This window comes from Phalacrocorax carbo, chromosome 1 (genome assembly GCF_963921805.1).
Source record: "Phalacrocorax carbo chromosome 1, bPhaCar2.1, whole genome shotgun sequence".
Taxonomy (NCBI): Eukaryota; Metazoa; Chordata; class Aves; order Suliformes; family Phalacrocoracidae; genus Phalacrocorax; species Phalacrocorax carbo.
In genome coordinates, this window is record NC_087513.1 from 109578719 (window position 1) to 109650807 (window position 72089).

The following is a 72089-nucleotide window of genomic DNA, read 5'->3' on the forward strand; positions in this document are numbered from 1 at the left end:
AAGAGTTGACTATGGATTGAAATGAAAATGCCTGTTGAAAAATACACTGTAAAAACATGAAGCCAGGTAATGCTTGGACTTTAATTAATAATTTAGGCCATTTTTCATTAAAACATTTGGTGTTTGCAAACTTTTCTTTTTTACCATCCATGCTTTGTAAAGCCCTCTGCTGTGCATTTAATGCATTGGTCTTCAAAGAAACTGTTTCCCCATGGTCTCATATACAAGAAAAAGTAAAATGGGAAAACTAGTTAACAAAACCACAGCATCTGTTTTGAAATATTGTTCACAATTGGTAATGGAGTTCTCAATTATTAATATTTTATTCCTCAAAATTTAAATATTCAGTTCCTCTGACTGTGAGATTGGAATGCCAGTCTGGTTTATATCATTATACAATGGCTTGCTTTCAACCTTTAATTCCTATTTCCGTCATTTAAAAAAAAAAATCAAGCTAATAGATTATTTTTTTGATCCAGTCCACAAACATGGTGACTCGAACATATACTCCGGGTCGTTTGGGAAGTGCACACTTATAGCCAAATGATGTTACACCAACCAAGAACCACTTGCTACCATCTTCAGATATCAGAGGGCCACCTGAATCTCCCTGTAATATGAAATTCAAAAGTTAAGTGAACAGTGTCAACTCTGAATCAGAGCCTGTTTATGTTGCTTAACACGTGTTGATCCTTAATCGTAGAGATGTTGTAGTCCTGTATGTCTTGGGCACCAGAAGTGAGATCAGTATGATCAAGTCTTCCATGTGGAAAAGAAATCTTAAGACTTTTTTTTTTTCTCCTAAAGGATGTGATCTTAAGCTTTTATCAGTCTTCCAATACAGGACTGGATTTCAAATTTTTTTGTTTTTTTGCTTATTACTTTTACGTTTAGCTCTTCATCTTTCACAAAGCCTGGGTAAATGTGTAGGATTATTTTTTAGTTTAATCTATTCAGGCAAAATGCAGTTCTATTTTCAGTTACCTTAGAGTTTCTGCAATTTCAAATTTATAGAACAAGATGGCAAGTTTGCCAGAAGAGGAGGCATTCTTTTATCACACCTCCTTCTCAATAGTTTAGCAAATGCAGCATTGCAATAGAGTGTGGGAGACCAAATTTGATTCATCCCACAGCCTGACTGGGGGATGAGTCAGCCATGAGTGTCTTGTTTTGATCAGAAAGAAAACAATGACGATTTTTCATTGTCTGTTGAGTTAGATGAACCGGTATTATTTTTTGTCTCCTCGTGGCCCTGTTAATGGAGCTTTATGGGAGAGCTCTGCAAGGACTCAGCCATTAAAATACTTCTGCCTATAACTCTAGGATGTCCGCCAAAGCCCAAAGGCTGTGACAGCAGCCTAAAAGCTGAAGCGCTTTCAGGACTCACTTTTTCATCTTTGCATATGATTGAGTGGTCACTGATCACAGCGCTGGTCACTTGTACTCTATACCAGCCTACACTGGTACGCTGCTTTTTTTCAATATGAAGTTCAGAAAGCAAAAAGGAAAGAAGAAAGCCACAGAGGCCGAAGGAATGGTAAGTGAAATTGGGCTTGCATACGCTACTCCTGGCAGACTAAACTAGTCAAAGTCACTGAACCTGATGAAGGCTTAGGTTGTGAGGGCAAGGCAAGAGCAATTATGCGCGAGTACTTCTCATCAGACTTGAGAAGAACCAGCCCATCTCCATGCCATAGCTCCATATTGCAGAAGAAAAATTACATGACAGCCAACTGACTACATCCTCAAAGAGATGCAGTGTGTTATAAGAAGAGTGGGAATGGATAAAAACTAGATGCCCAGGAAGCAGCATATGAGATCAATACAAAAAGGCAGCCTCTCCAAAATACTGTGGCATCCACTTAGAAAAGGTCTACAGATTCTGGGGAAAAGCATTGCTGCTCTCCCTCTTTCCCTGCATGAAGCATTTCTGAGACTTCAGTCTGGTATTTATTTCTCTGTACTCTGCTTTTCCCTAAGCATGTCCCTCCTTCCTTCATGGAATTACTCAGCAGTAATTCAAAGCTTAGTGCAGAAAATCTCCCATCCTCATATTTATCTCCCTCCATGGTTGTTTATGTCAAGATGTTACAAAGTAGATTTTTATCTTTTCAACTTGTATCCTGATAAAGTATTAAATGGGCAAAATACTGTGAATAGAAATTACATTCATGGACAGTGATTGTCCTGGTTTTAATGATTGGAAGATCAGGGAACATTTTATTCAGTAATTAGATATGGTGTACGCTAGCAGTGGAAATGAGCTTGTTATTTACCTGACAGGAATCTACTCCTCCTATGTCATATCCCGCACAGATCATATTCTCAGTAATACTATATTCTGGCATCTGTTGTTGGCATTTCTCATTTGAAATGAGAGGGACCTCTGCTTCTTGCAGTATATCTGAAGTGGGACCTGATGAAAATACAAAGTACATTTACCTGCTGTAATAAATCTGTACATCCCGCTCGGAACACTGATGGGTTTGTTCCTATTCCAGCATGCTGGGCATGCTGCTGAGCAGCAGGAAGCCCTGCTTCACCACTGTATTATTCAGGCTTATGCCCCTGTAACAGAGTCACTGATTAAATGGTGCTCATTAACTGAATCCTGTCTTTCATTTGTGTAATGGGACTGAATTTGGTTATAATTAAATCAAGATTACTAAAATCAATGACTCCGAACTCACTGTAGGGAGATCTAAGGGATAATTAAGGGTTTAGGAGCTTGGATTGTCCAATGTTTCCTCACTATTCATTGTGTAACTTTGAGTATTTCAGGTTTTTACTAATTCCTACCCAAAGTTTTAAATGCAATTTTTTTTTTTCTTAAAAATGTAGAAGCAAATGTGTGCAAGCAACTGTGGAAGTGAAATGGCATGTTTATTATTTCACTGAGACTCCAAATCTGGATCATGTGATATAGAAACAGAACATACATTTCACACTACAGTCGGTATTCTTGGCTTCTAGGGGAAATAATTTGCACATTGTCAGAAAGAGTAATCTTCGTCCTTCCCCACCCAACATCTGGAGATAAGATGTACATATTTCATATGGAGAAAAGTAGTTACCATAACTTCTAAGGGGAGTCAATAAGGTTTTTCATAATTTAATTATATTAGAAAAAATATACTTACCTAAGAAATATGGTATAAATCTATTACTTTGCTTTAGAGAGGGAACAGTGGAGGGGGATAGTTCCAAAATTTTCATATGGAGGACTAACTCTCTAAACTATTTGACCTAAGCAACCCCTGTGGAATCAGGAGCAAGCTTTTCCTCGCAGCTTCATGCCTGACATAATTTCCCAAGCAGATGACCCACCTGCATTCATAATAGTACCCCAGCCAGCAATGGAGCAGTTAATTCCTGGTAAAAACAGTTGATTTTTTTCTGGTAAGCAGAGAGGTTGTATGTAATCTGTGAATGAGAAACAAGCAATCAGTTTCAACCTCTTACCTGTATTCAAGTTTATATGAAGTCACATAAGAAAATATTAATTAATTCAAGCCCACTTTTTGGGCAAGATATCCAGGAAGTACTGGCCTGACTCCAGAATGGTTAGGTTGTAAAAAACGCACAGCTACCCCATCACCCTCATATGTTTAGCACAGTTAGAGTTTTGCATAATAGAATAAATCTGGTTTATGGGAAAATAACAACTCACCTGTATATTGCACTTTGTACTGAAGGTGCATGAGAGCAATATCACTATCTTTTGTACGCTTCATGTAATGAGGATTTATAACTATTTGATCGATGGTTTGAACTACTGTTGGAGGCCATGTCATATCTGATTGGTCATACAAGCCAAGAACTGCTTTCCATTGAGATGGTTTTAATTGCCTCCTAGAAGTTGCAAGGAATATTCACAATTATGAACGGTTAATGACAATTTTGAAACATATGTTAGGTAAAATGCTAATCTTTAACCTCAGGGTAATTCATAACATTTGCACATTTTGTCAAAATAAACAGAATGTAGCTGGTGTGCTTAGACTGTCTTAAACATCCACACTGTAGAAATAGGTGGTTGATTTTTTATGTTAAGCTTATAATGTATTATTTATAAAGAATTAATTAGACAGTAGTGCAGAGGAGGAAAATACATTAGCTAAATTACTATGGCTTTTTAACCACTGAAGAATACTGCTGACTGCCCACCAGGCAATTAATATTGGCCCCAGTTAGAAAATTATTATGGAATATCTAAAGAATAATAGGTCTAAAATATAATTGGAAATGCTGCAGTTTATAGACTCAGAAAATTAGTCTTTTAATTTTTTTAATCTAAATTGAAAAAGATATGCTAAGACAAAATATGAGATAATCTGCATTTTCTGCTGACCTACGCATGCTGGTTTGAAGCTGTATTTAAGTTAGAGAGCTTAATTATTTGCTATTTTTTAATCAACCTCTTCATAGTTTCAAAACTATGTTTTCAGCCTGATTGCTGTACTGAATTGGTTTCTGCTCATCTTTTGGTCTGTCGTCAAGAGGTTATCATGTTCTAAACTAGGAGCATTTAAGTTGTATGTTCAGAATTAAGGTGTGAAACTGCAAGCTCCCACTTAGGAAAATTCCTGCAAACTCAAGATGATAAAATGAGATTTAAGTGAAAATAGAAAGGTGATTTAAGTGAAAAGGAAGTACCAAGATGGTGTGTGGTTTATTGTGTGAAAACTAAGAGGGCTTGATCCTTCTCATTTCAGTGTCTTTGTGTAGAATATAGCTCCTGTCATGCAATGAGGCAGCGTTATTTTGTTGACATAGTCTCCACTGCCTTAATAATTAGCTATTTATAATGAATATTAATGTGTCTTTTTTTTTTTTTTTTTGCCATTCCAGTTTCTAGGTATCATCTACAGCACTTGCTTTTATTATAGATGTTATGGAAGCAAAGTCTAGAAAATATTTAAATATGCATCACTTTGAATAGTACAACTAACGTGATCTAGAGGATATCCAATATTGCCTAATCAGTGCACATAAATCAAGATTCATTCCAATGATGCAAAGTAAATCTTGATCAATCTATGATAATATACAGGAGGAACAGGCAACACTGAGTTTACCTTTATAAGGTGTGATGTCATCCTTTACAGCACTGGCAGAGATTCAACTAATGAATGGAGGCCCATATTAATTATGGGTGAAGTGGAAGCGCTCAGTATTAATACCATATATTTAAAGTGCAGTTCTTCATTATTGAGAAAATGCTGCTTAGTTTCCATGATTCTCCGGTTTAAAGTAAGGACTGAGGATTTACCAGAAAGTAAAGGAGCCTTTAGCTGAGCCCACAAGTGATTCAAAACAGTAATTAAACAGTGAGCTAGCTGTTAATTTTTTTATATCAGTGCCACAAATTATTCATAATCTGATACCTCCTTAGTGAAGCTGCACATAAAACAAGTGTTTCATCATCATTAAAATAAAAAAAAAAAGATATGGCATGGATGTCATATGGTCATCTCAGCTAGTTGGAAAGATGCCCCGGAGTCAGCAGACAGAAAAAGGCATTTGTGAATCTATATTAATTTCATTCTAGAATAAACATCAAGAAGCCCTCTAGAAAGTGCCCCTCCCCAGCGATTTCAGTATGAACCTTTGAAAGTGTGTTTTGCTTTCTACAGGATTGACTGATGGCTCGGGTCACACTTAACCCAGCTTTACTGATGACTATCCACCATTTGAATACTTGCGTGTTGTGGGAGTATCAGAATGTGTTAGGTGTTAGCTTATGAGTGCAATGAACGTTACCCATATACGCAGTGTGCTGCCGTTATCAGCCATTCATCACCAATAAGGGAAGCTCCACAAACAGGTCTGGAATTAAAATGGAGTGAAACTATCCAAGGCCAAGCCTCTCTTCTGGCATCACTTCCACCTACGATCCTTGTTCCATTGTTCTGAGGTACCAGGTGTTTTCCACAAGCTAAAATTAAAAAAAACCCACTAAAATAATTGTAGATTTTTAGGGGGATATAGCATGTTTTGTTAGACTAGCTAGTGTTCTTGGAAAAATAGGCTTTGCAGTATCCGAACTGCTATTAAAAAATACTATTACTGTGGAAAAAAGTATCATGTTTTATAGCTGAAATCAAGATGCAACTTAATAACTTGGATTTAGATGTGTTCTTTCCTCACGCCTTCTGGATGTTTTATATATGTTTTCAGTATAGTCCCATGTGCAGTGTATACACTTAACTCTGAAAACAAGTGAAGACTGTAAATTTTCCTGTGTTTATATCATTACAAGTATAGCTTTTATGCCCTTATATACCCTTCCCTAACCTTTCAATTCAAACTATAAACATTAGGCCTTTTGGACTGAACAAACTGATTTCTGTGTGAAATATTCCCAGGGTATGTGTACTTACGTTTAATGTTACATTGCAGATGAACCACCAGGTTGTTCAAACAGTGTTCTCTAGAATGAAAATACAATTAAATCACAAGTATCTGCACACCAGGTAACACTAAATGACTGTCAAATACACATATGTACGCACACACACAAATATCTAAAAGTATATAAGCATGTACATACTTAATAAGTACATTAGTTTATCATTATCAAACGTAATATTTTGTCCTACATGTTTTAATTATATTTAATTATAAATATACAACATTATACTATATATAATATTAAATGTACATATTCCTCTTCAACGGATGCTTAATTGATGTATGTTGTGGAAATAAAAGCAGACTCCCCTTGTGTTTTAGGGAAATAAGTCTTCTGTCTGTGACAGATTCTCAAAAAAAAATATAACTGCATATGGTATTTTTTCTACCTTTTGAGATGTTTTCAATACCTTGCCACTAGAGATCAGTGTGACCAAAGAATTTAAGAGGTTCATTTGATATCACTGTATCTTTTTCCTAAGATTATAATGCACTGTAAAATAGATAGCTGCACATACAGGGTTAGAAATTATTTAGCAGAGATATAAAGCCGGAGTCTGAAGAGCACAAGACCACAGATCAAAACTACTCAAGCATTTCTGATACCCAGAGGTTTTAAGATTATCTTCATTGCTTGCAATGAATCTGAACACTTGGGACAGTGTGTGTGCTAGCAATTTAAATCTGATACACACAGAAATATATCAGAGGAGAAAAAAAGTCTGACAAAGGCTAGTTTGCAGTAAGCATTTCCACATCATTTTTTAAATAGAAAAAAGGAAGGATATTTTAAACATGATATGGTATTATGTATTCCTTACTATGTTTGCTCTAAAATTTGATCTCTGTTGTGAGGGGAATAATGAATGATGTGACTCAGAAGTTTTGCAATGGCATAGTGGTGCAGGAAGGGCAAGTGGGAACTGTAACCACCCCTCAATTCCCCAGTTAAATCTTCACTACAGGGGCAGTAAGAATGAGATATACCTCCAGCCCTGAATAGTGTCTCATTGCTATTTTCCACTTCAAGATAGATGCATAATTTTAAAGTTGTAATTTAAAAAGTGGAAAACAAATTCTGTAATTTGTATTCAAATTTGTATTGACTTTATAAGGGTGTCCCTTCATGTTGAGACAACCATCAGGGAGGACAACCAGAAATGCATAAACCCACAGGAAACCAATACCATCTTCTTCATAAACTTCATAGCAACTAAATACTCTTGACCAAGCTCCCTCCATAAGCTTTAAAAGGGTGTTCAGTGATACTGTATATTAGCTCCTTTATCTGCCTCTGCACTTTCTCTTAGGCAGATGTGTAAACTAGCTGCACTAGTATCCATCATGTCAGATTTGTCCCTATTTTTTTACAATGGAGCAGGGAGTTGCATGTAATGAGGGTCTTTGTCCCACCACCAGTACCTACTGATTGCTTTAGTAGAAATTACTTCATGGGCTTCTGCTTTTCCTCCTTTCTAAAGCTATCTCACATGACGAAAACTACTTCCTTGCCTGCACTTCAATTCACCAGTCCTCAGCTGCCTCTGGGTCAGCACAGAGGAGTCCAAAAGGCAACAGAGGCATTGCGTGTGCTGAATGCCCATCCTGTGTGCCTCTCTGAGTGTCATTATGAAGCAGCATGCCAGGCAGAAATCTGGAGTAGTTGGGATGTCTGTGAGTATGATCTTCACTTTGGACTGGCAAAAGTAATTATTCCCATGGAATCTGCTCACATATATCTTCAAGGCAGGATTTTGCTCTTTTACTAATTTATCCTACCAAGAAATACATTACCTAAAGGCATCAGAGAACAGTTTTGCTGTCTCTGCCACCACAGCTTTCGAGTCCTATTATATGTGCCCTCCTTTGCTTCAAATGGTAGTTACGCTTGAATAAAGACCAAAGACAATGTGAGAAATACATTTTATAACTTGATTAACAGTTAGTGAATTTGGGTTTTTTAAATTATCAAATCTTTGTGATCTTTCTATCGTTCATTCTATGTACAAAAAAGCGTGCAAATCTGTAATGGTGTCACCCTGCAAAATGATTCCTATCAGCTGTCCAGATGAAACATGGTAAAAGATTTCTGCAACAGAAATAGAACTAAGATGAATGAACTTATTCCATTTCCTCCTGCATTAATCACTTCTTAGTGTTTAACAGATATTACAGAAGACATCTTTAAATCATTACTGCTCTTTAAGATCTCTTGTGGCAACGATGGTTTAGACATCCACTCCAGAAAAAAAAATAGCTTGCAATGATATTCCATTAGTTTAAGATACTTTCACCACCAGTGAGAATGATAAATGTTTGGGATTAACAGAGTATGATTAGAACGTAAAATATATCTTTTTAAAGATATTTTTTTACTATAGATAAATGACAGCATGGCAAATTAAGAGTTCTCTCCTACTTTGTTTCTATGTGGTATGTTTATGAAGGAAACCTGAAAAAACATGGACTTTTGCCATCCTCAACATGGTTTCAGCATTTTAGGAATTAGACAGTAATTTTCTGCCTCAGTGCTTTTGGTAAGGTTCCAGGAAAATATGTATAATAAGCCCTGTTATAAGCAGAAAGACAGTAATTGAAATCACTATATATATTTATTTTATTTTATTTTATTTAATGATGGCAAGCCTTTCTCCTTTTGGAGATGTACTGTAAATCCCAGAATTTCATGAGAATATAATCCTATGCTAATGTTATGTTTTTATTTAATCTACAAGAAACTCTACCAGGTTTTAGGACCCTTCAGAATCACTTCAGCTGTTATTTGGACTGCAAAAGATTAGAATATAATAAAATGTATTCCAAGGGTCATCTCATCTAATGATTCACTTCTAAATGTGAAGACAAATCCAAAAGTCATTTGTGAGTGGAACTAATTTGTCTAAATATAGATACCTGTCTGTGGATTGCTTACGTCAGCAATCCACGCTAAGTCCTAAGTCTGTATCAGTAAAGTCAATGGATTATAGAGTGTAACTCATCATATTTCAAGAGGTGCCTGCATGGATCTCAATTTGGAGAGCATATTTTGTCTGTTGATTACAGAGAGAACCTAGTGTGATAACTACTATATAACCACGGGTGAATGCCACTCTATTTTAATTCTTCTACTGTATTGTGTATTCATAATTTAGAGATTTCTAGATAAAAAATATTTTGTAAAAATAGCAGTACGTATCATTTCCACAGTAAATGTATAAAGACTTCACTTAAGATTGTGCTGAACACTAGCTAAAAAAGTAGCAAGTACCTCTCTCCTAAATTCACAATAGATGGACAAGAATGGAAGGGGGAAGAGTGAGTTGGCCAATGTTACACCGAATCGACAGAGAACAAAACCTAGATATCTTTATAGTCCAGACCTCATACAGAATCATGTTACCTCTCAGATAAAATTGAGCTAGAAATTAGTGTATAAATGATCACTATTATACTTTAAGCTATCCTTTGTATGAGGAAGAAACCTCACTCTACCTACCTTTTTGTAAATATTAGGCTGTGGTTAGCTGCCTCGGTGATGTTGACAAACGGGCCATCTCCAGTGAATAATACAGTTGATGACATATTTGCATCCCTGGAAGGAAAAGACACACAAGCATATTTTTAGATATTTATCCTGTTCCACCAGTGGAGGAATGCTTGGAAAATGATTATGCTGGTGGAATAAATGGCATCATTTTTTTCCTGAAATAAAGCTTTTTGAGGCTTGAAACTCAACGGATTAAAATGCAGCTCACATACTTTCACTCTTGCATCTTATTCTTAGATTTCTAATGCTACAATAATATTGAGAAATTATTTTAAAGCAATAGATTATCTATTTCTGCTTTTCTGTGCCACAGTGAAGGGTTCGCAGTACCAATTCTTAAATATATGGAGCTAAAACTTAGTATGCAACCCAGAACCATAATAGCTGAACCTTGGAATATCACAATTTTGGTTTTCTGAGAGGGAGTAATTACATTGATACTATACTTCTGTGCCTAGAGAAGAAATAAAACTAGATATTATGAAGAATCTAATGGAATAAATGCTACCTTCCTTAGAAGTTAAGCTTCACCTTGTAGATCTGTTGAAATCAAAATAACTGTGGAATAAGTCAAGGATATCATGTTTGCTATTGAACAGGATAGTTCCTCTGAAGTGGGGTATATGCCTCAACTCACTATTTTTGTAACAATGTCCTTTCGAAGACCAAGTGTTCTGTGTAATATTGGTGAGATAAATTGTTTTGATGTTTACAACCCATATCCAGATGTATTTTATAGCCCATTCTGCATCACATACTTTGTGATACTGCATATGGCCAGCTTGGGACACACACCCAAGAAACATATCTGCATTCTCTTGAGAAAGTGTGGGGAAAAAGATAGCTGTGGTCAGACTACATAATTTTTCTAGGGGGTGACAGCCTACTCCCATCTGACCCTTTAGCTGACCCTTTAGCTACGCGTATCTCAAGAGCAAGAAGGGAACCATTTGTACAGGTTTAATATACAAAGAACACCTGTGTATCAAGGAAGTACCATCTCTTCAAGTGCAGTAAATCTCATCCTCCTGGGAAGTATGAATTCGAGAATCTGCCTGGAAATCTGCTGTGTATGGAGAATAAGACTAGGCATAGGAGAAAGGAGGTGTTCAATAGCCCTGTTATGCCACTGGGAGAGCTGTATGACCCACCCTACTGAAAAAGTTGTTACTGCAACATTTCTCAACCTGGAAATGACAAAACCCACTTAATTTTGTTTCTAGATATATGTGCAGCCTAGTGTACAGACTTTTTTTTTTTCAATATGGAACCCTAGTATACTAATGTGTACTTCAGAGAGCCCCCCAGAACCCTGATGACCTTTTAGATGGTCCAGGGGGAGTAGTAAAGTGCCATCTCAGATAGGCAGAGTCAAATTCTAAAATGAGAAACTTCACTGAGACCAGTATAATCACCGAGCTACGGTAAATGCAAATGTGTGTAAAACTCACTAAGTTGTTTCTTGAGAAAGTCACTGAGCAGGAGCTTTTACCAACATAAAAAATGAACATGCCACCAGTAAAAGCTTACAGTATGTACATTTATGACTATTATACCAGGAAACTTCAGCTGAATGCATATGTATTTTACTAGATTACTGTAATAGACCCTGGAATAGGGCAAACACTATAAACCTTCCAAGTCAAATCTTCCACCCACCTCATAATACTTGTGAAGATCTCTCATCTCAGCATCTTTCTTGGTCTTTTTTCAGCAAAGACTGAGCAAACTATTTCCCACTTTTCTGGGGTTTTTGTGTTTTTGTTGTTGGGGTTTTTTTGTGGTTTTTTTTTTTTTTTTTTTTTAATGCTGAAAATTCTGGATTACAGTCTGGAACTTCTCTGAGCTTCTCTGTAATCACAGGGGCTTTATTAAGCTTCCCCAGCTTTTTGAAATAAAATCTACGCCCTTCTTTGAGAGAAACTTTGATAATTTCATTTAGTTTCTTAGTGCGCTGAAGCACACACAACTGGAAATCTATAAGGTTTATGAGTGACCACAGAAATCAATCTGCTACTCTTTTAATTAAATTATTGGTAAATGATGAAGGTTAAGCATTTCTGTAAGCATAAGAAATTGTACACTTTTCCTGGAGATATTCAGTTTAGTAACAAGAATATAGTTTGTTCTGCAGGTCCAGAAATGCAGTGTCACAGCTTTTTAATTTCTGTATATGAAAATGATCTTTTAGAGATATTGCAGGGTATGACAAGAATGGCTTCTAAAAGGCTGAGGTGGTAAGTAACCCTCATTCCATTTGACATGCTCACTAGGCAAAACTTACAGAAAACTACAGAGAGTAGCCTTAGAAGTTTCTTACACACAGATGTACAGAGGTACCTGTGCAGTAAATTCCTCAGATATTATCAGCCCTCAAGTATCTAAATACTCTATGGATCACTATGATTTCAGTCTCCAACTCTCTTTCAGATGTGCTCAGTAACAATAAGCAGTTTCAAATGTTGGGAAAGATTCAGATGATGTGGTACCATGCTGAAAATGGTAAGGATAACAGAATAAGGATAGAAGTGCATTTGTCTGATAGCAATAATGCTCTTCCCTGTTTAAAAAAAAACAAAACCCAACACCCCAAAACCAAAACCAAAAAACAATAAAGAATAAAATATGTTCACTCATTTTGTAATTAATTGTTTAGTTCTCAGGCTGTGGGATGTTTGCAGTTTGTTTAACGTGTGTTTGAGACACAGGGCAGTGTTTCTGTTACATCGACTGATTTTCTGACAGAAAACAAGCAATAAAGAATAGTAGAAAATTCCAAACAGTGAACACTTTATTTGGCATAAAAAACTGTTCACATGTGGATTCATACGATGAGCTGCTGTTTTCTAAATGCTTGCATGCACACAATTTTTTATAGGAAAATTTGCAAATGATAAATAAAAGTAACCTCTCTACTTTCTGGATTTGAAAGGAATCTTCTTAAGCAATGGGTTTAAGCCAAGCTTACTAGCAGTGTCTGATCCTAAGTGAAGTTGTGGACCTACAAATCAAAAAAAAATCATGGGAGATTCCTCCTGTGGCTTTCAGGTCAAAGTGCACATTATTACTTGGTGACAACTGACATGAAATTAAGTCCATCACCAAATTATTAGGACTGTGCTAATTCTGGTCCTCAGTGCTGCAGACATACACTGAGAATCATCTTCTTTCTTGCATCCAGCACATGACTCTCATTGGCTCTACAGCAGAGTAAGATAATGCTATCTGTTTATCCATCCTAATTTATCCATCAGAATAAAATTTTTTCATGCATAAATTTTGAGGGATCATTTCCACCCCTTTCAGGCCGTATGTTATATTCTCAGCCCACTGGAGAACCTGGGTCTGACAGTCAAAGACAGGATTTTCTGAGGCATCTCAAGGAGCTACGCATGTAGCTACTACTGACCATTCATAAGCGGGGAGGATGAAAACCTAATTGACCTGCAAATCTCAAACAAGACATTGTATTACAATGAATCAATTTCCTTCTCCATATTTTTGCAAGTTCCTGAAGAAAATAGACTGCAGGGTTGAAAGCAAGTCCTAAACTCTCAGTCTTTGTTGGACTTTCAGCTATGGCAGAATTGCAAGGTCTATCCCCATTCTGAGCTACAATTCAGAAAAGACCCAGCTGGCTCTGGTCCCAGAGAAACACGCATGTTTCGAACCAGACCAGTAGAATGGTAAAAAGCTCAATGCATTATTTTGTTGGTTAAAGAAAAAATGATGCTGACAATACTCAGATTTTAACAGTGTTGTCAGATGCACACAGGTACAAGCGCAAGCTCAGCAAAGGATCTTGTTCAGGTTTCTAAAGAGCATCAATTTGTGCACCTTGCACCTCAGACTCATTAAGAATATTTGTGAATGATTTGCCTAAGCTATATTTTGTAGATGAACACACAGGCATGCCTCCAGATTTGCATCCTGTTTGGCACATATCACAAATGCAACAGTCAAATATTTGAGAAATGAAGGCAAAAGGATTCACATGTGTGATTTATTAGAATCTGTGTGGAACATTGTACTTTCTAGCCCAGCTACATAAATAATCAGGATATGCTACAGGACTCCTTTCATTTCAGTTCTTTTAATAAATTAAACTGTAAATGAGACTAGCAAATATATAAGCAATTAACAGCAAAAGTAAATTGTCCTAGATGAACCTTAGCCTCTTTCTGTAATAAAGCATGATTCTAAGTAATTGTTTAATATAGGAGCATGAGCTATAGCCTGCTCAAGACCTGTTATTACAAACATCCATTTAGTAACAAATATGGTGCCACTTATTAATAGATATGCCGCTACAGGGGGATTTATGGAAAGCAGAAATAGCACAATGCTTACAGGAGATATACATACGTATCTATGTGAGAATTTTATCATATTCTGGTAAGTTCAGTAACAGCAGTAGCACCCAGGGTGTGAGAATGTGATACAATTTAGTTTGAAAAATACTTTTTCTTGACAATGGGAATAGGTAATAAATGGAGAAATGGAGTTAAAAAGAAGTAACTAGGAGACTTAATAGGAATTTTGTTTAGCAAGTATATCCGACTAGTTTATAGGGACAAACTGAAACATATTGCCACAAAATGTTACGAGACAAAAGCATAAGTAATTTTTAAAAGGTAATAGAAAGTACCATGGAAGACAAAATTCACTGAAGCCTATAGAATATAAAAATATAAACTAAACCAATAAGCCACAAAATGACTAGTGTCCAGAAGTTATAGAGGGAAAGGAGGCAGTGGAGGGGGAGAAAGAATCAGAGGAAGAAGGCAACTGGCTACTGTAAAGGACAAGGTGTTTGACTAGAAGAGCATTTAGTCATAGTTTGTACATTCTTATATGCATGCATAAATGAGATAGCTGCATACATCAATCACAATCAGGATTTGTGCATGCAGGTATCTGATATTTACATAAATGCAGTACCTACCCAAAGGGAAAAAAAAGGTAAGAAACCAAACCATCACACATTCATCCAATGATTAAATGTATTTCAAATAACACTTGGATATTTTTCTAAGTCCTCCTAACTCCATGATTTCTACAATTAATTTATCAGAAGGGCATTTGCAGGCATCCTACTTTGGTCAGAGACCAACATAATGAATTGCAAGCGTAGAATTTAATTTTATTATTACTTGGATGAGTGACATTCCCTAAAAACCTTAGCACTGCAGGAAAGCTATTTATTATTCAGAGAATGGCAGTGAAGTTGCATACAGTGTAAGTAAGTCCAGCATTTAGGCCATAAATTTTACCATAGATTGAAAAATACAACACTTCTGCACTCAACCCTCACAACCTTTTCCCTGGAAATTCTGCTGAACAGTGACTGAAGCCAATCTATTTTTTTCAGTCATATACTTCCCTTATCTCTCTGCCATCTAAGTATACCTCAAGAGAAATACAGTTCGCGCTCCCAACAGCTCAGGTCTAATGATATGTGTGTTATGTATTGAGAATGCAATAGCAGACTACCAAAGTGATTATCTTGAATTTACTGGAAATGAATATTAGTATGACAGCAGAGAAGCCAAGGCTGCTGCTTGCTCCAGCTTTCTCCTTGAACCAGCCTCATAAAAGTGAACATGTAAATGATGACATAAAGTGATAGAAGGCTAATACCTCCATATCAGTCTCCCAATGTTCTCCAGTATGTATCCTCATGCCTAATCTGCCATCTTCAGAGTCATCAATCCCGTAATGAATGTCGTCAAAACAGGGTTTGCAACACTTACAAATTAGTTGGCACCCAAGCACTTCACTTGCCACAGGAAAATAACTTTGCCGATTTTTGAGTGGTAAAGACACCAGTAAAATGATGAGGAAAACACCAATATACTGACTCAACAAATCTGCAAACAAGTTACAAGGACAATGAATACTTTTCACTCACCCTAATCCCAGCATCTGGCAAACACTGTCTGAAATCTGTTCATTCCAATCATCTGCACATGCCAGGTACCACGTGTTCCCAATCCGAGCCTGTACCAGCCCTTCAGTGCTCAGAGAACCATTAATCAATCTCACTGTAGATCAAAATGGACAGAAGTATTTTAGATAGGTGGTAAATCACACTCCCCCCACCCCAAGCAAATGGAAATATAATATAAACAGATTTATTATTACCAGCAAAGAACAAAAAAATGTTAAAATACATTACAGTGGTAATAAACCCATATCTCCAGTATGTTGTGTTCCCACAGGAAAGAAATGTTATTGCTGTCTCCTTCTGTATTTCTACCACAGGAGAGTTTCATACCCTGTATTTTGCAAATATCTCGCAAATAGACAATAAACAGTACATTTTCCATCAACTCTAACCAATGTTTTTTCTTAGCAAACATTATGTAATTTCCAGATACCGTGTGAAGCTTTAGCTACATGATGCCCAGTAACATTGATTGGAAATAACGTTAATACCAGAGATGACAGAAAAATTTGATTTTCCAGTTCCAATTGCTATGAGAATTTTCACTGCTTTCATTGCAACTTTAGTTAAAACACACAAAAAATAAAAGCTCCATGAAAACCAATCTTTCTGTCAAAACTTTTCCCAAAACAAAATAATCAGAACAAAAATTCAGAAACTCATAAAGTATTTGGTGAAGAAAAAAATCTTATGCTATTGGCATAGGAACCTTGGAAGTTGGACCATAAGGTTTAAGAAGGTCATAAGAATCCCATATATATCTCAGGAGCTACAGCTGCATTTGAGAGAGATCACAGTTATCGCCAGCATAGAGTAGGGGAAAACAAACAATGTATCTGAAATTTACTGGTTGCAAAAATATTCTTTTTTTAAAAATCTTAGTTGTCCAGAAAACCTTTTTCCACCAAAATATTTCCACAAAAAAGTAAAGCGTACCCACTTCAGCAAAAAAAAAAAAGATAATAAAAATTACATTTTTAGAAATGCCTCTTTGACACCCAGAGTGCATGAATGAAAGAAGTGATATACAGCGTTTAACTAACAGTAAACCTCAGGCATAAGGACTTTTTGAGCAGTCTTGAAAAATCTCAGAATTGTCTGCACTGCAAGATTTCTCTGAATTACTTTTAATACCTTTCCTCTCTTCTACTTGAACTATAATTCCTTTTCCTTTTTCCTCATCAGATCCATGTTCTTCTCCAAACACACTGATGATAAGGAATAAAAGAGTCATTGAGCGCTCAACAGCTGCTTAATTCAAATGTCATATATTTTAGAATTCTGCAAATGAAGAGTTATCCTGTATCTTTTCTTTGTAGTCCCTGGGAAGTTTCAGAAGTTGAAGTATTTGAAAAGAACAGTTTGTCTACTTCAAATTGCCACTTCTGATAAGAAATTGAAATTGGTTTCTGGAAAATGAGCAAGACTTTTGGACACTGAAAGATTCAATGTGAGGATGTCTAATCGAATTTTCATTTTATTTTAAGGCTTATATTGATTCAGCCAATGTTTGCATTAAATGAGTTTTTGGAAACAATTCTCCCAGTCCTTTAACGTGAGGCTATTTGTTATGAAGTAATAGACAATCTATGGCAAAATAAATCTTTGGGAAAAAGTACATCACGTTAATGTAGGTGATGGTTACCTTTCTCAGATCTTCTTTAGCAATGGCTACAAAAAACTATTCAAGTCCTTTTTGCTGAAGAAGAAGCTGAAGTGAATTTTATTCTATGCATTTTAAAGGAAGAATATGTTTGCAACAAAATAGCTAATTGCACTAATGCAAAGGGTGAATCCGTGCCTTCGGACATACATATAAGTATTTAAATATGTCACATATACATATATACGTGCATGTAAAAAATGTTGAAATAAGTGAGGATTGTCAGCACACATCCCAGGACATATCTGGTCCCTAGCAGTCCTCTTTAAAACAAAGTAAGAGGCTGTTGTACTAGGCTTAAAAGCCCCCTTTTAACTCTTCCAGTAAGTGCTCCATAATAGATTGCCAGAACAGCACTTTGTCAGAAACAGCAATTTAATTCCTGTGCTAGGCCCAGCATAGTTTTAACATCAATTTTACATTTAAATTATTGTTTAGAGAATGCTATTTCCATGTTATGTGAAATGAAGCCATATACCGTACACCTACATTCTGGAAAACAAAAATTTTAGCAGAGGACTAAGCAGTAGCAGCTGTTGGTTTCCTTGTTGTAGGAACGTGCACGTCCACAGTGACCAATGGATGCTGCTTTTGCAGCTATGCCATCGCTTCTTTCTATGGCAATGCCTCCACAAGATGGAGTCCAGGCAGGCTGGAGGGTGCCACATGCTGCAGTTTGGCTTCATGCCCACAAGACTAACCGGGCATTTCCATCAAGACTCTTATTCTCTATCCTACACTACAGAATTTATACTGCCGTGAAGTTCAAATTAATTACAACAAATGTGATAGAATTTGGGAATATAAAATGGATACAGAAGAAAAGCATGTAATGAGTTTTCATTTAATTTTGAGGCCATTATAAGCAGCCTCAGTTTTAAGCACAGAAGAACTTCCTACCTTTTCCGGAGGTCTTTACCAGCTTACAGGCACTATCTCAGAAAAGTGACTGTTTCTTCGGGCCTGACAAACTCAACCAGATACTGCTGTGTAAATTGGCATGGCCTGCTTGCAGGTGCAGTAGTTTACACTAGCTGATCTTTTGTGACTCTTTTCCTAGGTAATTCCTACCAAATATGCATGCATTCCTTCTCTTTGTATGAGCGAAACCTTACTGCACTTTGCTTCATCAGAGCCATCTTCACACTGAGGTAGGTTGTCACAAAGGTTATGCAGTGGTATACAATCCCCGCCCCCACACCGATGCTCGTCAATTGCACAAGCTCCTGAAGAAAAACAGAAAGGAACATTAATCTGTAATTACAAGGAAGGTTGATGTCCACTGCAGATCACAGAGTCCACCTGAAAGAAAAACTGAGTGGATAGTATGCAGAACCTTTGATTTCCTTCTGTTTCCTTTCATAACCATCTCTTTTTCAAAATAAAGAGTGTTTTGAGATAAGTAGAAGCTAATTAGGAAGAATCTGTTGTGTTATATCTTGAAGTTTCTGCTGTAGTTAGCATTGCTCAGTTACTAGTGTTCTTCTGTTACATGTAATAATATTTGGAGGGATAAGAAAAGTCAAATCCTGATCAAAGGCTGTCAAGAGTGACTAATGATTTCAAGTTCCAGATGTTCAACACTTTCACAAAAGTTCAGACCTCGAAGTATGTCAAGTCAAACATACAAGTAAAGAGACTTTGAAAGCCAAGAGTATCCTTTCAAAACCTGTCTGGGAGGAAAGCTGGAAAAGACAAAAGCAGCAGAAAAGAATGAAAGCATTCACAAAAGTAGGATTAAGCTACTTCAGTATCTGTTATATAACAAAAGCAGATCAGATAGAGAGTAAATACAAAGTTATAATTCTTTGTACTGCGAAATTGTATTTTTAATGGTACATTCTGTATATTTACAGGAAAGATACAGTTATAAACTTAAATGCTATTGAAAAATTGTTTATTTTCTTTATTTTGCCTTCCTGGACTTACTGACTGAAACATTTAATTATTTAGAAGTCCTACTTAAGGCAAGATAATTGCTTTGCTTCTGAATTTTTAATATTCCTATAAAAAGATTCATTCATGAGTCAGTATGGCCTGTTGTACAATATGGAAGCAAAAGAATATGCTTTATAAATGGCTCAAACAAGATTTTCACATATTCAGTGGCCATAACTAATGCCAGATTTTCCATAGACCTTAGTTCTCACTTAGACAGGTTTTTTATATTGCATATTGCCAAAAAGTATTTATTTTTGAATTATGCTTCCTTTCCAAAAACTTAATATTTAATGGAAAAATAAAATACAAAGGAAAATCTTCTAAAAATGATTTATTTACTGACAATCCTTTTATCCTTGGGCCTGCATGCTAATGATATTAGTCTCTGTTCTTTGGCTGCAAAGATCATGAATAAGCATAATTCTTTCGCAAATGGAACCTCTTTAATATATTTAACCAGAATTGGCAATGACCAGTTTGAGAACTCTGCCTTGCTAAACTTAATTTTTACTTTACAGCAAAATGTGGGCAAAGCTGCCTCAGCAAAGATTCTGAAACAGCTAAAAAAAAAAGGCATAGTGTTGTTAGACTGAACAAATGTGGTAGAGAAAGCAGAACAAGAGGCAGGAAAATGGTCACACATCCATATAAACCTACCTCTCAGTCTTGCACAACAAGACTAAACCGGGCTGATTTTACAAAGGTAAATCAATAGTTAAGATTTTTTTAAAGGTTAAGAAGATCGATACTATTATTACTGGTAATCTGTAAATAAGCTGCAACTAGCTAAACATGCTGGGAGACACTTGATTTCTACGATATTTAAAGTAAGAAAAAGAGCATAGATTCTTGTTGGCTTTCTGGCCATGCAAATGAATGGTACTTCATACATTTCTGAATACATACTGCTTTTTCTTTCTCTTTTTTCTGCTGTCAGACTTCCATAGAATTAATACAAAGTCTCTAATTAATTCCATCAAGATTTGGCCTAGAGTTAGTGTTAAGTATTTGTCCTGGTAAGCATATTGCTTTAGCATTTGGCTCCATTTTGCATGTTTTTTGAGAGCTGATTGCTGAATTACTTATTTGAGTGACAAGTCTAATTGCAGACCCCGATAAAATCAGCAGTCTTTCAGAAGGGAACTGGCTGGGACCAGAAACACTGCTGTCCAAATATTTAAAAGACTAACTCTTCCCTGATCCCTCACACGCTAAGGACCAAATTTTTAAAGATGCAAGAAGGACTGTATTGCAAATATTAATCAGAGTTACCATATACATTTTTCTCTTCTAGTGGATGTGATCGATAATAAATATTTTACAAATGCATTTCAACACACATTAATGACACCCTCAAATGAGTCATAAAGTGATGTTTTTTGGGGGGAGCTTGTATAGGGAATAGTTTATATTTGCTATCTTAACATTTGAATAATTTTTGGTCAAAATACTGAGTCATTTTTTCACATAATATCACAGAGTTGCAGATGATACTGACATTGGTTCAATTACACTAAAGCAACAAAAACAACATGCTAGAAAACTTAAAGTACAGGTGGGTAATCGTTAAGCTTTTTCTCTTTAATGTTTTTATAAGCCTGTTGATCAAGATGTAAGAGTCGCCTTCCACTCCTCACTTTTTCTCAAATGTATTGACCAGTGGTATAACCTCTTAAATACAAGGGTTCACATGCTTACCTAGGTGGTAGCCAGTAGTAAAGTTTGCAAGAAATCCCTTCTTTGTTGCAGACTTATCCGTAAAGAGGCTTACTGTCATCTGGTTTGTTGTAGAGAAGACATCTGGCAACGGGTCTTGTCCTGTATAGACGGCTATTCTCCCGGAGAACATGAATACATTTAAGCTATATTCGTTTTATGTATTTCAAAATGGTTTGGGTTCAAAAGCAAATACTGCTACCACATGAATACTGTTATTCCCCCAAACCTAACTGCTGTCAGACTGCAATGATCAAAGCTCAACCCCAAATTTGACACATCAGTATAGAAAAGGTTCAACTTATGTTTCTGTTTGTCCACATAAATCAGCAGTCTTATTTACTGAGAAGATAATTTTGTTTGGATTGCACAGAAAACTGAGTGTGTGTTAACATTTGGGAAATGTGATATCGCATACAGTATGCTTTCTCAAATTTTCCTCCTAATTTCTGAGACTGCAAAATGTGAAGAAATGTAGAATGAAAATAGAGAGAATTAATTTCCTTTATATTATAACCATCAGTTTGCTCCAGCTGTCTGATTACATTCATTTTAGTACCCAATGCCGTTACTTGCCCAAAAGTAAGGAATTTGGTCCTCTGCCATCTCTGACTTCAACTACGTCATAAATATTTTCTAGATCAAAAACCTGAAAATGAAGTTGAATGTTTTTTCCCTTTTCAGCATTTAAGTACCACACACCTAGAAAATAATAACACAGACACACACAAAAATTACCTTTTCAGTTGTTACATTTACTGTGCCATTTTCATGTTGAAGGATTTTGGTGGGAAAAAATCTCTGCTAAAATATTAAGAATCACCCTAGAGACTTAGAAGTCTAAATCTTATCTTTAAAAGCAACTTAAGCTGTCACGATCCAAAATTCAATTGATTCTCATTCTCTAAAACACCTTTGTTAAACTGGATTTAGGCTCCTAAGACATACACACGTGCGATTTTTATCATTCATGTCAATTGTGAGTTTCCATAAAGTAACAAATTTAATTCTTTTGTAACTGTGAAAAAGTGACAAGTAGTTTTGACTCTTAAGTCTTTTTTCATGGTAAGATACTTTCTATAATCAGTCACAAAAGCCCATCTTTCAGGTTAGATGTCTTTTATAGAAGCATTCTTCTCTAAAAGTAGGCTTCTTTTCAGACTATGCTTTGTCATATTTAATCTATGTAAGTGTGGATACTGTGGAAATCTTGTAAAGAAAGTAAAAAACCCAACCATTTTTTAGTCCATTCATAGAATGAGAAGCATATTCTCACTAGTAGGAATCTCATTTGGGAACTTGTGAAAACAATACCTGGAAATGAGAGCTGTATCTCAAGTGGGACAGAAATACAAAATTACAACTCTTGTGATTAACATCCCAACACAATTCTCCATTTAAAGGTGAAGTAATAAATAATTAAAATTTCATAAAGAAGTAACGACAAAGATCTCTTCCTTGCCTCATCCATCAACAGCACATAGTAGACCACCTTCAAACATTTTCACTTTTGCCAGCTGTAGCTTAAGTTACATCAGTAGAATAACAATGTCTTTTCACTAGTATGTTAAGAAATATTCAATAAAGAGAGGATCCCTTGCAAAATGCATACACACATTCTTTGCCCCTAGAAAAGGCTAACTATTTAACAGAAGAGATAATGCTATTAACCTGGCAAATACATTGAGGTGTAATGGTAAAATGGGGACTTTCAGAACCTTGCCTGTTGTTGCACTGACATAAAGGTATTTGACCTAATAAGCATGATGGAATTGGCCTCTCTGAACCCATTCCAAGGGGTTATGCTTGTCTTCATCGCTTCTTAATCAACTGGCACATGATTCCTTAGCTTCTGCTAAGTGCCATATAGACATCAGTTAAAAGATCCCACTCTAGATAGCTTAGGTCTTTTTTTCTTGACAGCACCTGACTTGGGAAAGCAGATTTAGTATCTCTACTTTCATAGGGCTAAACTTTTCCTGAAGACTTGGAGGAGAATGACTTACAAAAAGCTTGATTAGGGTAACTGTTTGGAAAGTTTTCAGAGCTGAATGTGCTGTTGGGTTCCCAGAGTTCAACTGGCCCTCCACAGTCAGCTGAAAAAGAAAACATTTCAAAAACATAATTAACCTATTGTCTTACTTTTGTAATCCATTGTAAGAAAGACAATTTGGAAAAAGTAATTTTATGAAGAAGATATTTAAGCAAACTTCATCATTGTAAGAGTTCGGTTACGGTGCCATTGGTGTAAAGCTTGAACAAGTTGTGATAAGCCAACACTTCAGTAAGTAGTTGAGGGAAAAATGTGTATAAGAAATTCACTGTCCTTATTAGTTACAGTGTCTAAGTCAGACCCACTGACATATACAATCAATGCCATAGTGTTATCTACAGCTATAGTTCATATATTGCTCTTTGTGCAGTGGTAGTGCCCAGGTGCACAACTGTATTCCTGATGGTGCTGCGAGAAGCCTTCCCCATGTAGTTTGGGGAAGCACACAAATTGTTCTTCATTTGGTGATTATTGGTCTGCAAGCCATGCACGTGACAGAAAATGTGAATAAAAGCATGTGATACAGTCAACTGTATAATTTACTAGTACATTAATGTAAAAGCTAGAAAATGTCAAAGAGAGGAAAGGCCCCCTAATATAACCTATTTATGTACTTGTCTTGTATGCCTTGCTTATTATTGGATTGATCTTCTTGCAGCATTAGCAGAGATACTCAAGTATAAAGCCTATTTTGTCATCTAGCAAATAGACTTTATAGCAAAAAATCCTTATACTGTTATTTTTATTTCATCAGGACCCTAAAAACTTTTAGTGTTAAACCTTGTAAATGGTAAAAGTAGCCATTTGCTTTTTCCCTGAAACAACTGCTCCAATAGGAAAGGTCTTTATCGTAAACATGTGGATGCACTTATATATAAAAATGAATAAAATTTATTTAAAAGCAAGTGTTGTAGATATGTATATGTACACAGATACACACACTCACACACATAGACATAGATAACTGTACTTTCTATATTCAATATTCTCTTTCAATATATAGTTTAGATGGTGGTTTACATCCAAAGTATGTCAGCTTCATATTCCAAAACTTTACAAATATTTACACATATTGTTGATTTTCATTTCAGTTGTACCATCAGAATGGACTTTTGTGTTTTCCCACTTCTGTTGTTCGCAATTACTTTATTCAAAAATAAACAGCGCTCCTCCACCTGCTTCAGGAAATAGAAGTTGAGGCAGAAGAAATCTACCTTTTTTATTTTGCTTTGTTCTTGTTTTATTCTTTCAATTAAAATTTATTTTTTTAACTTTCAGACTTCAGCTAAACTTTAACACTCCCCCCTCCCCTCCCTTATGGCTCAAATTTTGCTTTTCATTATGTCTGTCAGTATTGCATACTCTGAGCCACTTGGTTGGGGACTGCATAAGGTACAAGTCCTACTGAGTTTGCCCACTGAATCCCAATGGGGGGAAGCTCCACTAAATACAAGTAAGATTTGAACTTTCTCATGGCAACCATCTTATAGAACTTTCTGTTTCACAAAATCACTCCTGGCAAGAAAAGTCAAATTTTCTGAAAGAAAAAGGAACTGTAAACAATCACACACTGACTAACAAGTGTATTATGTTTCAGCCGTATAGTTCACAATGAGGACTAGTTTCTGCAAATACCATTAACAACAAATAAAGATTACATTGCCTTTTGTTATGGAACATTACGGCATGTACAAACAGACACACAACTATGGTAAAGCTGCATGAAGAATATATTATTCTTATCCGGTATCATCTGATGATATAGCAGAGCAAAACCAACTTTCTTAATAGCAGAACAGGGCAACTTATGATTAAATCTGATCTGGCATTGACTACATGTAAGGCAGGTCTGTAATGATCTTCTTTCTCTTACGTGGAAAAACAATAGAAGTAATTGATTTTACTCATGTCTGGAAAAATTATTTTTTAAATTTCCAGTGATCTTTAAACACAAATTTATATGGAGTTATTTGTACAGCTGTTACTCGTTAGAGAACCAAATAGCAATCAGCACCAATAATCTTGGTCCTTTCATTGATCATAATAGATTATTTTCTCAACAGTCTAGAAAATTTTATATGACCTATTCATAAAATACTTCCTCTGTGCTTTGGCCAAAACTTTAATTTGTATTGACATACACATCTCGAGTGTGGAATCTACACTGTAATTTCCACACTGTTGTTTGTGTTAAAAGACAGTTTATATAGGAAAATGAAGATGAAAGCAATCTTTGTTTTAGATGAAAGTGTAAGCTGACAGTTCTGTGCAAAAGACAAAAGCAAATCCAGCTTCCCTATCCCACCACCAATTTTTTTTTTTTTGACTTTTCAGTGAGCTTTTGTGGCACTGTGAACGATGCCAGTGCCTCTCACTGAAGCTCTAAGTCTAGCAAAAGAAATTGGCTCTGCTCAATTTCTTTCATCTCTTGTTTATAGGGATGATCTTTGTAGTGAAACCATTAGTGTTAGTAAGCTTGCACCACATCCATCAAAGTAATTTCATACTTCTTTGAAGATGATTGATAACATTCACTTTTTTTAGCAGGTTACAGATAGTGTATACGTAGCAAGCCTCAACAAAGTTATGCAAACAAACTGTCTCCCCAGTGACAGCTTAGACTGTGCTTTTGTATCATATTGAAGGACAGTATGGATCCTCTCTAATCTGTTTTGTAAGGAGTTACGTCACATGATAGCTTCCTTGTTTTGCATATCAAACCTTTATCAGCATATTTTAGGTAGAGATCTATAGTTTGAATTACATTTCTTTGGTGTTTTGACAGCAGCACTCAGCTACTATTTACCACAGGGTCATTCTACCACTAATCATTAGACTGATGCTAACTTGTGAGGTGTGTTTAGCTACAGCATTTGAAAGATGGCTGGAGGTGGCAGACATCAGCACCTCTCCACAGGATTACTTTAATGAAAACTGCAATCAGATTCCAAAACTCACTTTGGTAAATTATGACTGAAATTACTAGTGTTATTAAAGTTTAATTTTGCTGACAGAGAAATCTTGAACTTTACCTCCCTGTGTCTCAGGACGGAGCTCTAGAAATGTATTTTGCTCTTATATTTAGAAGGTCTTGTTTTCTTCCATGTCCTGATGCTGTAGATTTAGAGGTGATATATTTGATAGAATGGCAATGTTAGTACACAGTGCTTCAACATGAATACTGTGCAAACAATTCTTTTCTATTATTTTAATTTTAGACTGCTTTTATTTACTATGTGCTGCCAAGAGAGCAACTAGCTGTGCTTTGTAAGTGACAGTAAATCTAAAAAGAGGCACTACTGGAACATACTCACTGGTTTTGTTTTGTTTTGTTTTTTTTTTTTTTTTTTTTTTTTTTTTGTTGTTTTTTTTTTTTTTTAATGATTTGAAGCCATCTGTGAATAGGTCTTTTGTAGAAAACTCTTTTTTTTCCAAAAAGTTCATGCCTCTTTCACAGTAAATTACAAAGCCCTATCAGACACTTTAAGGAATTTTTCCACAAGTTCTATTCATATTTGCACCAGTTTTTGCTTTGAATGTGCATGGACCTGGTAAACATAATACGCAATCTTTCTTCATTGTTTTATATATATTTTCCTGTTTTATAATGATGGCTACAGGTTTTGGGGGTTCTTTTCATATTTTTTCTCAGCAAGATTCTTCTAACTAGCTCTGTGAAACTGGAATGTTTTGTGGAAGCTTAAATCTCTGTGCTTTCCTCTAAAAGGCTCTGCAATATGATGGATCTGGATCAATCTGTACAACCTGTCTGGGCACTATAGGTAGAGATGGTTCATGTTTCATTAACTTCTACTTGACTAGGAGAAGGTGGCAAAGATGTGCAAACAAAACCAACCCTCCTTCAGTTTCCCACTAAACCTGGGATCCAGAAGAGGTGCCAAGAAGACAGTGAGATGAAATGAGATGAGGCTAATCAAGCAGGAAAAAATCCCCATCTGTTATTACTAGAGCAAACACCTATTCATCAGTCCTGCCTTACCACATGGAGTAGAGTTAGCAGAAGCAAAATTGAAGAAGTCAGGCTTAGGTTTTGACACATTCCATAATTTATGCAAATATTGAAACCTCTCATTAGGTCAGGAAGTGGAAAGAGTCCTTTGATTGGGTTTTTTTTTCCACTCATGTCCTCTGAAACCAGAACTGCTAACTGTCCATCTTTCCTTTCTGCTTCGCTATTTAAATTTCTTTCAAAGTAAACATTGCTTTCTATTTCCTTTTTAATATAATCAGATATAGTAGGAATAACAATATGGCCAAATGCATATTGGAAAGAACTCATTCATTTTTCCAGATAATTCCTCAGTTTTGGGTATTAGACCCTCACATAATTCATGCTCCATTCTTAAAACATTCTGGCACTATTATAGATTCATTCCTCTAAATATAGGTGCTTTCAGTATGCATGTGTTCTCAGAGCCTGGTGAATTTTTACTGTTGAGACCTCTAGTGATATTATTATGTGACTTTGCTCATTCTCTTATTCCCCTGCTACATTGCTTATAATTTCAAATATAGAGGTTATAATCTTCCTTCTCTTTCTTCTTCCTTCCCCTTCAGTGGCTTCCTGGAAGCTTTATTAATTAAAGCTTTTAGAGACAAATTCTGAATTCTATAATTATCCTCCACTTTTCAAGTTTTGGAAGATACTGTACTCATAGCTTATGCTGTGAATCTAACAGTTCTGTTAGTATCAATGGAGTCACGGTCAGGGAACCTGAAGCCTAGTATGTTATCCTGAAGATAATTTTATAATGCTGAGGAGAGGTTTTTATAAAACTGAAGGCTGAAAATTCTGAATCATTTATACACAAATACAGTAATGGGAAATGGCAATCAACTGTAATTGTGTTTACTTACTAGGAACTGAAGGAACAGTAGTAACAGTTGGAATCACAGTTGGCTCTACATAAATGCTTTCATTACACTTCCCCTTTGTCAGACCAATGTCATCCAAGGCAATATCACTGGGACCATGCTTTTTAAAGGCATCAAAAATGACCTGAAGTTCATGAAATTAAAATTAAAATGTTATCTTTTAATGAAAATTTTTTTAACTTCCTGTGCTGAACCATTCTGTCTTCTTTCTTGAATGCTCTTATTTCCACTGTAATCTAAACTGGTGATACACTCAGAGGAGGGCATCAGGGATGAGGCAGGATTCCTCACAAAACAAAACAGTATGCAAACCTTGTGGCTCATTCTAAGGAATGCAAGAACTTCATATAAATGATGAATGTGATTTAAATCTATTCAATAACTTTACTTTTTATATATGAATACATGTAATTTTTGAAACACAAATTCTGTATCACCCATCTGCTACCAAGGAATTTGTGCTGGTGAAATACAGCTAGGTACAGCACTCTTCCTGAGATCAAAAACCACACATTTGCTTAAAATCTGAGGCATCCAGGCCACAGATGCATTTACTTCCTCAGATGGTAAAAGCATCTTTCTAGCAGTGTTTTTGCACCAATCAAACTACTATAGCAGGACAAGCCATCCTAAATAAGTATAAAAATAAATTATTTTCAATAGAGAGTTGCTGAAGGAATTGTCTAGCATAAATCACCTCCTTTTGTTTAGGTCAGTTGTTAACCACGTGGCACCAAATACATTTCCGTCTGAAAAACACTTTCAGTGAATTATTCTGTAATTAATCAGTGAAAATAATGCTTCCGAATCTGAAGTTACTTAATTTAAATCTTCTCATGGCTAAGTGCTTCATACCACACTCACTGTCGAGATTTTAAACTCCACCTAAGATTTGATAGGCTTTGAACATCCTTGTTTTGGGGAAAGCTCTCTTTCATGATAGCATTGATTATTCCATGACAATGTTATGGTTTTCTGTTTTCTACAATAATAGTACTTTAAATTCCAGCGTAGGAAAGCAGGGGGCAGGGGTGGGGTGGCTGAAAAGACAATTCAAATGGGGACTCCAGTCTTCTGCATGCTAACATTTATTTGATGGTATGCATTAGTAAATAGTACTAGACATGGAGCTGTGAATTATTGGGCCCATTTGACAGAAAGCTCTGATATCAGTTTAGCTAAAAATTTTTTTACAGAACTAGCAGTTTAACTAACCTTAAAATCAGATCTTTCGTTTAAAGTTACTTGTCCATAATTCCAGTTGCTTCCATAATTTCCTTCTTTCTGGAAAATGATCTTTTCCAAACCATGCTCATTACTTGTGCTAACTCTTAAACGGTAAACGTTAGTACCATACATGAAATACCTAGAAGGGGAAAGCAATTTTGGTATTAGAAAAAAGTGAAATTTCATGAAAAAATGTCAGGCTTTTTATTTTAGAAATGGTTTTATGGAATTAGGACTAATTTGCAGTAAGCATGAAAATAAAATAAATCTTATGTTTAGATTGTACCTAGAAATTTTACTTTGTACTTTGCTATATTATCTGCAGAGGCTTAGTTAAGCTTCACGACAAAAATCGTTTCAGGGATTCTTAATACCATTCCTATATAGAAATGAATATTGGATGCGGGGTGAAAAAGAAAATATATTAAAGCTAACTGCAAGAATCAAAACTATAAAGGAGTTAAAATTTCAGGCCTGGAGTTAAGACTGATCATGGAAATCCAGACAGAAGCAAGCTTGTATTGCTGGCACACTGACTTGGATAATTATATATGAAAGGAAGCTATTTTGTTTATTCTTAAACAAAGTATATGCTTAGGAATTATGTAAGAATACCAAAAGCTTAGACAAGACGAATCTGAAGAGACCAAAGGCAAACTCAGAATCCGGACTCTCTCTTCTCCAAATCCAAGTCCGATGGGTGTTGAAATATAAAATCCTGCAAGATAAGGAGCACATTTTGGTCTGTATAGAATTACTGATTTTTTCTTTAAATGAGAGTTTTTATATTAAAACTAGTATCACTAATATCAAGCACTGGTAGTGTTGCATGACTTAGATGACTCTTGACACAATAAATGTGAATAATTATCCCCAGTTATATTAATCAGTCAACGACATATTAAAATGAGCTTTTAAGCTTGTTGGACACTCCTCAGAACTAGACATGAAATGGTAAAATACTCCTCTTAAAGCCAGTGGGAGATCTGCCTTTTATTTAGTGGAGGCAACGATTCACTTGAGCAATTTCTACTTAGTTTATAAAAATGTCTTCCTGTTTGATATTGCTTCTGAATTTGCAGAATAATTTCCTGGCATTTTTATAATTTTTATCCACATAATAATGGGAAATATGGTTTATGTCTTGAGGGGTGTGAGAGAATGACTACATGAATATTTTATAGCAAGGTGAAGCATTATAAACAAGAAAAATATATTGTTTGGGTAAATTGGGTTTTTAGCTTTTTCTGAGTTAATTCCTTGCAGCTGGGAATTTGGACTTCTTGCTGCCATATGGAAATATAATGTGAGGCCAGGCTACAGAAGCATTGTGATTTGTCACAAGTAAAGCAAAATTAGATAGAGTTAAAGGTCCTAAAATAAAACTCTTGTTTTATTGAAATAATAGCTATAATTTTAGATTTTATTCTTTCTATATACTAGTTATCTAGTACATACATATGCAAATATTATATTCATAGAATCTAAAAATAAATATAAGTACATAATTTAAATTATATATACTATATTTTGTTATTTATACTTCTAGATTAGCTAGCTTTTTCATGTTGGAGGTTAAAGTACCTGAAAATTAGTCTGAAATCTGAATCAGGCCTTTCATTTCCTGTGTTGACTTAGAAAGCATGCATTAAAATATACATGGTGTCTAGCTTTACGAAATTGAGCATAACATTCTTTTTCAGAAAAGGTCTTCGTATAGTTGAAGTGACAGTTCTCTGTCTTTGTTTCACCAACTCTTTGGGCATTCAGAATCACTTGTGGAGTATGTATTGAGTCCTTTGCTTTTCAAAATTAGCAAAAGAAAAACACACTCACTGAATGAATGTAATAGCTAGATATTAATGATGCAGCTCACATTTTTACTTCAAGTGCAGCTCATAGAAATTTGAATATTCAATATAATAGCAACATTACATATAGCAACATTAGATATGTCAGCTTAGATCCAGCACAGTGAAGGAGAGACCAACTAAATTAAATTAGCATTTTCAAGAGAGCTAGAAATCATTGTCAAGGGTTTAAATAAACAAGTTTTATGGTTTTTCATCTGATTTGTATTCTAGGAGTCAAGTGGGAAGATAAAACATTTTTCTGAAGATTGTTTAGAAAATCTGCATTTACACAGAGAGATGTGAATAATTTGTCACCAATAATGTGCTGAACAATATTTTTCTTTTCTTGGGAGTAACTTCTTCCAGCATAACTTGCAATTTTTTCAGTTATTTGTCGCTGAATATGTTCTGTATAAATCTTGCATAGAATACATATAAAAGCATTGCATTACCGAATTATGTTAATTAGTTTTAGCTGGACTGACAAATCAGCGGAGAAAGAGATTGGTTTTCCTGTTGAGGCAGAAAAAAACTTTTGGAGTTTAATTCTGGCATAAGTATTCGTTATACACATTCAAAATTGCATTCCTATCAGTATAGTCTTTTGAATGAAAACCCACATTTGATATGTTCACTCTTCCAATTAAGTTGTTTTGCTATAGCAGTTGCTGGAGCGTTTGTGTGTTTTGGACGTGTTGAAAATTAGTGTGTTTGGTGTGTGATTCTAACTGGGGACACAGGTGCCCTATGTACCCTGCAGGGCAACTTAATGTTAAATCAAAAGTATTCTGTGGCAACCATGAGGATGTCACCAGTAGATAGGGATGAAATAGAAGTGATTTCCCTAAAATGTAACTATACTTTTTTTCCTTAAGGTAAACATATAGTTATTTGATTTATAACACTGCTGTGTAATAGAAATTCCTTTCTCAGATAAGGCATTTTGACATATTAATAGCATTGAAACTTTTTAGTACCTCACAGTTTAATCACTTTCTATATTCCTTTATTTCTTCTTTTAATTTTGGTATATTTCCACAAGATGGCAATCAGCAGGATAAAATGTTTTGTCCAGTAGCCCTGACTCATTTTTATGGCAGAATAAAATTACATCCCAATAATACCACCATGAAGAATCCATTGTGCAGTGGTAGAACATAAGCTAAATGAAGCTTTTCCTTTAATCTGCAAGCAACTTGTATTTGATTTTACCTGATATGTTGCCAAATGTATGATCAAAATCAGGACCACTCATAAACGGAAAGGTAGGGCCCCGAACTCTCTCCCAGTCCGAATCATCATCTAAATCTTGTATCCAGTAACAAAAGCCATCTTCAAAAGTGCAATTGACTTTCTCATAATCTGTGAATAAGAACCTCTAGTAAATAAAAATGTCAGAGACATTAAGTATTTTCTCAGAATTACATAAGAATCAGTGACAAACAATGTACATTTTAAAAAATGTTTGAAAACTGGAGCCCACTGTGACTCAATTTCCTCTTCCGTGCAATGCAACATAATTACTCAAATAAACGTGTTGTTTGTACTTGTTAACAAAACACTGTCGCTGAAGGTGGCCTTACCTGCTCTTGTACTCATTTATCAATCTTCTTTTTTGATCCTTCACCAGTAATGTGATGGGGGAATGAGAGAGGACCTATTGCATAGCTAACACTGTCCTTTTCCTCTTTTCTTTGACAAGGCCTGGATTGCTCCAGCCAAAAGCGCTCACCTCCAGAGCTGAACGCTCAGAAGAAAAGTGCTGTGCTCCATGCACCAAGGATTCCCCTTTCCTTGTCCTTCCTCTTTGCTCCTTCTTAGCTCATGTACATTTACTGCAACATCCTCATCACTTTTCTTCCCATGATATTTTGGTCAGTGCCTTTTCATGGTGCCTTGAAGTGCAGCCCAGCCCCCAGCAAGGGCTTCCACATGACAAGAGTTTGCTAGCGTTCTGGATGCTTCCTGGAATGTATCCCTTCCCAGTCACATCCCCCATTCACATCCTGCTCAAAGTTTAGCAGCTGAAGAAGCCTTCACTTGTCCAATCTGCATCTAAATTTTTTTTCTGACTATTAAACAACACCAAAGCATGAGTCATATTGCTGCATTTTGTTGTCACTGTAGATTTACTGCATCTGGACTTTTCCCAACACCTATTTACTGAAGCGGGTATTTTCCTGAATGTTAGATTTAACATTAGGGACTACCACTTGTGGCAATGAGTTATAAAGTCTGGCGAGCAGGTACTGTTAGGTGATTAGAGAATAATGGTTAGTGTCAATGAATCAACAGTATTCTATAGTGAACAACCTGGCTGAGAGGAATCTGATGGAGAGATGGCCAGAGTTTTATTCTTATTTAAACAGATTAACTTTGTAAGGCATTACCCTACTGTTAGATACCGCCTGTAAACCCATGGACAGTCTTATTTAGATCAGTGTTTTGATCCTTAAAATAGTATGAAATTTCTCAAAGTGGATCTAGTCAAAAAACTGAGGCCAGAAAATACTGCTTCCCTTTTCATCTCCATTTTGTCAAACTGAAAAAACACTTTGACCAAATTTTCAGGATAACACACACACACACAAAAAGAACACTTACTTACTACTAGTAATACTTACTGTCTAGTTCATTTGCATTAAATGTAGTGTATGTTGCATTAAATCCATTGTAATTTTCAGAATAATCGGATATAAACTGTGCTGTAGCCTCATGAGAAAAAATGTAAATTGTCTCAGGATTAGTCCCTGACAGAGAAGCTGAGAACAAATAAAGAGTAATGCAGTCAGAGAGAAAACATTAAAATCCCCAGTGCTGTCACAAAAATGCAGTGAATTGGCTTTTTGAGTCTTAAAGAATGCTTTCCCTCTTGTACTGTGATTCTGCCTACAATAGCTTCAAAACCCTGAAGGCATTTAGCTGTTTGGCTGCCGTATAAGTATTCTGCATATCCCATCTCTCATATCCATCAATATGGATATCAGCTAGTGGAGAAACATCTTTTATATTACACATATTCAACACTATAATCTTCACATCCATGCTTAATTATGGTGTAAATGTTCTCAAAATTTACAGATATGCACTCCGAAACTCTAGATTCAGTATTGATTACATATTTTTGTTATATATACTTAGTCTTACAGTTTAATATTTAGCACATACACTTACAGATATTCAAAGGGTAAGGAAACTGTGAAATTACATAGGAATTTCATTTTGTGATGTATGCATGAAGGCATATAGCACAAGAACAATTGCAATGTTCTGGGAAGCGACTGGACAGGGTGCTAGATAATCTTATCTAGGCTCCCTTTTGCTCCCTGGGCAAAACCCCAGTTTTCCAGAATAGAAAATAGAGATAGAGAAAAGGTATCATCAATATTTCTAGGTCTGAGGAAAACAATGCCAGGCTTGTAATGAATTTCAGGGAGTACCATAGTACTTCTCCCAACAGTTTCAGTTTAGATGCTTTCATTTTATGTTACTGTGTGTGATGTTACAGGATCTTCTGACAACATATTTGCAATGAAACCTGGACCCCAGAAGACCATGGCTCTGGTCAAGTTACCAAGATTGTTCAAATAAGACCTTAAAAAAAGGTAGATATATCTTAATACGTTAGGGAAGTATTTATCTGGTCACTTTGTAAGGGTAGTTATGCATATTGAGATCAATTGTCTAACAGGGTAGCTTTACACAGATGCATTCTTCCACTTATACATAAGCATGCAATTTTATTTCACTTCAAAACGCTTATTTTACCACTTATATTTTATTAATAGAAAAGTAGTTTAGCTGAAAAATAATCTTACCTCTTATAATCTTGTTTTGGCCTATACCTTCAAAAATATTTAAATTGTCTGCATATTGTTGTGTATCAAAAGAAGTGAAGTTCAGTTTAATGGATAACCCCTTAGGCACTCTAAGAGAATAAGAGAAAAATAAACCTCAAAACCGAAAGTCATATTCTAGTAATCTTTTTTTGACTGTAGTAAATTCATTGCGTGCTTGAATGATGTTAAGTTCAGAAATAATGTGAAATGACATTAGTCAAGATGATTAACTGAGATGACATATTTGGCTAACTTCCAGTTTGTAAAATTAAAAAAAGGAATAGGGCATAAACCTTTTGTAATAGTACAGGTACTTCTTTACTCACTGGAGTTAAGTATATTGTAGGAACTTAATCTTCTAAACTCTAGAATATGATACTCAGCTGAACAGTTTTTTGTGTTTGGTTTTATTTTTTTTCCTTTTTGCATCTCAGTATTTTACAATTAATTTTTAATACATAGTATTAATAGATAACATGTCACTGCTCAGGCAGAATTCCTAAAGTCAGAGTAATGGTATCATGGTATCAATATGAACAACAAGATATCAAAATCTGTCTCCTAAAGTACAAAATAATGTCTCATGACAAAAAAATGATTTGCAAGAAGATTTGAGGATCTCACACCTCCTGTTTGGGAATATGTTATCAAACCTAACCATAACCCAATAAGTTTAATAACAACAGTTACTTTAACTAAAGTGTAGAAAAAGCTGATTTTTATTTTGTTGCAGTTATGTTCTTTCAGTAATCTGCATTTAAATAGTTCTCCCATTGCCTTTCCACTAAACATATACGGCAGTCCAAATTGTAAAATTACTCTCACAATCAGATTAGCTTCCTATATCACTACTTTTAGTTTTCTGGAATTGAGAGACCCGATGAAAACAGCATTTCAACAGCAACCTGCTGTTGCTTATCAGTACTGATTAGTAGAGAAGTGTGAAGTAAATATTTGGATATTTGCTTTTATTTTGGGATTTTTTGTTATATATTGCTCCATAGGAAAAATTATCCTTGATTTGAAAAGAGTAAAACGTATAGTTGAGAGGTAATCTTTCAGGGACCTAATCTTTCAGGGAAAGACCGAGCATACTGCTCTTACTTTTAAAAGGAGAGAAAATTACATCTTCATTTGGGGAGGAGTTAAATGGGGTGAAAACGTAAAAGCTTTTCCTAAAGGTAATGGGGAAATCTTTCTAGACAAAGAAAGGCAGAAAAGAAATCAAACCGAAGATGTATTGTAGGGTGACTTTTAACACATTTTTATAGGGATAATAAAAATAATAGGACAGAATGTCTGTCATTGGTTACTGGAAAACCCAAAAGGTTCCCTCATAGAAAAAATTTTGTTTGAAAGGGAGACAAAATTTGAGTAACACGTTGAATTTTGCAGGCCTTTACTGTCAGTCCTGCTGTGTTTTTTTAAAGCAGATAACTGGAAAATAAAACCAGATTTTTGTCATTGATCAATCTGTAATTACACAGATCTGTAGCACCTGTACTATATTATTTGCAATTACTCATGATTCTTTCCGAAGTTAGGATTTTGATAACTACATACCTGGCATAGGTATCTACCTAATACAATGCTTCTTGCAGCTATATCAGCATTTGAAGCAAAATTAACAGCTGAGAAGTAGTGCAGTGGAGACATGGTTATTTATAGTGCTCAAATTCTGTGACACCTTGAACTGAGGAACAAGTGAGGCTTATATTCTGGATGACACAATCTTGTGCTTTTCCTGTGACATACATATATTTTAAAACCAGGTGTAGCCATTAATTATTGGTGAATAGTATTGCTGAAGATGAGAAGGAACAAATGGACTGAACAGAAGGGAAACAATGACTTTTTCCTGAAGTGTTAAGGTGAAAACTAAACTCCTGAACAAACTCAAAGGCCAGCACTTTCAAAGGAGTCTTGGGAATGAGAAGTCCAAATCTTATCCAATTCTAAAGACATTTATTTAGTCTCCTTTGAAATTCTTCTACCAAATTAATCCTTCTTAGAATCAAAGAATGGTCATTGTTAGAAGTCCATAGTAAGAATTGCTGCCTTTCAAAGCAGTAGCTTCTGAATCGGTAGTCATTGGAGGGATTTTTAAGAGCTTCCAACCTGCAATCATCTAACTTTAGAGGTTTTCTTTAGGATGAGATATACCACATACTATGGCTATCTTTTTTTCTCCCTGGCCTATGAAGTGGATGTAAAGTGTCAAAGTCAAATAGCTGTCCCTCCCTGTAGGTATGTATCCTTGATTAAACAAATTCCACTTCTTGTGCCTAGGGCTTAAAAGGTCCTATTATGTCAAACGATACTCATGTGCTTTTAAAACATATACCTAAATGACTTAGGAGCACAGGTGCTGTTAACTCCCAGATGAAATGTGTACCCGTAAATGACAAAGGAATTATTGAAAACTCCATCTGTTAGTAGCAGTTATATCATATAAAACCATTACCTAAAGACTAGTATTTATTTTAATACTTTGAAACATATATCTTGCAATTATTTTGAGTAAAGTGATTTATTTTGAGCTTAGAAATATGTTCCTGTGCATGCATACAATATGCAAGATTTCTCAAAATCATACCTAAGGATTTTTATAAGTGGGAAAATTATTGATATAGTTATGGGTTTGGGCCATGCATGTTTTTAAAGAAAAGTTACATAAATGCAAAGGAGAAAATGCTATTACATATTTTCCATGCTGGGGTACTTGGGAATACAAACAAATGGCATAAGATGGATGTGCAGAAAACAATATCACCTCATAATCAAAAACATGTTAGGTAGGAAATTATTGGAAAATGGCTTACAGTATAATCCATTGGCAAATGATGTTTGCATTATACGGTTTTGGATAATTCATAGAGTGAAAAAACCCAGAGGAACCAGTCAACATAAATTTTCCATCACAAACTGCAGCTGTAAAGAAATAATGAAGAACATTTGTCAAAATGTCATTTGAAAAACAGAATGAGAGCAAAAATGAGGGCAACCTTAAATATTGGTTTACATGCATTACCTTGGAAATGCTTTGTAAGCAACAATGAAAAGACAACATAAAACACACCACCAACTTACTCCTGCTTGTAATTACTATGACTATTTAATCCCAAGTACTATATAAGAAGAAAAGCAGTACAGATAATTCACTTTTAAATTATAAACAATCCAACTAATTCAAACTAGTCCAGATCAGTCCAAATAATTAAAACCCAACAGTTGGATTCAATTAATCCAATTATATTTCTTTCATTCTATTTTATACATTTGTAAGGAAACAGGATCTTGTCTTACCAGTTCTTATCTACAGCTGTTTTAAATCAGGAAACTGTGTTTGTACTACCACAAACAATTTGATATCATGTGAATAAGAGCAAGAAGGGATATGGTTGAGTATTGCTGCCTCTACTTTTATAAGCTTCCTAGTTCCTAAGTACTCAAAGAGATAAGGGGATATCCCGAGTTTCCTGCCAGCTATCAAATTCATTCATCTGAGGTACATGTCATCCATCATCATATATTTTTTCAAAAAGCTTTTATGAGTTTTGTTTCCTTGGTGCTGCTATTCCATTCTACGCATGTTCTTCAGTTTAAAGATCAGTTATTTGAAAAACAATTTTTTTTTAAGCCTCAGCAAGACTGGAAACGCTAATTCATGTAGAGTTATTTTATTTCAGCAGACACTGAAGCACTGTTGAAGCTTTTGCTACATTACTTGAACATTATGTTAGTAATCTGTCTGATGATGTTTTCTTTCCAGATTTTCAGAAAGCACCATAGAGCTTTCAACTAAGGATAAAATCAGTATCATACATGATTATCCGGAGAGGTAAGGACAAGTTCATCAATTTGAGGCAGATAATCAGAAATTACATAGAGCTTTTCATTACCATCAGAAATGAAATCATACGTATAATGGCTATCCAAATTATGAATAATCAATCATATTGTAAATTAAATGGAAATTTTATTGAGCGTAGCCCTCCTCTGGGAAAATATATACAGAATGATAAATTGGGGCTCCTTGTCTGTTCATTTTATAAGTGTAAAATTCTTTCTGACTACCACTGTAGCAAACACAACATAAAAATCAAGCTTTGTTTCAGTCCAGCTCAGGCATGCACTGTTAACATAGATAGTATCTACGTATCCTCTAGGATCATCAAGTCCAAACATCAACCCAACACCACCATGCCTCCTAAACCATGTCCTGAAGTGCCACATCTATACATTTTTGAACACCCCAGGGATGGTGACTCCACCACCTCTCTGGGCAGCCTGTTCCAATGCCTGACCACTCTTTCAGTAAAGAACTTTTTCCTAATATCCATTCCAAACCTCGCCTGATGAAGCTTGAAGTTGTTTCCTCTCCTTCTATCACTAGTGACCTGGGAGAAGAGACCAACACCCACCTCGCTACAACCTCCTTTCAGGTAGTTGTAGAGAGAGATAAGGTCTCCTCTCAGTCTCCTCCAGGATAAACAACCCCATCTCCCTCAGCTGTGCCTCGTAAGACCTGCTCTCCAGACCCTTCACCAGCTTCGTTGCCCTTCTCTGGACATGCTCCAGCATCTCAATGTCCCTTTTGTAGTGAGGGGCCCAGAACCAAACACAATATTCATGGCCTTTGAGAGGAAAACAGAACACGTAAGATTTTAGATACATAGAGAAAAAGGGTCTATGAAAAAGAGAGCTACTATTCTATATGGCCTTCTTTTCAGAATAGGCTACAGCTTTAGAGCTGGATATTGGTACAGAAGTACTTTTTCCATCCATTTTAATTCATGTGTTTCCTATCTCTACCAGTAGGCTAATATTTGCAACCATTTCCCACTGAGAATAATAAAATCAGTGTGAGAAGAAGGAGAGTGCTCAGCTTGTTATTAATGAAGTGTGCAAAAAAGCAGTACTGTTAACAACTTGTTAGCTAGACACATTCTATTCTAAAAAGGAGTTTATAGCACTGGCAGTAACAAAAAGAGATACAGCATACTGTTCTAATAAAATTAGTGACAAATTTTGCTCTTGTCAACAATTTCTGTTCTTGTTTCCTTTTATTCGTTTCTTCTTCTCTCTTAAGGGACAGTGAGTAATTTGAAACAGGACAGAAAGATTCAGGCAAAAGGCCTTAGGCTGCTCATCCACAGCTTAGTAACAGCCAGTGCTTAGTATCTCAGGAATGAGCAGGAAGGCAGCTGGGATTGGTCCTATTTCCCTGAAGAACCTCCCAGTGCTTCCTCATTGCAGGAAGGAGGCAGCTATGGTCAAAGGTGGTCAGGGTCACAGAAGTCATTCCATTTCTGCCTCCTCCTGGAGCCCTCAGAAAAGCCTCAGTTTTTCTCCCAGTGAGACAGGAGACATCTTTTGTAGGAACAAGTTTCACTGCTTCCCCAACATGCATCCTGCTGTCATGTCTATTTACTTCTGTTGCACACGGGGCACAATAGGAGGGCTTAATCCTGTATCCTTGAACTGTAGGAATAAGCTTCCCCAGTCTGGTCAGTTCAAGACCACATGTTTCACTTGACAGGACCTTTCTCTGCCGAGGGCAGTACGTTACTTCCTGGCTTATATATGATTAATCGCTCTCAGCACTGTAGTGATGCTGCGATATAGGTAATCACAAAATGTTAGCCTAGGCATATAACTGCAAAGAGAGTCTGCAGAGATAAACGCCTCCTGGGATCGGCCTCCAGTCTTGCTTTCCTTACGCTTTTGTGCTACATTGCTGCTTTTCAGCAATGCAAGCCATTATTAATTGATGCTGTTCAGACTTGCATGTTTCTCTAGAGACCCTTTCACTGAAATTGCTAACTGCACCTTTGCAATGCCTTTTGTTACTGCACTGCATTGCAGAGCCAGAAAGAAATCTTTCAAGATAATTTTAATCAATAAAACAAAAATAATGAAGGTGTTCAATTGCCTGAACCTCTGCTGAGAATCTGAGGTTTTACTGAACTCTGTCTAATGCAGAAAGAGACTATTAAAATTCACCCTTGTCTCCTGTATTTTAAAACCACTAACAGGTTCTAAAAACAGGAGCACTAGAGGGAACAATGATCAAGAAAGAAAAACAAACCTAGTTGTTTAAAGGACAGCAACACCATTGTGTGCAAGAACACTTGTAGCATGAATTATGAATTGGCTGTAAATCTCATTGTGAAACTCTGAAGTGCTTCTGAAAATCTAGACAATTTTGACTTTTATATGACTGTATAAAGTTACTCTAGGGGTGGGACATAAGTGAAAAATCAAAGAGCTGGAAAAACTGGCAGGTATCGTAAATGCGCCTATGGCTTATTGCCACTTTGTCCACTGTTTTTGAAAAGTCTGCTAAGAAACCTAAATATATACATTTAGAAAAGCTCTGAGGTTTTGGGTGGATAATTTTAAGACTGAAAATGTAACATGAGAGTCACGGAGCAACAATTTGTCCTCCAGCCAGAATTGTATTTCTGTAAGGTTATGAGCTGAAACTGCTAAACTAATGGTAACTGGATGAATTGCTTGGAAATACCAGGCATCAGTGAAGATGACCAGTGGCAAATCATCCAGATCCTTGAAGTGGACATTCTGTCTATTTTTTACTTGCATGCACATTCCTGAAATTTTCAGCTCAGTTGTGCATATTCTTTAGTGACTGTCAAAATGCTGATTAAGAAATAATATCCTCTGTTACAGAGGAGCAGGACATTCACATCTTATATTTGGTAGAGATTCAGGGAGACATGCACATCAGAGCCAAAATCCATCTGCATGAGAAGTTGTGCCTCAGCTGAAAAACTCTACTCAAGCACAATTCAGAACTTAAACTACTGTGTAGCCTCCAGGGCACAACCGAGTCAGGTTTACATAGCTTTGATTGCAAGTGGGTGAGCTTTTTTCTGTCTGTATCTACCAATGTATGAACCTCAATTAAATTTTGTTCCATGTAACAGGTCTAACTGTAATGTCTTTAATAAAATGTGAGTGAAACTTGTAAACTCAGACCTAATCATTCACAGTAACTAAAAAAGCATTCATTTTGTTGATATGTATAACACTACTTTTTAACTATAAGGATCTGCACTTTTTAATTTAGCTATATCTAAAATAAAATAAAATAAAATAAACAAAAACCCCAAACAAAATCTATGTCTGAAAACAACACTATGATAGTAGAAAGGAAAGACTAAATAACTCTTTGGGGTTGTGCTACCTTGACTCTTGCAGTGGAACAAAAGTCTAGCTGAGGCTACTTTAGGACCTTCTGATTTCCCCAGCTGTAGAGGGACCTGCTCAGAGCCCATCATTGTTATGACCTAGCTAGGGGCAGCTCTTATACTAAATAGACATTTGGATGCGTTTCAGTGGATATTCTACTGAAGTATTTTGATGGATATTTTCCCAAAAAACTTCAGCTAAGTCTCCCTTCTGAGTTGGCTGTACTCAGAAAAATGCAGGTAATGAGCAGGTCTGTAATTCACCTTCTTTTTTCTGAAGAAAGTCGCGCTTCTGGCAGAAGGGATCAGCATGTCACCAGCCTTCAGAATCAGGCTTGCATATTCTTTAAAAAAAAAAAAGGTCTTTCGCTTGCTTGTTTGTTTTTAAACCACAGCCCAGTTATTTTACGTGTTTCTGAAAGCTAAGACCAGACTGCCCCGCTGTTATTCTCAGGAAAGCTCAGAAGACTGTTCTCACAGCAGAAGGAAAATAAGCTTTCCAGATTTCTAGCATCAAATTCTATGTTTAACAAACAAACAAACGAACAAAACACTCAGGGAGGTAATTGCTCCAACTTCTCCTAAAAGATTTGGAAAGTTCTCTTTGCAAGAAAACTTCACAGACGATTAACTGAGAGCTGAGACTGTGAAAAGCAATGCAGACAACATTAACACACATGCCTCCCGCCAAAAAGCTGCACAAGCACTTTGGTAAGCAGCAACATAGTCCAAGTCTTTGGTACACTTTCACAGTGTACACTGCTGCATGGAGCAGTGGCTGCCCTGCACAAAAGGGTGCTCAGGGAAACTTGGCAGTCAGATAAAGGCAAACTGCACCGGTGCTGAGGGATATAAACTTTTTCTGGTAAAAACCAATCAGGTTTCACGTTTGTAAGATTTTCACAGAATCAGAATGGTTGAGGTTGGGAGGGACCTCTGGGGGTCATCTGGTCCAGACCCCTGCTCAAACAGAGCCACCGAAGAGCCAGTTGCCCAGATTTTTGCATCACCTTGCATCTCACCGTGGTGCCAGCAAATCAAAAATTTGTGGCAGAGTCATACAGACACTCCCATTCCCTAACAGTCGCTGTAGGGAGGTGCAGGTGGGTGGCCAACAAACAGAGTTAGGGTTCCTGCCAGGGCTCAATCCTGCTGCGGCAGCACTCTCACCTGCCCCGGCTGCAAAATGATGCCACTATCCCCCCCACCCCCCATCTAAGTTTCTGGATGTACAAGATCAATATATCTGAGTGTACATAGTAACCTGGGAAAAGCTCTATGTAGTGTTTTTTATGATGATATTCTTAACACTGGAATCAAAAGAGAAACCTCTCTTCTGACTCCAGATATGCTACTAGGTCATTTCTGATACTAGGCAATGTGACTTTTGTATCTGTATAGGGTCATAATTTTAATGGATTTGGAAAGAACATTATTTGATACTACTGGCACACAACCTCATATGAAATTTCTGTATTATTTTATAATTTACATTAAATTTATTTATCTAGAAAACAATAATTTCTATATTATTTTATATTCGTATAACCAGATTGTAATATTTCTTCATTAATTATTAAGCATATCTTCATTAATGAGAATTTTAAAGAAAATTGTTTCTATTTACAAGAAAAAGGTTATAACAATAATTCTGGTTAATATTTTTAGTAGAATTGATTTGGACTTCACTGTGCAGTTTACTGCATATAAACTGTTTACAAACTACTGACAGGTTTAAGTATGTTTAAAAAGACTTATTTACAGGGGTTTACAATCTTACCACATCTTTTCTCAGATTCATCTGAACCATCTGGGCAGTCCAAGACTCCATCACAAAATAAATCTTTCCTAATGCAGGTTACACCGTCATCACAAAGTTCAGCAGGTGGCAAACACTCAGCTGAAATAATAAGGACAACAACACTAACAGCACACAGTAATGCATTTTCACTGCAAAGGAAAATTGACTTACCTCTGGTTACTCTAGCACAAATCAAATCAACCACTCTATTGTGTTTTACAAAACTGCATTTTTAGAAGCCTGGAATGAAATATCACGTATTAAAAAGATAAATTTGGCATAGATTGGAGGAAGTTCTCAGAAGTGACATATTTTTTGAAACCAAGCTTGCAGTAGGGCTGGAAGTAAATGTCCATGAATTTCCATTTCCTTCCTTTACCTAAATAAACTACTTTATGCAATATAACAAATCACGTTTTCCAATTTCTGTGCTTGACTAACATGAGAAAACTGTACTTTGGTTTAAACAACAGTGAAAAATTTCTGGGTTTAGTTGAATAAAATTTAATTTAATTTCTTCAACACATCACAGTGTTGTACTTCATCATGACAAAGAGTCCCATTTTTTAACCAGCATATCTTGAAAATGAAAACCTTTAGGACTGGATTTTGAAACACCAGGAATATCAGAAACCCTATTCTTTTCAGATTTGCGAATTAAGTTTAAGTTAAGAATAAATTTCTGCAAAACGAATACATGGGCAGATCCTTAAAATTGTGCAATCTTACTAATAACATTTTCCTAGAGCATAAATGTTCATTTACTGCAAACATGCTCTTTTGGTCTTTAGATGGTTTTGGTCATACGCATCTGTGTAATTCAAGTAGGTCCTGTTAAAGTGAACAAAGACATGCAGCTAAAATTAGCTTTGGATAACTACTAATTTCAAAATTCTTGGAAATTGAGTTAAATTCTATGGAAACTATTCACCTAGCACTATTCATAGTTTCTTTTCTTTACTTCAGTAAATGCTTACTGGAAAAGGTCAAAATTTCTTATGCAAGAAGGAAAAATATTAATTTGTAAAACTGAGCTTGCAGACTCTAACCATTATTGCTTGATTTATTTTTCCAAAAAACTTATATTTCTGTAATCAGATTAAGTAAATGCTTGTAAGACGCATTGTGTGATAGCAGTGTAAGTGGCAAAGAGTGAAATTGGTTTGGATATATTGTAGCATTTTAAAGTGCTTTACAAGACACTTTCAGCGTTAGCAATGGAGATAGTGTAAAGCAAAAGAGCTGCCATTTTGCAGCCAATTGGTAATTGAAGCAAACTCAATATACTTCAGTCAAGTGTTGGAGGTGATACAGTGCCAATGAATGAATTGCCACAGGTGAGCAGAGATGAAACTCTGCATTCTAGACCAGAACAAAAACCCAAACAATAATCTAGGAATCTGTTTTACAGAAGCCCAATAGGCAAGAAAACATTGTTTACATATGACATGATCAATTCTAGTTTTATTCAACCGAGAAAACTAAGCCGCATTGCCATCTACTGGATAGAAAGAAAATAACATTTTCTAGTAAAAGATTTTGACTTTTCTTTTTAAACAGCAAATTACCCTAAATTGCAGTGTAATTGCTATACTCAACTAAAAACCAGCAGTAAATACATTAGACCCATTTGAGAATGCTTATAAGTGTCATATATGTGCCACCATTTATTAAGGCTAGGGGAGGATTCCAAAGATTCAGACAGCTTTGGCTTTCTGTCCGTTGGAAGTCATGTGAGAGCTTGCTAAATATGTTGTTGTTGTTGGTTGTTGTTTTTTTTTTACAGAAAGCCCCAAGATATAATAGGAAAGAAAAATGAGCAGTCAGTATGTGTGTCAACATATACATCAATACACGCAACACTTTTTTGTAGAATGTACAGTCTTCTCTTCGAAGAGGTCATCTTAGTCAAATCAAAGGTAAACCCACATGTCATTTATTTGTAGGAATGGGATGTGAGAATTGAATGATGTGAGAACAGCCTGTATGCAGATGGTGTAGTTCTAAGATCTCAGACTGTTTTGTATGACCCCCCATATGTAATTACCTACATGCAGTTGTTGAGGACTTGCTTGTAGTGAGTTGTCCTGAACCTGTCCAAGCACAACCCAAGGTTAGAACTTCACTTCATTCTCTCTGGAAGCTCCTCCACAGTTGCTTGGGCAGAACAAAGCAGCAGCTAGTCTACTCTTAGATCTGCATTATCTGCTGTAACCCCAAACCCCAGCTAAGGTAATGGTATGGTAATGCCAGCTTGACTGGCTTGATCCTGAAGGTCAAATGTCACAATAAACATAAGAAAAATAACATGGAACCCAAGTGTATTTTAAATCCCATTCTTTTAGCTCTAGTCACATGCTTTTCAATAACTTCAAAAGGCTCTTGGGTTCCCCCCCTCCCATTAAAATAACAGCAATTCTTTCTTGCTTCCCTTGGAATGTAAAAATTCTGAACTGAAGCTGGTGTCTGGGAGCTTGTAATTAGACTCATGGGATCTGTTGAAACAAGACAAGCTATAAGAACTTTAATATTAGTACTAAAATATATATGTACATTTTCTTATAAATTACATTGCTCAATGAATCAGTTATCACAGTGTGAGGAGAGGAGCTTCAAACCTATCTAGTATTTCTATATTTATGTACAGGCATACATACATACCTGTGTGTATACATAGTTACACATGGACAAATGCCTAGGTACATAAGTAGATTTGTATCAGTGATAGTAAGCTGCAAAACATTCTGGGAAAACTGCAGTGCTTGTTTGTGATTGCTTCAACACAACTTCCACTTAGTGGTGCTTTCAATAACAGTCACTGAGGATGCCCCTGGCACTTCCAGCTCCCAGATAGTCTTTTCTTGACTCTTTGAATTAGCACTAGTGTCCCTGTCTATAATTTTTACTTTCTACATTAAGACTCAAATATGTGGGTAGGATGATGATGCTCTCAGCTGAAAAAGACCCCTATGTCACTATAGTTAAAAGATCCTGTCCCTTAGTTTTTAAGGTGAAGGGCTAGAAGGAGTAAAATGAGAGATGTAGTAAGGCCTTCTCTATAGTTTGTCATCTATCACTTTTCCTGGCAGTTGTTGTTGATCATTGGCTATTGCAGACTTACTTTTGCTAGATGTTCCTGTCCTCCCAGACCTACTAGTGCACAAACTTGTGTGAGGACTTCCTAACAATTTTCTATCCAAGCATGCTGATTTAGTACAAACTATTAAACTAAGCTAGGCCATTTTGTATTAAATGGACTATGGAGCATTCTATGTCCACAAATTTAAGGACACAGTTCCTCTGGCAGAGAGAGAGGAGAGCCCAGCAGCAGGTGCAGGGAGGGTGCAGCTGGATGGACTGTTCTCACACAACTACATTCAGAGAAGGAAGCTTCATTCAGAGCTTCGCAGTAGTTTCCAAAGTGTTATATACATATATACATATGCCTACATATCTTTCTATATATTTTTTAAAGGATTGCTGTGTTGGAAGGAATGAAACATTCAAACACCTGAACATGGATGTGTGCATAAGCAAGCAGTTCTAATAAAACAATTAGAAGGCTGTTGAAAATGATTGGGATTGTTACAGGCTCTCTCAAAAGTGCACACACAAGTTGACTGCAAAAGCCATGAGAACAAAAGCACAGGACAGTGACAGAGGCATCAGTGGAAAAGCGTAAATCACAAATGCCCAATTACTATGTGATCTCACTAAAGTAACATGTGAGGTGGATAATGATGGTTTTAGGGTCAACTGAGTGGAACCCAAGCATACAGGAGATGTAAACGTACCACATATGGTAAAATTTGGTATATCGTGGGATCAGGCCACCTGAACAGGAAGAGGAAGTGGTTGTGGCCTTCTACAAACAGCTGGAATTAGCCTCGCAGTTGCAGGACCTGGTTCACATGAGGGACTTCAACCACCCAGATATTGGCTGGAAAAGCAACACGGCGAGGTGTGCACAATGGAGGAGGTTCCTGCAAAGCATCGAGGATAATTTTTGACACAGGTGGTAGAGGATCCAATGAAGAAAGATGTGCTGGTGGACCTTATACTAACAAACAAAGAAGGTCTAGTTGAGGATGTGAGGGTTAGGGGTAGCCTTGGCTGCAGTGACCATGAGATGGTGGAGTTCAGGATCCTGCGTGGTAAAAGCAGGACAACAAGTAGGATTACAACCCTGGACTTCAGGAAAGCTACCTTTGGCCTCTTCAAAGACCTGCTTGGAGGAATCCCATGGGTTAGGGCTCTAGAAGGTAACGGGGTCCAAGAGAGCCAGACAATATTCAAGTACCACTTCCTCCAAACGCAAGATTCCCTGTGAGGAAGAAGTCAAGCAAAATATCCAGTAGACCTGCATGGATGAGTGAAGAGCTTCTAGAAAACCTCAGAAAGAAGAAGGAGGCCTAAAGTATGTGGAAAAGGGACTGGCCACTTCAGAGGAATATAGGAACGTTGTCAGGGTATGCAGGCATGTGACGAGGAAGGTCAAGGCCCGCTTGGAACTAAATCTGGCAAGGGATGTCAAGGATAACAAGAAAGGCTTCTTCAAATGCACCCGTAGTAAATGAAAGACTGGGGAAACTGTGGGCCCACTGCTGAACGAGGTGGGGGCCCTGGTGATGCAGGATGCAGAGGAGGCAGAGTTACTGAAGGCTGTCTTTACTGCTAAGGCTGGCCCTCAGGCACCCCAGCCCCCAGAGGAGAGAGAGAGAGAAAATCTGGAGAAAGGAAGACTTCCCCTTGGTTGAGGAGGCCTGGGTCAGAGATCACCTAGGCAAACTGGATCCCCACAGATCCATGGGCCCCGATGGGATGCACCCATGAGTGCTGAGGGAGCTGGTGGATGCTATTGCTAAGCCGCTCTCTTTGAAAGGTCATGGAGGACAGGAGAGTTGCCCGAGGACTGGAGGGAGGCCAACGTCACTCCAGTCTTCAAAAAAGGTGAGAAGGAGGATGACCCAGGAAACTATAGGCCAGTCAGCCGCACGTCCATCCCCAGAAAGGCAATGGGGCAGTTCATCCTGGAGGTCATCTCCAGGCACGTAGAGGAAAAGAAGATTATCAGAAGTAGTCAACATGGACTCACCAAGGGAAGATTATGCTTGACCTACCTGATAGCCTCTGTGGTGGCATGACTGGCTGGGTAGATGAAGGGAGAGCAGTGGATGATGTTTACCTCGACTTCAGCAAGGCTTTTGACACTGTCTCCCATAGCATCCTCACAGGGAAGCTCAGGAAGTGTGGGTTAGATGAGTGGGCAGTGAGGTGGGTTGAGAACTGGCTGAACAGCAGAGCTCAGAGGGCCATGATCAACAGCGCAGAGTCTGGTTGGAGACCCATAACTAGCGGTGCTCCCCAGAGGTCTGTGCTGGGTCCAGTCCTGTTCAACATAGCCATAAGTGACCTGGATGAAGGGACAGAGTGTAGCCTCAGCAAGTTTGCTGATGATACCAAGCTGGGAGGAGCGGCCGATACACCAGAAGGCTGTGCTGCCATTCAGCAAGACCTGGACAGGCTGGAGAGCTGGGCCGAGGGGAACCTCGTGAAATTCAACAAAAGCAAATATAAGGTCCTGCACCTGGGGAGGAACAAAGCCATGCACCAGTACAGGCTGGGGGCTGAACTACTGGAAAGCGGATCTGCTGAGAAGGTCCTGGGAGTGCTGGTGGACAGCCAGCTGACCCTGAGCCAGAACTGTGCCCTTGTGGCCAAGAAGGCCAATGGTATCCTGGGGTGCGTTAATACAAAAGAATTGTGGGCAGCAGGTCAAGGGAGGTTATCCGCCTCCTCTACTCTGCCCTAGTGAGGCCACATCTGGAGTGCTGCATCCAGTTCTGGGCTCCCCAGTTCAAGAAAGACAGGGAACTACTGGACAGAGTCCAGCAGAGAGCTACCAAGATGATCAGGGGACTGGAGCAGCTCCCTTATGAGGAAAGGCTGAGAGATCTGGGTTTGTTTAGCCTGGAGAAGACAAGAGCGAGGGGGGGATCTCCTCAGTATTTATAAATACCTGAAGGGTGGGTGTCAAGAAGATGGGGCCAGGCTCTTTTCAGTGGTGCCCAACGACAGGCCAAGGGGCAATGGGCACAAGGTGGAACACAGGAAGTTCCACCTGAATATGAGGAAAAACTTCTTCCCTGTGCGGGTGCCAGAGCAGGGGCACAGGCTGCCCAGGGAGGGTGGGGAGTCCCTTCCCTGGAGACATTCAAAACCCGCCTGGACGCATTCCTGTGCCCCCTGCTCTGGGTGTGCCTGCTCAAGCAGGGGGGTGTTGGGCGAGATGATCTCCAGAGGTCCCTTCCAACACCTACCATTCTGTGATTCTGTTACTCTGTGGTTTGGCCCAAACCAGAATGAGTAAGTAAGCAGAGAGTGTTAGAAAACGTATAAAAACTACCCCGAGCAGAAGCAAGACCGGGGGGAAAGAGTCCACACCAGGAACATTATTTCTATTCCAGCCTTGAGTGCTGACAACTCCCTTCACTTTACTCTGACACCTCCCCTCCACCTCTCAGTTTCTTCTTGAATAAGATTAGCAACATTGAACTTGGAACTCAGGGGAGCATTCAGATAGCATACCAGAGGACGGGATAGATAGGGGAAAATTCCTATGTTAGCAGTTTTAACTGTATCATTGGGAATAAGCTGTAGTAATTGTACACTGTGGATTATACATGTTAGTAGGCTTGTAACTAGTCTAATAATAGCACTTTCATTGCTATGGCTGTAATTAGAATATCAATAAATGCTTGGGTCCTATATTCATAGGTGCGTTTCTTTAGCTCACATAAATTGCACACAGCTCCTGGTCTGGTACCCTGCCCTGGAGAATTTGTATGTGATAATTTGTATGCAGTTTGTATCTGACAATTCTACCTGCATCTAGTGCTGCAAAGCACCTACTGTATTAGTCAGCTGTCTGACTTTCGGCAGGTTTGTATTCAGTGTGTTTGTGAGACCAAGGAGTTGTGTCCGCTTCATACCCTAGTGTCATAAGACTTCCAATGACAGTAGATTGAAAGTCTATAAATCAACATTGCTCAGTATATTGTCAATGACAGCATGAAAGTGGATGCCCTAGCCTCATCTACCTGCCTAAATCTGCAAACAAGTCAGTTTGCAACTCAGCTGGTTGGTGGAGACTCAACTTTTCTTTTGATCCACTAATTAAGCTCTTAGAGCTTTTGCATACTGACTTCAGATCACTGCTTTCTCAAATGATCAGAAACTATGAAGGGCAGCTAACTATCACTGAATGGACACTAGCAGTCAAGCCCTAACTACAGCCAACGCAGCTTTACTAAATTATATCAGCTGAATAGCAAGTCTTCCGTTCCTTCATGTTATATTGATAACAAAACATAGTTTCTGTTTTATGAAAGATACTGACCTGATGAAGTTAAAGGCATCATTGTAGTAAGATTTTCAGCAGCCACTAGAAGAAAGCAAGTTCATTATAAATTCCTTTTAGAGCATGGTATCTAGTTTTATACAACCCAGAGAAGGAAAGGTTAAAAAAAAAGCAGCTGTAACAACGTCTCTTTGAAGCACTAGCAGTGTACTGCTGCCCTCCTTTTGACCACCTCACCCTGTTCCCAGCCTTTTCTCAAACTATATGATCTTCCTAAGGAGAAAAGGTCTATATTAATCCCTTTCAATCCTCAATCCCTATTAATTTTCTTGCATATAAAATGTCTTCATCTGGGAAATCTCTGTCTTGACACTTTTCATACTATGGAGATGTTCAGAGCACCTGTGTCTTATAGAACAGTATTTAGATCAGATAAATGAGTTAAAATTAACCTGGGATAATTTCAGGAAAGAAAGGTACTTTTAATCACTGTGAAAACTGTGATTTCAAACAAGTCATACCTGTGTTGTAGTCCCCTCCCTCTCTGAAATAGGAATAAGACTTCTCTTGCAGAATGTACTGAGATATAGTATGCAAAAGTGCCATATATGATTATGAATGTTAATTAGTTACAATTGTTATTTTGTTGAAGCACTCCTGACGGAATGGACAGATGATATATCATGTGAAAAGAGGCATTTGAGGACTTGAAGGCAAGAAAAGTTTTACTGCTTCAAAATTCGTCGGTAGATATATAATCTTTAAAAAGCTCTTCATAATTTTCTTTGGGGGCATTTTTGAAGTATAATGAGAAATCACTTTTCACAATGATGTGCAGTTATTTAGAACAACTTCTTATATGTGGTGCATGCAGTAAAGAGAAATAAAGATGTCAGGACTCTGAATTTAGCCTTTGAATATCTGAAGTACTTAGCAAAAAATGCACCTTTTAGAATAGAGTAAGAGACATTGCACACCAGATGTCCCACTTCTCTTAAAGCAATCAGTTGCTACTTAATAGTATCTCCAGCAGGTCTTCAAATGTCAGCTAATCAACTTCCACTTCAAAGGATTCAAATTACTTTTTATCCTCATCCTCAGTGAAGGTCTGTTTTGAAGCTTATTGAGGTAAAAAGACAAGGATCCCCATTGATCTTGTTGGGCTTCCACTTAGGCTTTGATAAATTTTCTACTACTTACATAAAATCACTATATTTGTATATTTGAAGAATTTAAAACTACCTCGTCTTTAAGGCCATATTCCTTTTCTTCCCTTTACGCTTTACCTAAGCTTTAGAGGAATATGAAGTCAGTGCCTTGGGTGTACTTCTCCAGAAGCCACACTCTCTATTCACTTTGTTGTTCCTACTGACATCTTTTCAATCACTGAGTCTTCACTCACTGTGAGGCTGAGCCCTCTACCTTACCCTTTAGCAAAATAAAATGATAATTACATTTACTTATGAAACAACACAGCTGGGGCTTAATTGCTTTAATTTGAGGGATAACAAAATTGCAAATGTTATGTTACATAAAAGAGATTAAATTGAGTGGTTTTCACTGGGAAATCACTACTTTGCCATTTACTCCCTCCTTAGTGTACATACACAGTGCTGACTCATACTTTCTAGTTGACAAGGTTGTAAATGGTTCTTTCAGCTGCTACTGAAAGTTCTGTAATGGGGAAGGAGGGCACCCATGAGCATAAGTCACAATCCCGTTGCTGTTTAGGAGCCAAAGTTTTCATTCATGTTACCTGTAGTTCTCAAGGACTCATACAGAGAAAAAATGTTTAATAGCATTACCTGTGACTTGTATGCTGTTGATATCAATTTTCAAAGTCTGGGTAAGATTAGTTTTATTTGCGCTGATACCCAAAACCAGCTCATTTTTAACTTTCTCAGCTGTTACCATGTGGGTAAAATAAAGGTTGAAGATCACAACAACCCTAGCAATAAAAAACAGAGAAGGTGATTAGTTATGCAAACTAATGAACTAAATCTGATATGTGACATCATCTACACAATATTTCATTCCAACACAGGTTCCATTTGCAAAGTCAGAGTATCTTTAAGTGTTGGCTGGGAAAGATGGCACATAAAGAAACACCTCTTAATTAACAGGTAGGTTTGAACCTTGGAGAAACAGATTTTTTTTTTTATCTACTCTTATTTTTATAATGGAAAAAACCTCTCAGCATTCATATCAAATGCTGGAATGGAGCTGAATTTGAATAAACTAAAGGAGAAGTGGGTTTAATGTTATTCAACAGGTCTTCTAGTTTATCCTAAAATATTGATGGTGTACCTTGAAGTGTTATGAAAATTATACAATATATTAATGTTACAAAAATATAATACAGAGTCATCACTTCCATAAAACAAACATCATCTGTGGATTCTGCATCTGTGAGGATCTGCTGGGTGACTCATAAGGAAAGAGTAATGGCTGAAAGCACAGGTATTCTGAAATCAGTGGTTAAACTCCATTTAACTTCTAGTGGGGCCTGAATTCCAAAATAAATTTTGAATTTGTTAGAAATAATATGGAATTATCCAGAGTGTTGCCTCTTTGCTTGCTCCCGTCCTTTCAAGATACTATTAAGTTTTATATTTGTAGCCAGATTAAGATAGTGTCAAAGTATGATGCTTATTAAAGTTTTTCTCCATTTACTTAAGTTTAGGTGCACTTTTTTATTCTTAAGTATTTATACAACCCAATTGCAACTGACTCAGCAGTGTTTTTTGATAAGGGGTGATTAATCCTGCAATTTTGCTGAGCATAGTTTGCAGTTTGCAATATATGGAAAAACTCCTCTTTAATTTCTTACATGTTTCTGATAACCTCTAGGCCATGCTGAGTAAACAAAAGCTTTTATTGCTATCCTTATGACTCAGCAGAGTTTCAAGGGTGAAATAACAAGGAGATTACCCAAAGGGGTAAACACTTTTTAAATGAAAAAAGTCAACTAGAAAATAATTTCTGAGACAAAATAATATTCAAGTATTATTTCAAAGCAGAAAAATGCAGACAGATCCTTACTGATGTATTAAAAGCTAGATCCAACATTCACTGACGACAGATTTTCTGTGACTTCTGTGATATTAGTGTCAAGACACAGGCAGAATTGGTTTTACCAAATGTAGATATTTACAGTGCAGATATCTAGATACCCATTGTAGTTGATGGAAATGAATAAGCTGTTCTTTGGCATAATTGATCTCCTCCTAAAAAGGGCATCTAAATTGACCAGATGAGAAAACTCTAAAAACCCATCACTTACAAGAGAGTCTTGAGCAACTAGCTCAGAGATGTCTCCATCTTCAAAGCCCAAATTTTGATGAGACTAGTCCCATTCTATGTGCAGAAACCGAATTGTGCTATTTGGATCTACCTTCCCAAGGAGACAAACCTGGAAGTGATGTACTCCTGCCACTGTGTACTCCATTCCCTTGATGTTATAAAATCCTTCATAAAGTGAACATACTCCACCAACAGTTTATGCCCTCACTATTCCAATCAAAAGAGCGTTCTAATTCAAATCTGCTTCCCATTTTCAATGTACATGTATCCATGGTTGGCTAGTATCCATTTTTCTTTTGCAAGTATGGTCATTCAACTGAACTATCTCCTCTGAATATTTATGCACTTTATGTATTTACAGAAAACATTCATGTCACAAGAATGGCTGGTATCACAGAATTGCATCATCTGTTGTCATGTAATGTGCACTTTAATTTTGTGGTCTCACATACAAGACAACTAATTATATCATTAATTTCTCAAGGTCTGCCAGTTTTTCTAGAGTCTTAATCTTTTGTCCTCTCTTTTGGTCTTGCCTATCACAGTGTGTCATTAGACCTTTATTTGTTTAAAACTTAAGTTACTGATGATAATGTGAGATCTGCCACCCAGTCTAAGTATTTTTCCACAAGCAAGCTAAGCACAAACTGATATCCTTCCCTTTCTAGCTAGTTTCCTACCTTCTTCACTGTCCTTTCACATTTTTCTTTCTAAATTGAGAGTCCCAAGGGCTATTACATTTTTTTCTTCTAATCCTGTCCTGGTTTCAGCTGGGGTAGAGTTAAATTTCTTCGTAGTAGCTAGTATGAGACTATGTTTTGGATTTGTGCTGGTAACAGCGGTGATAATGTGGAGATCTTTTAGCTGTTGCTAAGTAGCGCTTACACTGGTCAAGGACTTTTCCAGCTCCCCGTGCTCTGCCGGGTGCATGAGAAGCTGGGAGGGGGCACAGCCAGGACAGCTGACCCCAACTGACCAGAGGGATATCCCACACCATATGGCGTCATGCTCAGTGTATAAAGCTGGGGGAAGAAGAAGGAAGGGGGGGACGTTTGGAGTGATGGCGTTTGTCTTCCCAAGTAACCATTACGCGTGATGGAGCCCTGCTGTCCTGGAGATGGCTGAACACCTGCCTGCCCATGGGAAGCAGTGAATGAATTCCTTGGTTTGCTTTGCTTCTGCGCGCAGCTTTTGCTTTACCTGTTAAACTGTCTTTATCTCAAACCATGAGTTGCCTCACTTTTACCCTTCTGATTCTCTCCCCCATCCCACCAGGGGGGAGTGAGCGAGCGGCTGCGTGGTGCTTGGTTGCTGACTGGGGCTAAACCACGACAAATCCTAAAGGATGTTTTTGGAGGAAAGATACATCTTGAAGCTTCATATGCTCTATAGAGGGCCTTATCCAATCTCTAAAGATGTATTTTTTCATATATTCACTGTCCACAGAAGAATTTTCTGAATTAATAACATTATTGTCTCTTGCCCATATTTTAAGTAAAGTTTGTCATATGCAATTACCCAGTCTCTGACTTCCTCAATCTTTCATGTCTGTCTTCAGATTTCCTGTAGAAAAAAGAAAACAACAATAGAACAAAAAAAACCACCACAAAAACATAATTCACCTTGAGTTTATAATGTTGTGGATAGCACTGAAACTGTTTAATAATGGGAGACCATATTACATGTGTTTTGCTAAATCAGGACCTTATTAAGAACAGTTCAGACAGAATTAACACTACAGACCTTACTGCATGTACTGGACTTTTTTTGCCAGCTGCTGTCAGTAGGACAACTAACATAATAGAATATTGAAAAATCAAGTCAAACAAGCTTTAATATAGAAGCAGGTCTTACCGTACCTATTTTATGGTCTCTTTAGGACACACAGGGTACAGCTTTACCTGGTGTCAAATGACAGCCTCACTTGCTAAGACCCTAAGGAATATGAGTTAAGTGGATCCATGTCCATAGGGACATATGAGTATATTTCCATTCATCTCAGCTTATGCCAGCAGACCTCTAACCTGAACTTCCTTCTAGAAGGCAAGGACCAACAATCCTGCAAACACAGCACAACTAATAAGCCTCCAGGGGGAAAAAAAAAATATATATATTTTAGCATTTCTTTTAAATATAGAAGTTCTGTGAGTTGGTCTTAAGGCTTAGCCTTACTGATTTGGTCAAGGCAACACATTCACGTCAAACTTCCCACAGCAGCACTTGGAAGATGGAAGATGTGAAAGGAATAATACAGGATGTTCCTAAAGATCTCTTGAAAAACAAAGTATTGATAAGCAGCCCTGAGAGAAATAGCTAAGTGAGGACTTTTAATGTTTATTTAAAAAGTTTAATTGAACTGTACCTACTTGAAATGGGAAATTTCACATCTCTCAAATTCATTTTTCAGATCACTTGCTTGAAAGACTTGCTGTATCTATATGGAAAAGAGAAATCTTGAACCAATACAGTAGTTAAAAATACACCCATTTCCACACTGCATTCAGGTTTAATAGTAAATAAATTTTGCTTCCCAAGTCTAGACTGCAGAAGCAAACTTTTTCTTTCATATTTCATTGATTTTCATGAATAAGCAATATATTGGGTTTTGACCAGGCTTAGGACCTGAAATATTTCATTTTGGAGAGAGGAAAAAGCCATCAACAGCATGTCACGTTAGGGAATTAAGGAACTTACCACATACTTTTGAATTAACCGAAGACCAATATGCTCTTACCAATTGTTCAACATCAAAGGCAAGGACTTTGAAATCAGCTGATGACCTGTTTTGCAAAGCAGGAGTCAGTGATGTTCCAGAGAGTATTTTAAAGGTTCCCATGTATCCATGAGTATTCCCATCTGCTTCAGCTAGATAATTAAAAAAAAAATAATCAATGTTTTCAATTATATAGAAATAAATGAAAACCTTTACATTAGACTTTATACCACACAGATCATCAGTACAATAACTTTCAGCTTTCTGTTTTGCTTTGTAATCAGAGATGTTTTGCCTAGTGCTGATTTAAAAAACTGATAGACATTTTTCAATGTTTAAAATAGTTACAACTGTAAATATATTTTTTATTAATACTATTTCTCTTTGGTTTTCATTGCTTCCAAACTCTTTTAAATGCTGCTTTTCAGCAGCACGGTGAATAGATAAAGGGGACAATAGTACGTCCAGTTATGAGTAACACAAGGGACAAAGATACATGGGAAGAATGATAGTGAATTATGAGGTTTTTTGTATGTTCTGGATTAAAAAAATTAAGAATTATTACCTCACACTTTCTGCATTAAATGTTGTGCACTTTTTATATAAATGTATGCTGTTTTTGATGCATACACTGCAAATACTAGTGTCAGACTAGTTAAACTGTTTTTACCTGACCTTTCTTACCAATACATGCATTAATTGCTGGGAGGGTTTATGAGGAAACTAGATAATTGGTCCTTACTGCAAATTTAATCTTGTATGTTACAGCGTATGAGGTATGCATAAAGTAATTCATTAGACATTAAAAATATTGCCCATTGGGTAACATACTGGAAATTTTCAGATAAGACCTGAATTAATGTGGTTGATTGATAGAAAATTCCTTTTGCTTAACAGTTACAGTACCAGTGGTATTTTTAGGTTGTGTTTGAAGGCATTAACATCTAAGATTAATTTTAACACAAAAGCAGATAACTAATAGATACTATAATAAACAGCTTGTGATGGATGGCACAGTCTAGTGATGCCAATTTGCTGCTATCAACTAGTAACAGCAGAGCACTTTGAGCTTGTTTGAAGGCCATTTATCCTTGCAACAACTGAAAATCTGTATAAACAAATGTTTTTAAGTAGCAAAGACCTTTTTTGTTATATATGTAAGATATAATTTTTCAAAAAATTTTTATAATTATTTTTATAATTTATGATAAAAATTTTATTTTTTATAAATTATTTTATAATCATGTTCTATAATAATGTTTTACATAGACAATTCTTGTCTATTCATTTTCTAAAATTTAAGTAGTTAGTTTAAAGCCCATCTCTAACTAGATGCAGTAATAGACCATCATTACCTTTAAGCTTATTTTATTTTACTGAAATGTGACAGTAGTCTGGTAAGAGGGGAAGAAAGACAGTTGGAAGAACAAGTTTTAAAACCTGGAACGAAAAACAATAGCAACTAAAGGAATAAACATGATTATTCTGACAAAACAGGGTTTTTTAAAATATGGCTTACAGCTAGTTTAGTCTTCATGTGTTTTAGTATGAAATAATATGTATTTTTGGTTAATGAAGGCAGGGAAAACTTCAATGCATCTGAATTACTTTTTTGGCTACAAAAATCACTACAAGGAAAAAATATATTTATTGAACCTTTTGCCTAACCTGGTTCCTTCACCCCTTTTCAAAACATCTTTTCGCTATTAGCTGTGAGGGTTCCATAGACCTCAATACATATCCTTCCAATAAAAAATCTAGATCACAGAAGGGTTGAGGTTGGAGGAGAGCTCTGGAGGTCATTTGGTCCAACCCTTCTTCTCAAGCAGGGCCACCTATAGTCAGTTGACCAGGACAATGTCCAGAGAGCTTCTGACTATCTCCAGGGATGGAGACTCCACAATCTCATCAGTCCTTCACTGGACTCTCTCCAGTAGCTCCATATATCTCACGGACTGGGGAGCCCAGAACTGGAAACAGCACTCCAGGTGTAGCCTTACCCGGGCACAGTTAACATATATCCACAAGATTTCCAAACCAAAATTTCAGTCCCATTTGAAAATCATACTACATCAATTTTTTAAATTTAATTTACTTTGAGTATCAGTATACCATACAGTAGAATATTGATTCTATCACTGAGCATTCTATCTGAGCATTGGCTAAATCTTAAGAATGACTTTATCCTAATTGTACACAGGGCTGGGAGCTGACTGTCTAATGCATGATCTCTCTCACAGCAATAAATAACTTTAAAATATTTCTTTTTTATAAAAATGAAAAGATTCCAAGAGATGTAGAATACCTAGAACTCCCCACAGACTTCAGTGGATTATCAATATCTTTCTGAGTCAAGCTTCATACATGTGGAAAAAAAGCAAAAATTCACAACTTGCCATATTACCTTCTCTAGTTGATACAATTGAACAAACAAAGCTTCATAGCTTGGATTGCATTCCAGGGACCTCTCCCAAAGTCTAAACCAGGAAAATTCTTTTCTATGGCTTCAGGACACACTTCAAGTCCTTGTATTTATGCCTATTTTGTTTACATCAATCCCCAGGGCAGAAGAGGTGGAAAACAAACAAACAAAAAATCCCATTAAAAACCCTCTATCATTAAAAGCATAGCATGAAATATGAAATGTAATTACAACGCAACACCACTGGCTTTGAAGTTGGAATGTCTACTGAAGAACTCCTGAAAAGGTTAAAGTTTGGCTACTTACCTCGTTCTAACTCCTGGATTGATAACCATGAAAGTACAATCAGTCCAACACAAACACACATAAAAGCTGCAAGCAGAGAAGCAAACAAAATTTCATAGTAACTAAAAGGAACATATTTCTCATCAGATATTTTTTTCAGCTTCATTTCTGTCTTGAAATCTTGTATGAATTAAGGACTGACAAAAGACACAACCTGAAAAGGAGGGTAATAATCCACATGAATAGATATTTATAGGAGGAGCTTGTAAATTAATTACACCATAAAACTTCATTGACATAGGTTTTTGCAACTTTCCTGAACAGTCACATTCATGCACAAGATATGCAAATATGAAAAAAAGAAATCTCTTCAGAAAGGAAACACTTAAGATTATGTCTCAGAAAAAGAATAAGTAAAAACACAGAAATGTAAGGCTAGTCACTGATTTTTACCATTTCTTGTAATTTGATATTTTTTAATGCAAACTAATATAAAATACTGATGTTGGATTTACTGCTTATAGGGTTGGTTTTTTTTTTTCATTCTTCACAAGTGCAGTTATGAGGATAACAGTGAAAGGCAGAAGTTTCATCATTCTGCTTAAAAAATTTCTTTAAAGGTCATTTTTTATATATAAAGGAAATGCTGGCACATAAGTTGTTTAGGACTGTGCCACAAGTCAGCAACAAGTTCAGCACTGAACGGTAATTCAGCAGTATAAATTTAGTCTGCTTAAGGTGTGGTTCTTTGACCGCATATTTAGAGAACTAACCAGAGAAGACATTATGAAATATATGCTTGATCTATACTTTCTTGCCAGGCATAAATGTGCCATGGGATGCAAACCCTTGATAAAGTTAAAGCATTGTGGATGGCCACTGCTGCATCCTTAATAAAGCAAGAAATTAGAAAGTCTCAAAATAAGACTCTTGGATGACATAACAGTTCTCTGCCCAGTCTTTGAGAACTGGAAAATTTGAAAGCATCTGCAACACAACTGGTCAGATTTAAAGCACTCTAAATCACAATCAAAATCTTGGCCTGACAGTAGTATCTTCGATTTAGTGTATTATCATAACACAATGAAAGAAATTCAGAAGTATTTCCCATTACTAACAATAAATAATGATTTACTTAAACCCAAAGTTTTTAAAACAAAATTCAGAGCAGCTTAATGGTATTGCCCTTACAGAGCAAGAGTAAACTCCTCCTATACCCCGCAAATGGATGAGATCTTTGAGTCATCATACTATATCAATTAGAGTAAGAATTGCTTTTGTATATATTGTGCATGACATGCATATATATGAATAGAAATGTGTGTGCGTTTATATATACTTATGTGCATATAAAAGCAGATTAAATTTGCACTGCTGAACCCTTTGCTAAACTGTGGCACAGGAGTATCTCTGTAACTATTTGTGAGTATTCGGCAATAATTTTAATACCACTCATTACAAGGGATGTAAGTTCCTATATTTTTCTGAACATTGACTCTAACACAGAAATTCAGAATACCTTTAAATACCTCATATTAGGTCATTACACATTTAGCAGAATTACATAATTATGTGATAGTTGGACTGGGTGCCGGTGCCCAGGGTCTGGCAGGGGCTGTGGGGCGGCCTCTGTGAGGAGAGGCCGGGGCTGCCCCGGGCCGGACACAGCCGGTTCCAGCCAGCTCCAGCCCACCCACCCCAGGGCACGGCTGGGCCCTGCGGCCATGGTGGATGGCGGTGTCTCGGGGGAAGCCTCGGTAAGTGTCCTGGTTTCAGCTGGCATAGAGTTAAATTTCTTCGTAGTAGCTAGTATGAGACTATGTTTTGGATTTCCGCTGGTGACAGTGGTGGTAATGTGGAGATGATTTAGTTGTTGCTAAGTCACGCTTACACTGGTCAAGGACTTTTTCAGCTCCCCGTGCTCCGCCGGGTGCACGAGAAGCTGGGAGGGGGCACAGCCAGGACAGCTGACCCCAACTGACCCAAGGGATATCCCACACCATGTGGTGTCATACTCAGTGTATAAAGCTGGGGGAAGAAGAAGGAAGGGGGGGATGTTCAGAGTGATGGCGTTTGTCTTCCCAAGTAACCATTACGCGTGATGGAGCCCTGCTTTCCTGCCCATGGGAAGGAGTGAATTAATTCCTTGTTTTGCTTTGCTTGTGTGCACAGATTTTGCTTTACGTATTAAACTGTGTTTATCTCAACCCACAAGTTCTTTTACTCTTCTGATTCTCTCCCCCATCCCACCGGTGGGGAGTGAGCGAGCGTCTACATGGTGCTTGGTTGCTGACTGGGGCTAAACCATGACAGTAAGAAAGGGCAAAAGGCTGCCCAGCAGCCAGGGGTGATGGGTAAAGTGTGAGAACAGCCCTGTGAGCCCTGAGGGGAGAGGGTGAGGCGGGTGAGGAGGTGCTCCAGGCACCCAAGCATGTATTCCCATGCAGCCCCTGGAGACACCATGGTGGTGCAGATATCTGCACTGCAGCCATGGAGGACCTCAAGCTGCAGCAGGTGGATATTTTGTGAGGGAACTGCAGCCTGTGGAGACCCCAGGCTGGAGCAGGTTTATCCTGAAGGACTGCAGCCTGTGGGAAGGATCCACACTGGATCAAGGGAAGACTTTGAGGAGGAAGGAGCAGCAGAGAGGAACTGCCATGGACTGACCACAGTCCCTCAGTCCTCACCCCCTGAGCCACTTGGGGATGGCAATAAATTAAATTACATTTCCCCAGGCCAAGTCCGTTCTGTTGGTGATGGTAGTTGCTGAATGAACTCTCTGTCTTTGACACATGAGCATTCCTTTCCTATTTTCTGTCCCATCCTGTTGAGGAGGGGCAGTGAGGAAACAGCTGAGTGGGCATCTGGCAGCCAGCCACGATTAACTCACTGCAGTGGTCCATGCTGCATGAAACAATACTAGTTTATTTCTGTCTTATTCCTAATCAAACATTTTCTATCATAAATCTGAGTTTTTTGCAGATGGACTTTGGATGCCTCTGTCATATTTTGCATAATTTACCTATTTGTGTCATTGACATTGTATGTCACTATTAAAGGATAATTACTATTACCCAAAGATGTCACTACATTTTAAATTCTGAATTTATGCCCTAATGATGAAGTGAGAGAAGTAAAGGCTGTGGGCATTTACAGTTCAGCTGTTTTACTGGCTCCTTGCATGTGATAGTCAAATTGTATATGCACTCATATACACTGATTACAGTCTGGCCAAGGACATAACTTAGCCTTGGTAGTCTCCAGTTGGAGTTGTGACTCCTACAAATGAACTAGTTTGCTAAACAATTCTAGCTGGCAACAAGGTCGTGGTAGCAATAATAGGCAAGCCGTGGACACTGAGATGATAGGAATTAAGAGTGAGCTCCTTCAGTTATTTGTTTGTAACGTGTTCTAGTCTGTACTACTATGAGCTGGTTAAAAAAGAATGTAAAAACCCAATATTTCACATATTCATTTGTAAATCTTCAAAATGAGGGCAGCAGTCTTCAACACCTTGTCAATGCTAGCTTACCATTAATCACGAATTATAGAAGCAGAGCAGTTTATGCTGGAAGGGACCTATGAAGGTCATCTGGTCCAACCTCCTGCTCAAGCCAGGGTTAAATGAAATGAGATCAGCCTGTTCAGGGCCATATCTAGGCAAGATCTGAATACCTCCAAGGTGGAAGACCCCACAAACCACCTGCACCAGCACTGACTACTTGCACAGTGATTTTTTTCCTTATGTCTTACTGGAATTTCAGTTGTTGCAATTTGTGTTTATTGCCTCTTGGGCTTTCACTATGCAATTCTGAGAAGAATCTGGCTCCATCTTCTCTGCAGTCATCCCTTAGGTAGCTGAAGGCAGCAATTAAACACCCCCACCAGCTTGTCAGCCCTCAGCCAGTACTGGCATGTAGGATTATTCCATCCCAGATTCTGGACTTTGCACTTGGTGAACTTGGTTGAACTTTATGAGGTTTCTGTCAGGCCTTTTCGATGTCTTTTAATGACAAATACATCCTGTAACTGCAAACTTCCCTGTAGTAACTGACTTCACTTACTTCTACTCTTTTATTCCTCACCTAGTTACTTGTCTTCCCGTTCATTCTCCCTCTGCAGTCTTAGCTGTATATTTTTTATTTGATTATAATTGTAAAGTTTATTTTTCATTTCCATTTCCGCTATAGACTGAAAGGACTTTGAAAGTTGAATTTGGTTGGTTTGCTGTGGGGTGTGATCCATTCAGGAAAAGAGTGAGCATTAACTGATGTTACTACCAAATTAGAGAGAATTTCCATCTACTGCAAATTGTGAGTATTCACAGGTCATGAACAGCGTGCAGCACAAAAACTATTTACTGGAGAAAATAATATAAAATTCAAAATAATAAATCAGATTCTTAAATTTTATTGGCAAAAAATTTGCAAATAGGAAGCTAATGAAATCAGTTGCATGTAGTTTTCTAAGCTCTAGTTTTATTATACCTCTTGTGAACTGTATGATAAAATAATTATACCATGGTTTAAAAATAGTTTAAATGGTACAAAGGCAAATACTCTATTAATGTGTTCAAAACCAGAGAAATATGGCAACTTATTTAAGTATTGATAATTGATAAAATATTTGAATTATTACTGTAGTCATACTAGTGAAATTTGAGATTAGGTAATTTTTAAAGAAATAGGTCAATGCTGAGGTAAAACCTCAACAATTTAGTTTGTTTATATTGCATCCACACCTGCAGCTCCACAGATTTTATAGCTGTGTTGGGCTTCTTTCATTTTCTTGTTCAATCAATCTCCAGCACAGGGTGAAAACACTGCTGACATAGAAAGGAGGGGATGCTGAGTTCAGGTAATTCCTCTAATGCCCAGTCTATCACAAACATACCTAAAGATTGACATTCCACTAATATCTGGCTATCTGTGGGAAAATGTTCTGGTTACCCACACACCTCCCCTATCAAAATGAAATGAAAATCAGCTTTCTTATGGCAGCTGTTTTCAGATGTCTAAGTGATTTGTCCCTTCTGCTGTGCAGAATTCCATAGAGGGAGGGAGAAAACCAAATCAATGGATCTGCAGTGAAAGTGCAGAAACAGACTATGAGCTTATTTTTACCATATCATAGAAAGAAGTTGAAAAGGGAGCACGTATGGAAGCACAGCTTCTCAGTAATGCTATATTTAAAAAATCCAAACCCTGCATATTGATTACCTTTAATTCTTCCAGCTACATGTACTGAGGATGAGGAAGATACATGGCAGTGGTCAGCCAGTTGTTAAACCTTCTATGAAATGAAAAACATGGACCTCATTTACTAAATAAGTTACCAGAATTTTTAGTAGTCAAAAATATATGATTCTTTGTGTAATCCATTATTTAATATTGTGTGCTGGTTTTGGCTGGGATAGAGTTAATTCCCTTCCCTGTAGTGCCTGTAGCAACCAGGGGCCGTTCCAGCTTCCCGCGCTCTGCCAGGTGGGCAGGAGGCCGGGAGGGGCGGGGCCACAGCCAGGACAGCTGACCCCGACCGGCCAATGGGGTGTTCCTTCCATACCATGTGACCCCACGACCAGTACATTAACGGGGGCTGTTGGTGTGAGGGGGGTGGTTGTGGCTCAGGGACTGGTGGTGTTGGGTCAGTGGGTGTGAGTGGCTGCATCATGTGCTGGTTGTTTTGGTTGTTCATTCTGCCCCCTGTCCCTGGATTTTGTGCCTCTCTCATTGTTTTCCTTTCCATTGCATTATTTTTGCTGCTGTTGTTGTTGTTATTTTTTATTTTAATTATTAAACTGTTCTTATCTCAACCAATGAGCTTTACCCTTCTGATTCTCTCCTCCATCCTGCTGGCAGGGGTGTGAGTGAGCAGCTGTGTGGGGCTGAGTTGCCAGCTAAACCACAACATATTGCTTGACTAAGAGTGGCATAATATACATCACTGATGTGCTATTGCCTCTTCAAACATCTTCTCATGCATATTTGATGCAGCAAGACATAGCATGGCAAAGGAGTCATGACTTAGCAGAGGAATACATAGTCTTTGTATACACCCTATTTGCACTCATTCCCAGAATAGTCCATCTTGGAGAACTTGCTGAATCTTCAGTTTTCTAGGATGGTATTTCTTATTCTGAGGTTCTTAGACAAGATCACTGTGCTGGTTTTGGCTGGTGTGGAGTTAATTTTCTTCACAGTAGCTAGCAGGGGCTGGGTTTTGGATTTGTGTTGGAAACAGTGTTGATAATACAGGCATGTTTTTGCTATTGGTGAGCAGTGCTTGCACAGAGTCAAAACCTTCTCTGATTCTCACACCACCCCACCAGCAAGCAGGCTGGGGGTGCACAAGGAATTGTGAGGGGGCACAGCTGGGACAGCTGACCCCAACTGACCAGAGGGATATCCCACACCATATGGCATCATGCTCAGCATATAAAGCTGGAGGAAGAAGAAGGAAGGGGAGGATGTTTAGGGTGATGGCATTTTTCTTCCCAAGTAACCATTACATGTGATGGAGCCCTGCTGTCCTGGAGACAGCTGAACACCTGCCTGCCGATGGGAAGCAGTGAATGAGTTCCTTGGTTTGCTTTGCTTGTGTGTGCGGCTTTTGCTTTACATATTAAACTGTCTTTATCTCAAACCATGAGTTGCCTCACTTTTACTCTTCTGATTCTCTCCCTCATCCCATCAGGGGGGAGTGAGCAAGTGGCTGTGTGGTGGTTAGTTACTGCCTGGGGTTAAACCACAACAATCACAAAAAAAACAATCACCAAAACCCTCCAGGACCAAACCGAAAAACCAACATGGTTTCTGGGTTGTGTAAAAAGTGTAACTGCTCAGGGGCCTACGTAATGCAGGTCTCCATGACGCGCAGGAAGTCGAAGTTGGGGAGACAGAGAAGGGAACTGGACACTGATATCTGCCTTCAGTCACTAAGCATTCCCCAAACTGGGGCTCTAACTATATATTAAAAGAAAAAATTGTTGACAACTCTGAGTTGGTATCTGGTAGGTATCATCACATTGGAAGTTTTACTAGTAGTGGGAAGATCTGCTCACAGAGTCATCTGAGAAGGATGTTTGCTCTAAGATACTACCCAAGAATATTCATATACACACCTGACAAGAAATAAGAGTTTCCTAGGGGTGATCACTAAACTGATGGGATATGTAATGTGCAAAATAATACAGTAATGGGTAACTGAATACAATTAAGTAACTGATACATTTACTTTATATGGAAGACCATACTGAAACTCTGACAAAGAGTTCTGAGGAGTTTTAGATTCCTATCATATGAGCTAATATCTGTGCTGTTTTGTGCATTCACAATTTAATTAAGTTCTGACTTCCAATAAGCCTATAACAAAAGGAAAAAAAAAGCATAAAACCCCCATGGATTTTATACAACCCTTGAAGAGGGTTCAGAAATATGGATTAAAATTAACTGTTCAATGAAATGGTCCAAAGGGGTTGCTGGGGACTAATCTGTCTCCATGTTAATTGATCCATATCAGGAAAGTAATTAAAAATGCATTGCTGTCATTAACAGTTGTAATTCTTCAGGCTGGCTTGGCGAAAAAATTACACAGAGAGCAAAAATATTACCTTTCCCACAATTTGGAGAAAGAGCTTTTTTTTTTTTCAACAACAACAAGAGCAACAATAACAAAACCCCACCAGAAAAACATAGCACCAACAAAACTTAACTTCACTCATTTAATCATATCCAGAGAGATTCCACAGGACAACACTGAGGTTCCTTTCCAGATCAATCAATAACTTTGTACCCAGGGTGATGGAATTAACCAACCATGGATGTTGCTATACTCCTTGTACAGCCCTATCCAGATGGACATTAAGTCTGAGGACATGGAGTATACCAATCAGTGTATTCTTTGGTCTGCATTTTAGTCTCCAGGTAATCATTAATGCGAATGAAACAATAGACAATGTGTTTCTGTCAGAAAAGGATGGCAAAATGTGGTTTCATGTAGTGGACTGAGAAAACTGGCCAGGACTGCCAAGATTAAGAACCAAGTAGATAAAAGGTAATTCTGGCAGGGGGAGATCGGGACCACCGACTCATGGTATTACTCAAGTAATACCACCTACTCAAAAGAGAAAAATGGGAAAGGACAACTGAGTCTGCGCAATAATTCACATGTGAAGCGAGTAAGTTTGTACCAATCACCAAAGAAAATAATATTGAATATGTATGGATAAAATAAGTATGTATATTTTTGGTCTATATAAATCACATGGGAAAGGTGCGTAAGGTATGCACGTTAGGAGGAGCGATCCCCGTGCATCCGGCGCCGTAAATAAAGAATGCCTGCCTTTTAATACTCCATTGGTGTTACGAGGTTTATTCCCAATTTTGGTGACACCTTGTCTGACTTTGGATAGCTGCAGCTCAACATACACTTACTTTTCCAGCAGTTCCTAACACAGAATCAGAGACTATTAAGTAATAATCAGAGACGTGTTTCTTAATAGATTATAATAAAAAGTGGGGCAGATTAAGAATATCCAGAAAGGAAATCTGTGATGAATCCAGTTTACTTCAGAAGAAGTGATCACAGAGCTAGCAGCTAGCACTGAGAGTAAAGGAACACTTCCACCTAGTTTTAGAGATCTAATGGTGAAGGAAAGAATTTTCTTCTGGAGGCAGTCAATCCTTCTTCATTGACTAAAGAAGCATCATAAATATTTTATCATAAATGTCAAATTTTTAGGTAGTTAAAATTAGGTGAGCTGAGTACAACATGATGCCTTCCATTCAGAAAAACTCATACCGAATTAGTTAGCTGGTTCTGCACCCCTAGACACATATGCTTCCTTATATTCCCCTTTATTAAGAGAAAAAAGGTGTGGATCATAGGAACAAAGTGAAGATAATAGCAACCAATAAATAAAACACTAGTTAGTGGAGGCTGATGACAGAAGAAAACAGAAAATAGCATGAACCATCAGTAAGAGCAGCCAATGCAAACTTCTCTGTGACAACTAAATAGGACGAGGCAGGAACAGGTATGGCACACATGGGAAAGAATCAGAGTCTTAACTCAGCTGGTAACAATGAATTGCAAAATAAGCAGTTAAAAGACAAAGGTCAAGAGGAAGTAGCAACATTATTGCTGATCTGATTGAATTAATATAAAAGCCAGTGTGGAGCAGTAGCTGAAGACAGCACTAAATTTACCACAACGTAATAGTTTTTATCAATAAAAGCAATGACAGCAACATTACTGTGCCTATAGATTTATGCCTTACAGGGCAATATGGAAGTGTTAATGTGCTCGTTTTGGCTGGGATAGAGTTAATTTTCTTCACTGTAGCTGGTACAGTGCTGTGTTTTGGATTTGGTAGGAGAATAGTGCTGATGGCACATTGGTGTTTTAGTCACTGTTAAGTACCAGCTAAGGTACCCTGAGTAGTGCCTGTACCAGTCAAGGACTTTTCCAGCTTCCCAAGCTCAGCCAGGGGCACAAGAAGCTGGGAGGGGAGGGGGCACAGCCAGGACAGCTGATCCAACTGACCAAAGGGATATTCCATACCGTATGACATCATGCTCAGTATATAAAGCTGGGGGAAAAAGAAAGAAGGGGGCACATTTGGAGTGATGGTGTTTGTCTTCCTAAGTAACCGTTACACGCGATGGAGCCCTGCTGTCCTGGAGACGGCTGAACACCTGCCTGCCCATGGGAAGGAGTGAACGAATTCCTCATTTTTCTTTGCTTGCATGCACGGCTTTTGATTTTCCTTTTCATTATATTATTGTTATTATTCTTATTACTATTACTGTTTTGCTTTACCTATTAAATTATCTTTATCTCAGCCCATGAGTTTTCTCACTTTTACCCTTCTGATTCTCTCCCCCATCCTGCTGAGGGGGAGTGAGTGAGCTGCTGGGTGGTGTTTAGTTTCTGGCTGGGGCTAAACCATGACAGTTGAAATGAAAATTAAAATGGCATGGGAATGGGTCTTCTCTGTCTTCCTTAGCTTTTATTCAGAATGATCGAATAAATGCAAACTACTTTTTCTATATAGACACACAGGTTTTTGTCAGTATATATTTGTTTCTAAAGCAGCTTTGGAATAAAAACTTTGTATCTGTAAGTTAAGTGGCCACAAAGCACAGAAAAGAAATGGGTCTGAGACAAAGACTTAGATATGGGCTAGTCTAACCTCTTTCCATCCTATGTAAACCATTTTATGGTATCTATAACTTCTGCAAAGTATGGAAATACATACTGGTTTTAAATATTCAACAACAGTCATTAAAATGTATCCTCATCTTTTTGTATAGTCTCCAGCAATCTTTCCCAAGGTTGTCCATGCTAGTTAGCAAACTGTTATCCTTGATACATAATCAAAAATTTGTGTCTCAAAAAATACAAAAAATAGGAAATTTAATGTTCAAATATGAATTAAAGCATTAAGATTTGTATTTCATTAGTGTTATTTCAATTTCTGAACACTCTGTTGATTGCAGATCCTGGAAGTTGATAAGCATTACAATCCCCTGTTTTGCAGATCAGCTAGCTGAAGGTACCTACAAGGTCATTAAGTTTTAACTATAAAGATGCGAATAATACCTGTTTCTCTGAAATGTAAGTGCTTTGAAAGTCACAGTCTCCAGGTCATCCTGCCAAATCTCTGGCTCTTTTAGGCAAACTCATATTTAAAGTGGATCTCTTTTACACCCCTGGAAAATCCTAGCAATAAATATCTCCAGAGCAGGAAGAGTAAGAAATGCCTAAGAAGCAATAATTATCTCTACTTCTAATGTATATAATCAACACTAGAAAGACCAAGATAGTTTGTCCATCAACCTTTGGAATGATTTGGGAAATCTGTATGTGAAATCTGGTTTGGTTTTATGAAACATTTGTACTCCAGTGCAGCTATATTATGGATGTGACAGCACTCTTAACTGACTGAAATTTGGAAAGGCAGACCATGAGAAACAAATCCTCAGATAGCTCCATTATTATGCCATTTGTTACCACCTCATAGGGGTTATTTCTAGTTGACCACATCAGCCAGAGCAAAGGAAAATCAGATACACAGGTCAGACAGAGAATACTCAATTTAAGGGAGAATATAGGAAGAAGTAAATCTGAAATCCTTGGAGTTCACTCATAAAAATAGCTTGCAAAATGAGGAGAAAGGTGAGGCCAAAGAAGCTGTAAAAGAGCACTGATAAGCATTTACCTAGTGGTCAATGTGTCAAATGTAAGCATAAGCTTGCTCTCTCTAAATACACATATTACAAAGCATTTTGACAGCATGACATTTTTTGATGTTAAAAATACTCTGCACATCCTTCCAAAAACATTCAGCCTCAGTGTTGCTCCTTTCCTTTTGAAATTTTTGGTGTAACTTTCAATAGAAGCTGAGCCTGACTTGTAGAAGAATAAGTACATCAGTGCAGAATCCTTTGAAAAATCCTACTTTACACCTAACATAACAGTAGGACAACAGTTATATATTTGTTTTGGAGGAAAGGGATGATAAGTAAACTACTCTATCTTTCAAGATCCCCCAAACAAGGTAACACAGATCAAAAGTTAGATACTAATGATTAGATCACTCTTATTTTCTTGTCCACTGTACTTGACCCACAAAATAACTACTGTACAAAAGATAATTTCTACTCTTCTAAACACATGTGGAAAGACATCCAGGTTAGACCGCTGTGATAGCCTATTAGGCTTCTTGCACCAAATTAACGCTTCATGTTGGACATTTGACAAGATGATCGAGAATTAAAATAATGTACAATGGGTTTCTTTTATTTTTTTTCATGATAATTATTTTAACAGTAGTTGACAGATAACACAAAAGCATGAGGAAAATTCTGCTGGATTTTGAAAATTAGGTCAAGT

At 37.3% G+C, this 72089-nt stretch overlaps 1 protein-coding gene across 1 annotated transcript; it reads right to left on the reverse strand.

Annotated features, from left to right (window-relative positions):
* Positions 1–436: 436 nt before the first annotated feature.
* On the reverse strand, positions 437–60360 carry TMPRSS15 (transmembrane serine protease 15). The gene is given in 27 exon segments (XM_064443439.1): positions 437–610; positions 2277–2416; positions 3328–3423; positions 3671–3852; positions 5764–5938; positions 6384–6433; positions 9911–10006; positions 15873–16005; positions 18687–18797; positions 21211–21342; positions 21805–21930; positions 23235–23324; positions 28160–28301; positions 29393–29543; positions 30020–30122; positions 32470–32619; positions 33882–34019; positions 35076–35185; positions 37919–38027; positions 44091–44210; positions 46163–46254; positions 51507–51555; positions 53277–53419; positions 56293–56337; positions 57141–57208; positions 57509–57639; positions 60216–60360. Coding segments are annotated over 27 exon segments (3201 nt in total).
* Between the last annotated feature and the right edge of the window lie 11729 nt (positions 60361–72089).